The sequence below is a fragment of the Martes martes genome (assembly GCF_963455335.1).
Source record: "Martes martes genome assembly, chromosome: 7".
Taxonomy (NCBI): domain Eukaryota; kingdom Metazoa; phylum Chordata; class Mammalia; order Carnivora; family Mustelidae; genus Martes; species Martes martes.
The window spans coordinates 31,475,580-31,536,527 of NC_137894.1; the positions used below are offsets into that span (position 1 = coordinate 31,475,580).

Below are 60,948 nucleotides of genomic sequence, written 5' to 3' on the forward strand. Positions count from 1 at the left end.
CCAACCCCAGGCTTGTTGTAAGAATTAAATGTGCTACCGTGTATAAAGTACTTAGCACAGAGATGGACACAAAACTAGCTCCACATCTTTTCGATAGTATTAATGAGACACTCTGGCACTCGCCGGCTCCTTACTCCATGTGTGGCCTTGTTCTCTTGGAGTCATATGAGCTTCTTAGCCATGATCGGAGTGGTCCGAACCAGGCCCTGGCCTCCTGGCTGGTACCCTTCAGCCTCTCCTCAGTGCCACCCTCTTCCAACATGGAAAGGGGTACAGAGTGACAGTGATGGGGGAACGGGGTCTCCAATGAGATGCCTTTGGAAGAGAGACCCAGAGGGTACAAGACGAATAGATATCCAGAAGAGCCTTCCGGGCAGTTGGTGCAGCTCATACAAAGGTCCTGAGGAGGAAGTGTGGAAGTGTACTTGGCATGTTCGAGATCAGCAAGAAGGAAGCCAGGACAGCTGGAGTGGGGTGAACCGGGAGGAGAAAAGCAGGAAGAAAGAAAGGTCAAAGAGAGAGCAGGGAGTCCAATTACACAGAACCTTGTAGACCACGGTATGAAATTCAGATATACCCTCCGTGAGAACACCACATGCTCTCTGGCAACCTCCTACTTGTGGTTCTGGATGGGAATCTGCCTCCCCACTGCTCTCCTGGCTCCCCACCAGCTGCGGGGCCCTGAAGGTCAGGGTCAAATGCCCTCATCCTTGCCCTCCAGATGCTGAGTTCCTCCCCCTCCTCCTGCCCAAGATGTCTCTCAGCATAGGGGCTCATAAATGAACCTCAGGTTCACCATGGGGGGACATAACTTGGCACGCCTGCCCACCCAGGGTGGCCATGGAGGATCCTACACACACACCTGATTTTCACAGGGAACAGGCCTGCTAGCAGTTGTGCAGTCCCCTGGGCAAGGGGCTGCCTCTGGGGTGGCATGGAGAGCCAGGGCTGTGCAGGCACGAGATGGTTGTGGCCCAGCCAGGAAGCAGCTGGGTCAGGAGAGGCTGGGGACCACGGAGCTGTGCCAAAGTGGGTCAGCTCCATCACCCGCAGCTCAGCAAGAATTGTGCGGAGTTTTTCTTCTTATTTATTTATTTTTTTTCCCTCACCTTCTTTTCCTCCCTTTTCCCTTTGCATTCTCTTCCTTTGGACAGATTCATGAAGCTCTCTGGCCAATTAGGCCAAATGGCAGGATGAGAGTCATGAATCACAGTCAACTCTTTCCCCCCTCCCCAGCTCCACAGCCCCCCCTCCCGCAAGACAATAAATAACATAATCACAGAATTAAAAAATAATCACTGGTCATAAATAATGCAGATCCCCAGTTATGTAACCAGCTGCCTGGGGAGCTGGGAGGGAAGGGAGGAGGTAGCAGTTTGCCGAGGGAGGTGAAGGGGCCAGAGGTGAGGGAGATACCGGCGCTGGGAGTCCTGAGTCCTCAGCCCTGGCTCTGGGGCCTTAGGGAACACAGATGTGCTTTCCTTGGCATGGAGGTTCAGCCAGGGCTGGAGGGAGGGCTGGGGCAGGCGAGATAGGACTGTGGAACTCCTTCTCAGAAGAGCAGCCCCCAGCAATTTTTTTGTTTGTTTGTTTTGTTTTTGTTTTTGTTTTTTTCCCCCAGCAATTTTTTTGAGCCCTCTGTCTCAACTCGTCCGCTCACCAATGGCTGTATTTGCCAACAGTCTGCCAATTTGGGGTTGCCATGGTGGGCAAGACGTTCCCAGTCCCACCCCTCAGGGGGCTCACTGTCTCGGGGGTCGGGGGACATCAATCATATAACATACATGCACGTAAAAGTATAGCAGTGATAAATATCAGAAAATATTTTTAGGAAAGGCACAGAGTGCCTTGAGAGCCTGTCATAGGGAACCTGTCCTCAACGGAGTGTCAGAGAAGACTTCCTTCTGGAAGTGAGATGGATGAGTAGCAAAGGAGGGAGCATTCCAGGTGAGGCCCAGAGGCAGAAGCGGGCTCGGGGGAATGTGTAGAGCCGGTGAGGAGGCAAGCCTGGCAGACTGGTAGCACCTGCTGGAGGACAAAGACCCTCCAGGCCAGAGTTGGTGGGGGGTTGCATTCGAGGGGCTCAGGAGTCTGGGGAGCAGGGAAGTGCTGGAAGCGGAGGGGTGACATGGTCCCGTTGGCTGATTACTAAATGCCTTAAAGGTAGCAGGAGTGGGGCAGGAAGCTGCCACCAGACAGGGACAGTCGTTCAGGTGAACGAGCTGAGGCTGTGAGCAGGACAGCAGTTGGGGACACCCTCGGGGTGAGGCCTGGAACGCCCAGCAGGTTTGTCATGGCTCTCAGCCCTGCCCTTCCCCTCCAGATCAGGCAAGTCTTGTTCTTAAGGTGCCAGGACTCCTGACTTGTGGTCTCCACTCCGCTTCTTCCAGTGTCTGGGCCTTACCTTAGTGTCCCCATCAGCAAGCACAGTGAGGGGCTGAAGTCAGCTGCGTTTCCAGTCCCTCTGGCTTTGAGGTTCCGTGATTCTCTGATTTTTATGTTGTCATTTCTCTCTCCATTCTCTCTTCTCCCCCTCTCCGTCCTTCTGTATATATAATTATTTCCCTGCACTCCAAGACAATCCCAAATTACACGCAGGCAAAATGATCATTAAATCTCAGAGAGAAATCACAGATTTCGAGGCATCCGAAGCAGACAGGCAGGTAAGGTGAGGATTGCCCACCCTCTGCCATCCCCACAGACCCCATGAAGTGAGGTAGAGGGGCCCTGCCTACCGTCTAGGTACACTGGGCACATCACGCCGCTTTCTGATCCTCACTTATGTCATTCAGCAAGTAGCTGTGCCTGTCCCTCAGGCTCGGGGCCAGACTTGCCTTTGAGCTTCATTACCTCTTGGCCATAAGACCCTCTTCTGCTTCCTTCTGCTCTGTCTGGAGACAGACCTACTTTAGGGAACATAGATACCCCCCATGTGCTAGGATTTGAAATGCCCAACACATCCCATTATTCTGCGACAGGCACTGGAAACTCCCATCCACTCTTGGGCCTGGTGCGGGCGCCTGGTCCCGTAGGAGCACCCATGGGTGCACGGTGGGTACTGATCTAGTCTGTGTTGTTCTACCTGCTTCCCGTGCGTCATGTCATTAAATCCTCCCAATAGCCCTATCAAATAGGTACAACTCAAATTCCCCTTCATGAAGACACTTAGGCACAGGGATGCTGAGTAACTTGGCTAAGGTCACACAGCCTGTCAGCGGTGAGGCCAGGGTCGGACCCTAAGTGTGACTCCAGAGCCCGGGTTCTTAAGTACTTGGTGGTGCCGATTCTGTGTTTTAAACCACATCCATATCTAGTGAGGCCCCATCACCCTGGTGAGGAGAGGAGTTTCGTCCCATTTTCCAGGGAGGACACGGAGACTGGAGAAGGAAAATCATGTGCTTCGAGTTCCTTAGCTGAGACGTGGCCTCCTTGTCATGACTGCTAGTCCCCCTCTGTCCCATCCCTCCACACCCTGGGGATGAAACCAGAGAAGGGTATTCTGATGGAGAAGGGGGAGGGCCTGAATGAGAAGGCTGCCTGAGCAGGTGGCCAGCAGGAACTTCTTGGGTGGGAAGGAGAGTGTCCAGGCCTGACAGCTTTAGAGATCCTGTCCTTTTAGAGATCCCTGACCTGTGTGGTCTTCCTCACAGGGCATTAGGAGCTCCGCTTCTGGGCCCAGCCTGGCCTCAGCCAACCCTGTGTGGTCACAGCCTGTCACTCAACCAGATTCCTATTAGCTGTATCCCCACCCTGTGCAACAGCGGACTCAGGCTCAACTTGGTCAGGGTCTCATTTGAGGGTGTGGCTGTCCCAGAGACACAGGGCCTCCCCTCAGGCTGGCAGCACTCTGAGGTTCTGTGTCTTTGCCATCCCAGGCCCCAGGCCAGTGGTTCTCAAAGTATGCCCCCGGAAGCGCGTTGGCTATGTGCCTTCTCAAGTCCCCCTCCCCCACCCCAGGACTCACTGAATCAGAAACTCTAGGGGGTGGGCTGGAGCACACTCCAGCGTGCAAGCCCCCTGTTCTGGGCCAGGGCTCCCAGCCCTCAAGTGGGGCTCGGGCTGAGCAAGGGCTTCTAGGGGATGTGAGCTTCTCTGAGGGAGAGGGAGTCATTTGGGGGCAGGGGGCATAAGACGGGGTGGCTAGATTGGAGAGTGGGGCCCTGTCCCCATTGCCCAAGCCCAGAAATCACAGCAGCACCTCACAGTGATATGCAACCTTGCAGGGGAGCAGTAGGAGGGGCTGGGAACTGCAGCCCCCCGCCCCCGCCCAGTTACTTGTGCCTGTGGTGTATCTTCTAGAAGCTCAGGAGAGGATGATCTCATGGGTGGAAGTCTGACACTTAGTAGGTACTCAGAGATGGGAGATGATGACACTGTTCTAATCAGCGCCCCAGGGAGACTTTTCATAGCCCTCCTCATTGCTCAACATGAAGCCCTGGTGAGGATGGCAGGGCTGGGGTCATCACACTTGAATGGTTGAGGTCCAGAGAGGTTATGTGACTTACCCAAAGACACACAGAACAATGTCCAAGTTAAATCTGAAATCCAAGTGTCCTAACTCCCCCAATCTGCAGGTTTCAGCCAAGTGTCCCTGCCACCCCTGGGGCCTGGGGCCATGAGGAGTGGATATCCCTAGGCATGGCCACCCCAAAACAGCTTCTCAAGTCATCCCTATAAACACAGAGTTCTAGAATGTCAGAGATGGAAGGGACCTTGGAAATAAACCATTCACCCAACCTCCCCATTTGCAGATTGAGAAACTGAGCCTCAGAGGGAAAATGGCAGACCAGGTCACAATCAGAAACCACTCCCCCGCCCCAACTCCTGGCCAACTAAACTTCCCGCTGCCCCAAACACCTCAGCCCGTGATTTTTGGCTTTGTTTTCATCTTGCACATTGGGGGACTCCCTACTCCACCCCTCACCGACCACCTAGCACATCCCTGGGCAGCAGTCATCCTCATAAACATCCGTCAGACTAGGGACTTCCTTAGTTCGTTCAGTAACAGACTGCTCTGACCCTGGGAAAAGGCCCCAGGGAGGTGCCTGGGGCTGGATCCTGGGCTCAGTGACTCACTGTGTATGTCCTGTCCTTGGGTCATTTGGGTCTCTTGGTCTCTCTACTTGGCTATTATTGTTTGGCTATTTTCAGTTTTGGTCAGAATCATTTCTCCTTCTCTTACTCGGTCCTCTTCTGACATCTCTGATGGGGTCTCCCTTTTCCCCTCACTGTCTTCATCCCAGTTTCTGTGCTGCAGGGCCTAGGCAAGGGGACGTCCTGAGGCAGGCCACCTGGATAGAGGCAGGGTGTCCCTTCACCTGGGGTGAGTTGGGTGCCGTGAGCTCAGCAGCCAAGCTGCCCCCTGAGTGCTTGTAACAAGCAGCTCTGGGCCTGAGAGGGGGGTTTCCTTACTGCTTACCAAATGATGCTTGTGTTACTCCTTCCCCAACAGCCAGGGTTGATCTCCACTCAACAGGGCGCAGGGCGGGGAAGGAGGGAGGAGGCTCCAGGGTTTGTGGGGGCGCAGTGGTGGAGACCCATGGGGACAGTCACTGACCAGCAGCACAGACTGGTCCAGGAGGGTTTGGAAAACCTCCTGGTTGGAAAACAGAGTCTTCCTCATGGTCACCCCATATCATTTCCTTTCCAAAGGTGCGTGGTCTGCTCATCTCTCCACTGAGTGGCCTTGCCGGAGGGTCAGCCCTGTGTAAACAGCTGCCTCTCGATCTAAGGAAAATGGAGCTCTGAGCACCAGGGCTGTGCCTAGAGCAGCAGCTGGCTTTGGGGGAGAGGGGTGTGAGGGTGCAGGGCCAGAAGGAGGGACTGAGGAGTAGGAAATGGCCCAAACCTGCTCACCCTGGTCCAACATGCGCCCTCAATAGGTGGACAAACCCGTGACCACCCTCTGGGGTCATCAGCCAGGCGTCTAGCAGGGTGGGACAGGGACATGCTTGTACCCATGTGATGCTGGGCCCCCTCACCCCTCTCTCCGTCCCGGCCAGGTGGTGAGCCAGATCGATAAGCTAACCTCAGACTTCGACTTTGAACTGGAGCCAGACGACTGGACCACGGCCACTGTGAGCAGCACCTCCAGCAGCGACAAGGCAGGCGTGGGCGGCCCCTTCGACCTGGGGCACCTGGACTTCATGACAGCGGACATCCTTTCAGACAGCTGGGAGTTCTGCTCCTTCCTGGACACATCCACGCCCTCGGACTCCGTGGACGGCCCTGAGCTGACCCGGCCTGGGGCTGGCCCTGACTACCGGCTCATGAATGGCGGCACGCCCATCCCCAATGGGCCTCGGGTGGAGACCCCAGACTCCTCCAGCGAGGAGGCCTTCGGTGCTGGCCCTGCGAAGGGCCAGCTGCCCCAGCGGACCCCGGGCACGCGCGAGAGGGTACGGTTCAGCGACAAAGTGCTCTACCACGCTCTGTGCTGTGACGACGAGGAAGGGGACGGCGAGGAGGCGGTGGCGGAGGAGGAGGTGGGCCTGTCCCCAGAGCCGCCCCGTCCAGAGGCCCATGTGGGCCCCCTCAAGCCCTCCCCTGCTCCCTATAAGCCAAGGCGCTCTCCATTGACTGGCCGCCGCCCAGGCCCCCCCTTGGCCCCCGAGCAGACCCGAAGGGTCACAAGGAACAGCAGCACCCAAACGGTTTCAGACAAGAGCACTCAGACGTTGCTGCCCTACACGGCTGCCAAACAGAAAGCCAAGGGGAAAAACTAGGGGCTGGGGAGGGGTCCGGGGGGCGGTGGGTACATAGAGCTATAAATATATATATATATACATATATATATATTTAAACAAATGCAGTCATAATAAAATTTTAAAATGCTAAGTATCTAGCCCCAAAGGCCCCAGAGCTTTCTCAGAGCTCATCTTAGACACAGAGGTGCCTCCTCACCATCTAGGTCCCAGAAGGTGTGGCCAAAAGTGCCTTCCCTTCCTTCTCATCACAGGGCTCCTGGAAGGGGTGTTCAAAAGTATGTAAATTAGGTGGGATTCCTCTCACAGGTTCCTGAGCATACTGGCTCTGGCCACTGGCTCTGGCCCTGGCCCTGGCCCTGTCCTGGAGGGGATTTATCAGCAGGTGGCAAGCTCGCAAGGAGCAGAGTCCAAGGTCAGGGTTAACCATTGGTCTGACGGCAGGACTGAGGGCCTAGCGGCGGGGTCACCCCAGCCAGGCCCAAGATTATTTACATCCACCTCCCCCCATGTTTTCTGCTCCAGGGCAGACTTTTGCCTCTCCTTTCCAAAGGCAAACTTACCTGGAGATCCACAACCCTACCCCACCCCCTTCCATCTCAGGGTTACCCAGGACACAGAGCAGGAGCAAGCTGCTCCCATGGGCAGGCCTCCATGCTGGGGAGCTTGGGCTTCCCCAGACCCTGGAAGACCAGGCTAGGTTAGGCGGAGGCTTGTTTGGGGAGACTCGACCACCCCCAATCCTCGTAGCCCCCATCCTCAGCTTTGTCCTCTAGGGACAGAAGACTCAGGGCAGAGCCCCAGCCAGTGCCTAGTGTGGCCTGAGTAGGCCCAGTGTAGACCTGAGGCCCATGTGAGAAAGCAGGCAGCAGCCACTGGGGGGCTGTGAACGAGGGCTCATGACAGGCACCTGAACTTCTCCAAGGAGGCAGACCCAGAGAGGAATCCAAAGGCCTTACGAGGCCCCTGCTTCTTCACACAAGAACCTGAACCCACTTTAACAGGTCTCGAGGGCCACCAGCAGAGACAAGATGGGAACCCATAGGTAACAAGGCTTCATCTGGGGCGCGGCCTCCACAGGGACAGCACCTGCCTATCCTTGAGCCAATAATTACAATCCCTGCTCACCGTTATTGGGCAGGTCTCTGCCACTGCTCTACTGAGTGTGTTTTAGAACATTATCTCATTTGCTCTTCCCAATAACCTGATAAGAGAGGAACTCTTGCTGTCCCCAGTTTTCAGATGAAAAGACCGAGGTTCAGAGATGTTAAGTAACTGGCCCGAAGTCACAGAGCCTGTGCCACCCCACCTCCCATGAGTGTGTGGTTTCCAGGCTGACCCTGGCTTTGCTCTCTTGCAGCTTTGTGACCTTGAGCAAGTCCATTTGCCACTCTGAGCCTATCTGCCTGCTCTAGAAAATGGGGCTGCTAGTCTTCACCTACCTCACGGGCTGCCGTGGGCCTTTGACAAGATAGGAAATGGAACTGGACGTGCACTGTGGTCAATGTGACTCCCAACCTGGTTTCCAGTGTTTTCCAGGGAGAGGAGCATTGAGGGGTGTGGGGAAAGAAGCCACACCCCCCCCAACTGGGAGCTGTTCCTGGGTCACTGCTTTGCCTTGCCCGTCCCCTCCCCGCCAAGGCAGCTTGAGGCCGGGGACGGCTGCAGCTCCATCCACCGACCCTCTCTCGGAGCAGGGAAGTGGTGGTCGAGGCACAGCGAGGATGTCATTCCTCAGGGGGCCTCCCTGCTGCCCATTTCAATTAAGGCAGAGTTACAGCCCACCAGGACCCATTAGGAGGGGGTCTCTGCTGAGACTGCCCCTGCCTGAGCCCAGGAGAGGGGAGACAGAAAGATGGTGCAGACTGGTCTGGAACAGAGGCCGGGGGTGCTATTGGCATAACAGGGGCCGGGCCAAGGATGTGTGGACTGCAGGGTGGGGATCTCCCTTCAAGCCTGGGCTGAGGTCAGGAATCAGAGCCCTGAAGAGCTGGCCACAGTGCAGCCTCGGGGGTGGAAATCCATGGGTGGGCTGGGGGGCGGGGTGTGCTAACTGCTGGGGCCAGCCTGAGAGTTAGGGGTCTGAGCCCCTCTGTCAGTCCAAGGCCACTCTTGGGCGGTTCAGTGATAGGACGTGGCTCAGAGGATGGATGCTAGGGGCTCCCCTGAGGAAGGAGCCAGCTGGGGCCTGCCCTGTCCGACCATGGGGATGGGGCAGGCCAGGCAGTCCCTTCCCAGGTCTGGAATCACTTAGCTCTGAGGGAAGACATCCACTTCTACCTCCCAGACTTGTTTTTGCTCTTTGATGGCCAGATTGTTTCTGGTCTTAACAAAGCCAGGGTAAAGAAACCTACAGAATGGTCCACATTTCACTGAGGAAGAAATGGAGGCCCAGAGCCAGAGATATCTGAGAGAGCCCTGGACAAGGCATTGGCCTGTCCCAGAAGCCGCCCCCCTCCCCACTGCTACACACACAGCCATCCACTCCGGCTCTGGGAGTCCATGTGGGCATGGCTGACATCTGTCAGCTGTTCCCTGCCCCGACGCCTCAAATGGGCCAAAAGTGCAAGGGGGCCCTGGAAGAGGAAAATGGGTAGAGGTTCTGGAAGGCCAAAGAAGTCATTGACTCCTCTTGTAATTATGCTACACCCGCGTGGGCTTCCCTTAGAGTGGTGTGGTCTCCTCGTGGCTTGCTTGTGACTTGAAACACAGAATGTGGCCACGCAGGGAAAGAATTGTGGCCGTCAGAGCTGTGGAGCTGTGGAAGACGTGAGCCACGAGCTCCCTGTCCTTCAGACAGAAACAGTTGTCCCTGAGATCCTCCTCCAGACCTGCCTGCTCCTCCATGGGCAAGTCCCTCTCCCTCTACGAACCTCTGGCAGTTTCTGGCTCTCCTCACCTAGTATGTCCATCAGATCTCCCTATTTCTGGGAAATCTTATTTTACTGACCACCGACTGTGTGCTCAGGCTTGTGGCAGAAGGGGAAGGAGGCGGGCTTGTGAGCAGGAGGAGTCCTAACCGTCATAAATAGCTCACGTTCACTGAGCATGTACTATGTGCCCGGCCAGTGTTCTAAGCATATGCCTTATCTCATTTATTCCCCACAGCAAACATGAGATAAGCAATTTGATGCATGCCTATTTTCCAGATGAGAGCCATGAAACTCTGAGAAGTTAAATAACTTGCCTGAGGGCACAGGGTGAGTGATGGCACCAGGCTTTGACCCCAAAGTCAGTGACTTGTCATTCCGACATCTGCGGCAACCAAAATCCATGGTGGGGGAGCTCTGGGGGTGAGGGAGGGGGCTGGAGGTCTGAGAGACAGGTGGCCTGGTGAGGACAGGGAGGTGTTGAGAGTGTGAATGACGTTCAGTCTTTAGAGAGCTTGGCGATTAGTGACATCGATGCCGTGGCCCTTGACACAGAGCTTGGCACCGAATGGATCATGAATGAGCCCCATTTGCAGAGGGGGCATTCATCGTGGATTCGCTCAATCCAATTTTATTGTAGATCTCATATGTGTCCGGTCTCACGCTGCTTATGCACACGTATACACAAGCCCCCGGGGGGATCTGGTCTGGTGTGGCTGGGGGCTGGGCAAAGGCAAAAGGGAAGGGTGTGGGGCCTCAGGATGAAGGAGCCAGAGGTGACGTTGTGTCCAGACTCTGGTCCCTGGGAGAGGAGCCAGGAGCATGAAGCTGCAGAAAATCTTGGTGAGGAGACCACTCTGAATGAGGTGGACATTGTGGCAGTGCCCCCAGTGTCTGAGAATAAAGAGGTACCACTATCTCCATTTTATAGGCAACGGACAGGTGATCCAGTCTATACATGCGGTCTGACGGGACCAAGAGGCAGAAAGGACAGAAAACCATTTAGAGATCCCAGCACCATCTACCCCCCCCCCGCCCCCAGAGGCTAAGTGAGGCTATACTGACAGAAGAGGGAAAGGGTAGGAAGGAAGCTGCGAAAGTGAGGCAGACCTAGCCTTCCGCCCTCCCCCTCCTGAGCCCCCTTCCTGTGCGCCAACCCCTCTATCTCCCACTGTCCAGCTGTGACTTATATAAGAAAACTGACAGTTATTGACTACCTAGTATGAACTACCAGTAAATGACAGGTTTAGTAATGCCCAGCACGTCATAAGTTGCTCCATAATTATTTATTGAATCCTTGGATGAAACACAATCTTCACTTCATAGATGACAGTGCAAATGAAGACACAAGGAATTTGTTCAAAGTCGCAGTCAGAAATTGAGGGGGCTGGGAACTTGACATTGCTAGTATTATTTACTCTATATGTTTATGGAGTACCTCCTTTTTGGTATTGTGTTAGACACCGTGTGTCAATGATCTCACCTACTCTACAACACCCATCCAAGTAACTGAGACCGTTACCATTTTACAGATGAGAAAACTGAGACACAGACAGGTAGAGTATCCTGCCCCAAATAACCAGCTCCTAAGTACAGAAACAGGATCTGGATCAAGACTCCCACACGTTCCAGGTCCAAAGTAAGCTTTCCCCTTCTCGCATCTCCAGCAGAGCCTGGAAGACAAGGGCTTCAGCCACATCTATGTCCACCATGTTCTGGTGCAGGCTGAACTAGCATTTGTTAGGAGTTACAGGGTGTGGGAAATGCTTCTGGGAGGAGGAGGGACTTGGAATGGAATGCATTTGCCACGGAGTAGAATTTGGGCAGTGGAAGAGGGCGCCAAGGGTATTTGGGGCCGGCGGAACCTTATACAGATGGCTGGGACGACCGTCCAGTGGAGAGTAGAGAGACCTCGCTACAGCAGAGGGTTGGCACCATTTGGGAAAGATGGGAGCACCAGCAGCAAGGGACTTAAGAGTCTCACCGCCCTCCTCAGAGCCACTGCATGCCCCTGACTGCGGGGGAAGGAATCTAGCTTTCCTGTCTAGTCCGGGACTGGGAGAATAGATTAAGAGAGCTCAGTAAAGCATTAGCCAGGAGAAGCGCTCATGACAGGGACAAACTTTAATGAATGGATAAGAACAGCATGTGAGTAGCACATTGCTAAGTAAAATAGCACATTGCTAAAGCCCTCCAAAGTCATTATATCTTAACAGGTTAAGCAGCGCTCCTGCAATGCATTCTCACAGAACCTTCCTTTCCCATCAGGGTGGGGTTTGGGACGTGGGGGCCACATTGCCCCCTTCCAGGTGGACTAGCCAGAGACCCTGATGAGACCTGACTCTGCCCACGTGCCGGGCCTGAAAGCCAGCTGCACGGAGGAGCACACCACTGTCAACACCCACCTCTCCCACTTCACCTGGCCCCAGCCGTGCCAGCCGAGGAGACCGAGGTGGGTGACCTCAGGCCAACACTGTCCACACCCAGGCACCATGGCTGATCAGATCTGACTCCCTGCCAGGAACATTCAAGCTCACACACCTGCCTGAGGCTCTCAGTTCCCTGTGCAGGCTGCTCCCTCTCTCTCCTATCCCTGCTGAAACATGCAGAGGGCAGGAGCTTCCTGCTGCGGGCAACCACACAGGGCTGCAGACCCTGCAGGGCGTCCTCCTTGCCACCTGCCATGTTACAAATGCCACAGAATCCCAGTCTCCAGGACCAACTCACCTGCCATTTGCTCTACCCCACCCATCCTCCACCCTTAAGAAGGCAACACAGGGCGGGGGTCACTATAGGTCACCACCTGCAGAGGAACAGTGGAAAAAGGCGGGGGGACCCTGACTTCTGTGGGGTTCTCTAGGGTCAGAGGTAGGGCCTTCCTAGGAGACCTTGTAGGGAGGCAGCCAAGCCATATACTGATTATGGGAAGAATTCCAAAGGAGGTTGGGATGCTAAGTCTGCATTGGAGAGATGGGGAAGAGAAGTTCACTGGCAACCCAGGAGTGCAGGGGGCAGGAGAGAACACTGGCACCATCTCTCCCCTTTGGCCCCACCACTGACCACTCCCTCCAGGGACAAAGTTGGGAGGAGGTAAATCTCACCCAGGGTGAGAGTGGAGAGTTAAATCCATAAAACTAACAAACAAGAAAGGATGATTCCCAGGAGTGATGAGCCCAGCGTTTGGCCTGTGTGGGGTGAAGAGGGTTGAGTGTAGCCTGTGATCCCAGAGGCATGGGGTGGGGGGGGCGACAGGGGGTTTCTGGGAAAGGAGCCAGGAACGTGAAGCCAGAGATCAGCCTGGTGAGGAGACGGCTCTAGGACAGGGCCCAGGGGTGCTCAGCCTAACACTCCTTTCATGGGTGGCACACTGCAGTGTCCCTGGTACCTGAATGAGGGGCTGCACCTCTCGGGATTGGCTTCACCCCAGATCTTGCGTAGACAAGAGGAGGGATCTTTCAGGGTGGTCACCAGACAGGGAATACCGTCTTGCACATTCAGTGGGTCTTCCTTGGATCCTGCCTCCTCAAAGGAAAACCCAGTTCAGGCCCGCCCTCTGGCTTCCTCATACAAGAAGAGTTCCTCCGGCTCTGGCTGGAGGCTGGGCGCAGATCAGGGAAGCTGCAGGAGGACCTCCTGCCCTGAAGGGGGCGCTCTGAGAACTTGTCTAGCCCAGAGGCGCCCCTCTCGGGCCCCACCGACCCTATTCACTCTCCAGTTACCCTGGGCATTTCTCTGCCTCTCCTGCAGAGGTTGAAAATAGGTGGCCTGAACACTTGCTTTCCTCCCCACACAGAATTTGAAGAGGATTTTACATAAAAATACAGATTTCAGGTTTCTTGAGGGAAAAAAATCCCCTCACTTTTGCTCTAAAAAAATTGTCTTAAAAAAAAAAAGATCTGACATTACTGGGTGAGTGTCCCCCCCACCCCCCACCCCCCACCCCCCACAAGTGGGGCGGGCACTCCCCAGTCCCCACACTCCGCCCCTCCCACGAACTCCCCTGGAGGCTCTCAGTCATCTACAGTGACTCCTTTGGGTATGCAAGTCTGATTCCTCTGTGGCTCCCACCTGCCCTCAGCTCATCTTTTATCAGGCCCCTTCCAGAACATACCTTAGATCCACCCTCACTACTGCACTGGCCTGTGTTTCCCCCATGCAGTTGCCTGCTCCTGCGGACTGCAAGCCCCTTGAGGGCAGGAATAATTCGCCCGCTCCAGGGAGCTGGCACAGGTTCTCAGTGAATACGCACTGAATGGATAGGTCTCTCACCCTTGCTCAGGCCCTCAATAGCCCTCCTTTGCCCACATGGTTCAAACCTCTTTCCAGATCCAGAGTAGGGGCCAAGACACCTAAAATCTTTCCAAGAGGAGGGGGCGTCATGCCTGGTCTTGGGTGGGGGGGTGGGACAAAGGGACAAGAAGGGTGCTTTGCCTGACGTTCCTGCTCTTTGAGGTGTCCGATCTCTGCTGGAAGTGCCAAGGCACTCTCCCAGTTTTGTTTTGATTTGTTTTCTAATTCAGAGCATCATTAGAGGGCTGAAGGATGATTTCCTACTTCTTAGTAAAGGAATCTTCAAATCAAATAGGGCTTGTGTTTATTCCACCAATCCACTAGTTCTGGAAGGAGCCTCCTCCGACTTCCAGCCTCCTGCCTCCCCCAGCCACAGCGTTGCCTGTGCCCTGCCCGCGGGTACCGGTGAAACCTGGGCTGCGCTGGCCCTGCTCACCTGGTCTCCTCCGACCTCTTCTCATTAAGAGCCCGCCTGGCTGTGGCTGGGGGAGGGCCGAGGGGCTGAGCCCTCTCTGAGAGGCCCCACAGAGCACAGCGAGCTCCGAGCTCCCGGTTGTCACTCTGCTCTCCCCACCTCCCCACCCCCTCTGGTTATCAGGGAACTCCCGGTTTGTAATGAGAGCTCCCTTCATTATAGAAAAAGCAGCTTAATGTTCTAGAAACTCACTTTCCTCTCTTCCCCTGCCTCTTCCTGTCCCTGTTTCTCCTCAATTCATCAGGTGCAAAGCAAGCTTTGTCCAGTCATCCTTCACCAGGAAGATGACACTTCTCTGCTTTTTAAAGATGTGAGCCCTGGGCCACGGAAACAGCAGTAGAGAACGGCTGTACTGAGTGAACCGTTCTTTCATGAGAGCGCCCCAGTGATCAGGGGCATTCCTGGGATAACTGGATGAGATAAGGACTCAGCTGCAGGACAGGCTCAGTCTACATTCAGAATTAGGGCTCAGGAAGAGGTCAGGGATAGGACTCAGTCTAGTCTAAAGGTAGGGCTCAGTGTGTGACAGGGTCAGGGTTCCGTGTGTGACCAGGATCAGGGTTCAGTGTGTGACCAGGATCAGGGTTCAGTGTGTGACCAGGGTCAGAACTCCGTGTGTGACGAGGGTTGGGCTTCCTTGTGTGACCAGAATCAGGACTCTGTGTGTGACCAGGGTCGGAGCTCCATGTGTGACTAGGGCTGGGACTCCATGTGGGACCAGGATTAGGGCTCCATGTGGGACCAGGATTAGGGCTCCATGTATGACCAAGATCAGGGCTCAGTGTGTGACCAGGATCGAGACTCCATATGTGACCAGAATCGGGGCTCAGTGTATTCTCTGAGTCAGCTCCCCAATCTCTAGTGTAAGTCATTCTTTATATACAAAATGCGAAACCACTTATCACCTTCCTGCTTTATAAGCTCTTGTGAAAGGAAGGAGGAGGAAGAGGAAGAGGAAACTTCAGTGGCTCCTGGTGGCCTTTAGGATTACACAGCAGGACATTGAGTCCCTCCATGGGCTGGTCCCTGCTGGCTCTCCTTGCCTCTCCCACCCACCATCCTTCATGGAGGGCAGACGAGCGGCGTGCCGTCCCTCCAGTATCCAATTCCGTCGTGCCTCTGTGTTCTTTGGGGCCATTTCCCCTAGTGGACTGACCCTGCTTCTCCTCTGTCCTGTGCAGTTGTTAAAATTCGGGCTCTAAAGTAGAGCACAGCTGGGTTCAGAGCCTGCCCCTAGCGCATGCTTGTTGTGGGGCTTTGGGCAGAGAGCTTAGCTTCGTCAGATTATGGGGGACAATTCAATGACACCCGTACGTGGGCCAGGGGGAGGCTTTCAGAGTGCACCCACAAACAGGTGTTGAGGCATATTACTCATTGTCATCATTCATTATTCCCCACTGGCTGGCATGTTTGCGCAACACCCGGCATCCCGTTCCTACCCCCTCCTAGTGGCCTTGCTGGACGTCTGTGGCTGGAAAGCTAAAAGTGACACTTTCAGGCCCCCTTGCAGCTGAGGCTCTGTGTGTGAGCTGGGTTCCAGCAATTAGAGGCACTTTGGCAAGACTCGGAAGGCAGATTAGGAGACTGTATATGGCTGCTCTGGGCTGTTTTCGGCCAGCAGCCCAGTTGTGCAAATGCAGTAGCATTTGAGCATCGAGTCTTCGGACTCAGGAGTGCGGGGAGGCAGCAGCACGGTTCTTGATCCCTGGACCTGGCTACAGCAGCATTGGACCCACTGGTTCCAAGGATTCCTCCCCCACACCCTACATTCTTCTGTTGCTATAACTGATTACCGCAGTTCAGAGGCTTAACATAACAAATTTATTCTCTTACAGCTTTGGAGGTCAGGATCCAAAATCAATCTCACTGGGTCAAAATCAATGTCGGCAGGCCTGCGTTCCTTCTGGAGCCATGGACAAGAACCTATTTCTAGGCTGTTTGCATTCCTTGGCCGCTGGCCCCTTCCTCCGTCTTCAAGCCAGCTTCTGTTTCTGACCTCCCATTCCTCTTCTGACTTTGCTTCCTGCCTCCCTCTTATATAAGGACCCTTGTGATTATACTGGGCCCACCTGGATAATCCAGGATAATCTTTCCATCTCAAGATTCTTCACTTAATAACAACTACAATGTGTCCCTTTGCCATACAAAATAACACTCACAGGTTCCAGGAATTTGATGGGATATTCAGCCCACCACTGTGCCTTTCCGATTGTCACCACGTGCCGGCTGGTCAGTTCTGCGGTATTCTTTTTTTTTTTTTTCTTTTTAAGATTTTATTTATTTATTTAACAGAGAGAGTGAGGGAGCACAAGCAGGGGAACAGTGGGGAGAAAGAGAGGTAGAAGCAGACTCCCCGCCAAGCAGGGAGCCCGATGCGGGGCTTGATCCCAGGACCCTAGGATCATGACCTGTGCCGAAGGCAGACGGCTAATCATCTGAGCCACTCGGGCCCCCCAGTTCTGCAGTGTTCTTGCAGTCATTCCTGGAGACCCAGCCTCAAGCCTGCTCCTTCACCCCTTCCAATGATTTTGTAAATACCCGGTACCCTGTATTCAACCTCTTTCTGCCTAAAATACAGTCACTTCTGTTTCCTGCACCCAACCATGACTCAAATACCACGTAAACTCCACGACTCAGTTCACACGTCACCCTCTCTGGGAAGCCTTCTGTTATTCCTCTGGGGCCCCACAGCTCCTCCTACTTCAAGCTTGTATAAATGTTATCTCCCCTAGTGGGTCATGACCTCTCCATCCCATCCCGAGATCTAACAGAAAGGAAGGCTGTATAAAGAAACCAACCAGAGGCCACTGGCTGAGAGCAGCTTCCTGAATGGCAGCCTTGGAGATGCAGGCAGAGGCAGGCATGGCGTGGGAGGACGGGGATCAGCCAGGGTGGGGCCGGGCTTCCCCGGGCAGCCAGCAACTCAAGGAGAAGAGCCAGGGATGGGAACACAGTCTCGACCTCACAAGCCCCCTGGGCTCAGAGGAGCAACAGACGGTATTTTCAGCTACAGAAGCAAGTCAGCAGGTAGACACACGTGAAATGGTACATTTGTCAACTCTAGGCCTGCTGCCCGGGCTGGGACTTTGGGGCTCTGAATCCAGAAATGCAGAAACAATGATGTGTGATAGGAGTATCAGGCCTTGATACGCAGAAGGGCGGGGAGGTCAGATCTAGAGGATCACTAGTGAGCAGAGGCCCAGGCTTCCTTCCCTGGGGGCAGAGGAGACAACAGGCCAGATGACGTCCCAGGTCCCCGGCAGGCCTTGACTCTAACTTCCCCGGAACAGGACCAGCAGTCCAGCCCCAGGCCCCAGAAGGTTATGCCCATGCCTGGGTGTAAATGGAGCCAGCAAAGGGTCCTTGAAGGTGGCAGGTGCAGACAACAAATCAAAGGGAAGTCAGTGCGCGGCCATAGATAAGTTCAGTAGGAAGATAAGCCACCAGAGGAAGAACGGCCTGGCGGAAGGCCACTCCGCTGGCAGGCAAGAACTCAGGAGCTCCGGTTGGAAAAGCCAAAGTCTCTGCCCTGCTGGGGCTGTTGGGAGCTATGACGCGTGGAGGGGGGGGTGGGCAGCGCCTCTCCCCCCACCCCGCCCGGCCCTCCTTGGTCTCCTCCATCTGTATAGCGGGAACTGTAGACTCCGTGCGGAAGGACTCTGTCAACGAGGAAAACCAAAAAGAGCTGCGCCAAGCAGGGGGTCAGAAAGGGCGGAGGCATGGGAGATGCAGGCCCTGGGCCACCGCAGGAAAGAGGCTCCGGCCGGACAGAGAGGCCTGGAAGGCCTGAGGTGTCCCTAATGAGGTCCCGACAGACGGAGCCGGGCGTGAATGAGCTGAAGGAACCGGGCCTCCTCCGTCCCCACACTCAGCACACTTCAAATTAATAATTAAAATGCTTCCTGTCAGATTCCAGCCTGACACGTAATTAGAGCAGCTCCAGGCTTTAGGCGATGGTGATGAAAACAGTTCTTGTTAGAAAGAGACTTTTCTGGGCGTGAACAGGGTGACGATAGAACCCTTCTCTCCACGTTTCTCTGTCAGGGCCTCCCCTCCATTCCAGATAGATAAGGACAGAGGTTTTTCTTTTAGTTTGGGGAAGGGCAGGGGCGTAGGGAGGGGCATCTATGTCCTATCTGTACAGGGGGAGGTTGGGCAGGGTGACATCCTAGCTGACATGAGAAGGCAGCATAGGGCTCTGTGCAAGAAAGGAGGGTAGGTGGGGGCCCCTTGGAGTTTCGAAGGCCAGACAGAAATATCTGGAGGCCAGCTGCTGAATCCCGTCTCCAACATGTCCAAACAAGGTGCTGATATCCTATCTTCCCCCCGGGGCTGCTGGGCTGTCACTGAGTTCAGCCACCAACTGTTTGGGGCCCAAGGAGCCCCTGGCCCCACCCCACCAACCCATGGCATCCATCACTTCCTTCTAGAGCACAGCCCTTCCCCATTCTTATCAACAAAGTGGGGCACAGATCCAGGAGTGCTAGCTGTCAGCTTCGGGGCTTTTCAGACCCCCCCAGGAGCACAGCCCAGGGGTGCTATCCATGGTCCCAAAGGAACTGAGGTTTCAGGCTTCTCCCTTGTCAGTTCTCCCAAGAGCCTCTGCCGGTCTGCTCCCTCCCTTAACCCATTCCTCCATACTCCACATTCAGGTCCCTGAGCCCTGTCAAACTGTCACAGTGCCACACCTGCCACAAGGTCAGGCCCCCCGAAGAGAGGGAAGGGATCCCCACTGCTTAGCTCATTAAAGGAGAGCCCTTTACCCTGATGGGTCTCCCCTCTGGAACTTGGGACTTGCCAAAGCTACCTATTAGAAGAAAGTCATTTTAAGACAACATTGTGTTTCTTCACTAAAGTTGCCTTCATAAATATTTTAAAGGTGTTTATTAGGAAAACTACAGGAGTGGAAGGGAGTCTGCTGAGGCCGGAAGGAGAAATGCCCCCAAAAGTCTCGGCTTCTGCCACCATCACCACCTATGAAACACATACTCCTTTGGAGGGGCGGGGCTGTGGGGGCTCCAAAGAGAAGTGCGTTCTGTTGGTTAGCCCTACCCCTTGCAGGAGATGGCTGCTCAGATAACCATGTCCCTAGCCTCAGATCAAACCCCATAGGGCTATATAACCGAGTCCTGTGGACACAGCCCTGAGCTGGGGGCAGGGGCCTCTTGGGTTTTCCTCTGAGATCTGCTCCCAGTTGCTGGCCAATTGCTCCCCTCCTCTGAGCTCAACAGTACAGTGGAGAAGAGGCTGAGGCTCCCTTCCTGGGCAAGCTGATGTACCCAGATTGTGGATGCTGTCCTTTGTTCTCCTACCTCATCTCCTTCTCCCCCCACCCCTCTACCCACCCCCACAGAGGGGGCCAAGTCGGACCAAGAGAAGCAGAGCCCGAGCAGGTGCACAGGGTCAGACTACCCCCGGGAGCAGCTTCGCTTGCCTCGCCCCACTCCAGTAGACAGGGAGAGACCTGGCTGGGGCCTGGGGAGGGGGTAAGAATGGTATATGCCTACTGCCCCATCATCCTGCTGGCAGTGGTGGGCAGGAATGGGGGTGCCATGGCTGCCTCTGATGCAGCTCCTCTCCCTGGGAAAGAGCTTCTTTCTCTCCCCCAAGCCAGCACCAACAAGCCAATTACACCCCGAGAAAACAGGATCGATCTGCAGGCCAAGGGATTACATTGATCTGCAATGTGGTACCCAGGGAGCTGTGGCTGCTTCTCTCTTATACCTGGAACTCCTTCAACTGCCATCTTCAGCTGAGCAGTGAGCAGTCCTCCCCAATCCCATCCCCCGCCCTGTCGGTCTGTCCCCTCCTCTTTGTCTGTACTGAGCCCAGCGCCCTCTGCTCAGACTTATCTTCCCACACTGCATGAGTGCAGGTGAGGCAGCCCCACAAAGCCTCGGTCCTGTGGGTGACGTCTCCGTCTCAGCCAACCTGCGAAGGAGGGTGCTACTCTTGGCCCCATTTTACAGACACAGCCTGCGAGGACACAGACCACTTCCTCCCCAGCTCCCCAAGGGCAGCAGGTAGTGTTTTCTACCCCAGACCTGGGGCGTGGGCAAAGGGAGCTTAGGGAACCTTCTCTGGTAAATAACCGAGAGAGACAGAGAGAGAGAGAGAGAGAAAATGACTTGCAATTACCATATCAATTGTTTCTGGGTAAATAGGTACTTCTAAGAGATTTTTAAAATAGATTATTCCTTTAAATAGGTTAAGCACCCTTTGGCAGCCTCATTTACATTACTCATTCGCTAGGAAATTCTTTTTCAGGGAGAGTGCAGGAGCAAACTTCAGGCTCAGTCCCTGCCCTTCAGAGACAGGGTTCATGTGGTCTGGGTGCCTCCCTGCCGCCCACAGGGTCTGCTCTGTGCCCAGGGCTGGGCGGGGGATCCAGACCTGCGGGGCTGAGAAGGAAGTGAACTCCCAGAGAACAGTGGAGTAACTCATGCCTTCCCCTGGCAGTGATGCACCAAGGAGCAGGCAGAGGTGTGGGGGGAGGCACCGGTGGAAGGGACAGAGGGCAGATCCCGTGGGAGTCAGGGGGAGCTTGAGCGAAGCTTGTAAATAGGATAGAACGTGGTGTGTGCAACTTCTCCACCCTGCCAGTCATCTCTGTCCCCTTCTCCCTCGTCACGCATCCTCCAGACAGGGCAAAATGCCCTCCTCTCAGCACTGCAGGGCCCATTCTACAAATGCCCTCGGTCTGGAATCCCTGGCTGCCAGCATTCTCTGGTTGCGCTGACCCAGATCCTCCCAGCTGCAGTGGGCAGGCGGACACCCGGAAGGGCAGGGTGGATAGAGACGCCGAGGAAATCAGCACCCCAGCCATGTCACCCAGGCCCTTAGCATGGTCACCCGCGGAGGCTGAGCTCCATCCGCAGCTTGGTCCCCTTCGGGTTCCTGGAAGGTTCTCTGAAGGTGCCATCAGTGAGCACACGGACTTCAAAGCAATTATGAAAGCTCTAGGAAGAAAAAAATAGTACGTTCATTCATTAGCAACAAATGACACTACATTATCTTAGCAAATAAAGCAAAATGTCAGGTCAGCGACTGGCAGAGATGCTTCTCTGGTTGCCTTCCTCCAACACCCTAAGACTGGGGGTCACATTCTTCAGGAAACGTTTTAGAGAGGATACTGAGACATGAGAGCAGGAAGGGAGCAGAACAGGGTGCTGACAACAGCAACACCCCTCTCACCCCTGGACCCAAAAGCCTGATGGCCCAGGGAATTATGGGACCAGATAGAGAGACTCAGGAAAGACTCAAGTCCAGAGACTCCGCAAGAGGACGGCGAGGGGCAGTGGATAGGAAGAAGGCTACATTCCCTCCAGTCACTGGCTCCTCTGCAGTACAGTAGAAGCTCGGGATACCCTGGGGCAGAAGGAAGTCTGAGACATGAAGGGAAGGAAGCAGGAGGAGCATGAGGCTGCTTCTTTGAGCCTGGCTCATGCATGCACACTGACGGCTGCAGGGAGCGAGACAGATGGTCTTTGTCTCTGTGCAGAACAGTGCTGGAGGGGGGGAGGGAGGGAGCCAGAACCAGCCACGTGGCTGTGCACATCTGGATGCCTGGGGGCGACTGACCCTGAGAGAGACAGAGGGAGAAAGGGAGGCAGTGGGAGGAGGGGGGGAGGAGCTCCATTTCCTACACTGAGCTGAAGGGTCTGAGCCATCATCCATGACACCCCAACCTTCCTCACTCCCCCAGAGCCGGGTAACTGGTCTGACTGAGGGCAAGAATTCGGGGTTCCTACTCTCCCCTGGGCCCCACAACACAGGACTCCCCCTTCTTCATGCACATAGGATCACAGATTCCCTCAACCTTCTTTGCACCTGTATTTTCAGCACTCCCTTTAGTGAGAAAATAAACACCCCTCGGTCTGATTCGGTGATCACTGAGAACAGCTGGCTTGTCTCTGGTGCCTGGTCTCGAAGTTCTCTGCTCAGGACTGTCCCTCTGAGCCTTGTTTTGCATTAACTTATAAGCCAGGCTAGAGCCTCTGGGTCACACACATCAAATATTTTGCATCAGGACTTCTAGGGATAGCACCCAAGCGCCAGCATTTTAAAAAGTCTCCTAAGTGATTCTAATGTGCAGCCAGGGTTAAGAACTATTGCACTAATGGAATCTGGAGTTGTATCACTAGGAGCATAGTGCTCAGGATCAAGGAGATAAGAGAATGATCTATTATGAGCTGAAACATTATCAGGCCAGGGCCTCAATCTGAAAGGATGGTGATAAAACATGTCCAGAGGAGGCCGATGGGGGTGGAGAAATCATATTCACTGAGGGAGGTTGAAGAGAAGAGGATGTGTCTGCTGTTCAGACACTGGGAAAAGGCTGGGAACAAAGGTCAGAACCCCTCTGTCTCTGAGGGCTTGGATGGATCTGCCCCATGAGATCCTGGGTGTCCTTTGTTCTAACAAGCACCACCTCCTTAGTGGTGAAATCATTACCACTATGGACAGAGGTACGGGACTACCAGAAGGCAGAGACTGAAGGGATGGCGGCCCAGAGCAGCTGGGAGAGGAGATGACTGCAGGCCCCACCTGCTCCTGAGTAGGGTCCCACCCCCGAGTCCCTTTAAGCCCAGCTGTGTGCTGGAATTCCCAGCACCCTTCCTGCCCTGTCTAGGATCCCCGCTGCTAGAGGCCCTAAGTGTTCTTTGCTTGCTCATTCTTGCTGCCACGGAGACTGGCTAAACAGGCTGTCCAAAACAGCTGGCAACTCCACCAACTTTTTTTTTTTTTTTAAGATTTTATTTATTTATTTGACAGACAGAGATCACAAGTAGGCAGAGAAGCAGGTAGAGAGAGAGGAGGAAGCAGGCTCCCTGCTGAACAGAGAGCCCGATGCGGGGCTCAATCCCAGGACCCTGGGATCATGACCTGAGCCGAAGGCAGAGGCTTAGCCCACTGAGCCACCCAGGCGCCCCATCTCTCCACCAACTTTTAACATATACATGTGACCCTGAGATCCCACTTCTGGGGCTCCATACCATACAAACTCGAGCACAAATCTGCATTATCTGTATCCAAATTATAGGAACTGGCAAAGTATATTCTAGGACAACAGTACTGTGAGATATTATGTAGACATTTGAAAAGAATGACGGATGGGGCGCCTGGGTGGCTCAGTCGGTTAAGCAGCTGCCTTCAGCTCAGTTTATGATCCCAGGGTCCTGGGATCAAGTCCCACATCAGGCTCCCTGCTCTGTGGGGTAAGCCTACTTCTCCCTCTCCCTCTGCCTGGCACTCCCCCTGCTTGTGCTCTCTCTCTCTGTGAAATCAATAAAATCTTAAAAAAGAAAAAAAAAGGAATGAGGGAGTCTTTGAAAGAAGCTAGACACAAAATAGTATGTACTGTAGGGTTCCATTTATATGAAATTGAAGAACAATTGAGTGGCTCAGTTGGTTAAGCTCAGGTCATGATCCCAGAGTCCCTGGATCAATTCCCACATCAGGCTTCCCACTCAGTGGGGAGTCTGCTTCTCCCTCTGATCTTCCCCAATCTCGTGCTCTCACTCTCTCTCAAACAAATAAAGAAAATCTCTTTAAAAAAAGAAAGAAAAAAACAATACATATGGTTTCAGTTTTATAAAGTGTTAGCCTAGGGAAAAGTCTAGAAGGATGGCAAACCCTTAACAGTGCTTCCCTCTGCATGCAGGGACTGCAGGTGAAGACAACCGCCTTGTACGTTTCTGTGTTAAAGAACAAAATTCAACCGAGTAAATCTGAAGATCTGATTGGCTTTATTAAACAATTCAGGCCACCAAACTAGGAGAGGGAAGCTCCCAGGAGTTGTACAAAAGGGAAGGTTCTTATAGGAGGGTGGGGCAAGAAAGTTTTTGGCAAAGGAATTGTTCCAGGCAAGGCCACTTTCCCTGGCAGGGAAAAGCAGCAGGAAAAGCCAGGGATCTTATCATGCAGATGACCTCATCTTCCTTTGGCGGACAGAGAAGGCTCACATGGAAGATTCATTGGCGACCCTACAGAAAATCCCTACTAAGATGATATTTCTGGGGTAGGTCAAAAGTGCAATTAGATGACACATTAAGCCCCAGTGTAGGGACTCGGCCTAAGCGATGCCATTTGGGGCCTGTCGTGCTTTGTTTGTTTGCTTGTTAGTTTAACATAGTATTGTTTGCATTTGCAATGTTCCCACGCATTAGTACACGCCTTACTCAGCTCCTGCTTCTCTGCGAGCGCCCTGCACTTGGAGGTCCAAGATTTTGCTACTTGGGGCAAACCTTGGCTTCACATTTCAGTTTAAGATCTGGGCTTTGCAGAAGGACCTTTGGAATTGGTCAGCTCAGAAGCTGTGAGAGTCACTCTGCTCATTGGCCCACACGGTCAGCAACTGCCCCCTGGGACGGGCAAGTTCAGGTGCCTCCCCCCGAACGGACCTGGGGAAAGCACAGTCCCTGCTCTTGCACGAGCAGAGGCACGGTGCTCAGTTAAAGGACAATCAGGATGGCTCAGGACCCCCAGCCCTGCTGTCTTCACCCCCCACCCAGGCCCCTCCCTCTGAGCGATCAGATTCACTAATTGGTCTTCACAGCCCTGCTTACAAGTGCTCCTGGAGGTGAATTCTGGTCACACCTCGAGCCAGGCAAATGAACCCTTGCTCTGTCCCCTCTTTAATATGGATGTGACACCTGCAGGCTACAGCTTGTCGCACTGTGAGAATTATTTCTCCATTAAAATGCAGAAGTTGGAGCTTTGCCCAGGAAAGGCAGCTAAAAATACTGCTCTCTGGGGCATTTATGACAGGGGACTTAGTGGCTACCTTCCTCACCCCTCAGTCCGCAGGAAAGCACCCCCACCGGCCTGGTCCCTCCTGCGAACATTTGATCCAGGCTTATCCTGGCCCCGTCAGGAAGAAAAAGCACTGGTTCCCGTGCCTCTTCTACAGATAGGCAAACTGAGGTCACTGCGCTCCATCTACAAAGTCACCTAGGGAGTAAGAGTGCAGCCCCAGCAGCAGGGAAGAAAAATTAGCCCCCACATGCACCCAGGCCTTTACAGTTTGCCTGTCTCTCTACCCACTGTCTTGTCCAATCTTCAGAGAGATCTATGAAACATGAACCACTGTCGTCCCCACCTGGCAGGTAGAGTTTAGCCCAGTGGCATGAGCAACAAGCTCGAGGGTACAAGGGGGAGTACGGGGCAAAGGCAGAGCCCTGGTACAAGTCTTTTGATTCTAAAATCCACCCAGAGCACCCGTGGTGGGACTTCAAGCAGGGTGACCAGTCTCACTGTGAGGGCCACGGGCTTTTATAATAGGCGCTCTGGTTTGTAAAGATTGCTGTGTACATTTCAGGGGAGGACTCGGCGCCCTACTTAATGGATAAGGAAATCAGGGGTCAGAGGTATGAAGGACTCTGTCACAAGTTAGTAGTGCAGCTGGGAACCAAAGCCAAGTGTCCTGACCTCCAGCACAGGCCCCTCCTGCTGCCCCAGCACCTTGTCACCCAGGGGCAAACGGGCACAGTGTGTTCTGCAGCCTTCCGCACCCCTGAACCCAGCCCCCTGGAAATCTGTTTATGCCACATTCCCCCCTTCTTCTCAGTCTTTGGAGGTGGAGGATGGTGAAAACCTCAGGTCTGTTTCTTATGTAAGAAAAGTAAGGTCCAGAGAAACCAGATGCCCTGCTCAGGGTCACAGGGTAGAATGAGGTTCCGGCACGGGACCTCTGATTCAAGTCCGGTGCCCATTCCAACGGGCCAGCCACCAACAGCACGCAGAGCTCCTTCCTTGGCATCAGCTTCCTACTAAGGTTCAGCTTCCTCATCTGCAAAATGGGGTGCTAGAAGTGGCCCTAAACAAGCCCAGGAGCTGAGCCTCCCAAGATAAAGAAATTAGGTGGTGCTTCCGGGAAAAGGAGGAGCCAAGCCTTTCTGGACTGCCAACTTCACTGTCCCAGGAGGAAGACTGTGGCCGGGGAGGGGCTGCATGGCCACAGAGGCCCAGCCACTGAAGGACGATGAGAGGGTGGAGACACAGGCATGGCCCGCTCTGGCCTCAAATGTCCAGGAGGGGATCCTTCCTGCCAAGTCCTGTTGCCCAACCTTCTTCCACACACTTCTCGGAGAAAAAGCTTTCTACAAAGCCATTTATTTTTCCCAAAATACACCCCCAGTTAACAAAATTCCTCAGAGTCCCACATTTAAATTAGACATGCCACCTCTTCCATTCCCGGGGGAAGGAAGAAATGTCAGCGGGAGGACATCAGAAGCGTTCTGGAGGCTGGGGGCCGGTGAGAGACAAGCCAGGAGGTGTCCTCCCGGCTCCAGAATAGCACCATGGTGGGGGGGGGGTGAGGGGCTGCGTCCCTGCGCCCTTCTGGCCCTGCCCCATCCCCAGGCTTCCCCCACACTTCTGCTCTCACGGGGTACCGTGGCCGCCTGCCCACCTGCTCCCACCCGGAAAGACTTTGGAAACCATTAGATTCTCCGACTGTAGCAAGAGGCTCTGCCCTGTCTCCAGGTTGCTGTCCCTACCCCCTGCTCTGGGGAGGGAATGAGGATGCAGTGGGCATGAGGTATCCAGCAGGCTGTGGGCGCAGAAGAGGGGTACTGTAGGGAGCAGGGCAGGAGCCTGCTCGAGAGCCACAGACTGTAGCGGGCAGGTGTCTGTCTCCTCGAAGGTCCCTAGTTGAAGGACGAGCTCCTTAAAGGAGGGGCCTATCTTCTCACACCGCGTCCCAGGTGCCCAAGGCAGTGCTGACACCCTACGGATGCTTGATGAACATGACTAGAATGGGTGAACAAAAGGACAGGAGGGCAAAGCAGGGGGCTAGGGGCTGGCCCCCAGGGGGCCCACACAGACACCCGGACACCCAGTGTGACCAGCACATGCTTTCCGTGGGGAGGCAGTTCCCAGGGCACAGCCCAGGGCACCACGGGAGAGACTGGGCCAAGGGAGGTCCCTACCTGTCCTGGCACGTGTTCCAGCACATGCACCTGTGTGCCTCTGTGGGCCTGGGGGAAGGGCCCCGTCTTCACTTAGTGAGGGAGGGAAAAGGCTCACGCTGGGGCCAGAGGAAGGAGGGGTGGGAGGGGAGACGCCTGTGGACTCGAGGAGATGCTGAAGCTGCAGTGTCCCTGCCTGAGGAGACGGGCTTACAGGGAGCCCGGGCTGGGGGAGGGTGGAAGAAAAGGCTGAGAAATGGAAACTAGTGTATCAGGGCCACTGGAGAAAGAAGGCCAGGGGTGACTGTGTGTCCTGTCTTTGGAGAAATAAGGCAGAGGATCAGTCTGAATACTGAGTCCTTTGGAGAAACAGAGGCAGCCAGATGGTCCATGCAGCATATCCATGAAGAAATAAGGCGGTGGGGTGGTGTCCGTAAGAAACTAGACAGCAGAATGGTTTATGTATCGTGTCACCGGAGAAATAAGGCAGCAGGATGACTTGGGAATCACATCCATCGGAGAAAGAAGGCTGCGGAGAGGTCTCTCTGTCCTTTGGAGAATGAGCAGACCTGCTGGAGTGGGAGCCGTCTGTTGAGGGCAGGGCTCACATGGAGACCCCAGGGCAGAGCAGCAGCTCCCTGGCCCGCGTGGTCAGGCTATTTCTTGTCCATCATCTGCATTTCATGATGGAAAGAAAACATGAGGGAAAAAGCATCAAAGGCAAGAGTTCTACTCTTGGGCGCGCTCCAGAACCCCAGGCGCATGCTCACACACTTCCGGGTGGGGAGTGCGTGTGGGAGGGGCCGCCGCAGTCTGACTAGCAGCTGCCCCCCACCCTCCGGTGCTCATCACGGCCCTGGAGGCCCAGACAGACACAACACAGGAGCTGGGCATCAGACAGACCATGGGGCCCCCAAAGGAGGCTGCCTAGTCCCCGCCAGCCTCTCTCCAGCCCCACGGCTGCCCCCACCCCCACACCCTTGCAAACACTTTCACTGGCACACTTGTCCCCTCCACTCTCCCCCTCCTTTCTATCCCCCTCGGTCTTCCCTGGCTCAGCTCCCTCCCCTGTACTAGCAAGAAATCCTGTCCAGCTCCCTTTTCCACGCTGCTGAGTGCCTCTGGGTCTTGTCTCCACTTGGGGGCACCAGTGGACTGGCCCCGCGACACTCCCTGACCTGGCAGGGGCACGGAGTTTGTGTGATCCTGCCACTCCCTCTCCCATTCTTTGGGCTCTGTCTGTTCCAGAAGAAGTAGTACCCCCCGCCCCCCCGCCCCTGGCCTCCGGGTGCTGCCTGTGTGCACACAGTGTGACCAGAGACTGGGGGGGTCAGCCTGACCTGCTGGGAGCAAGATGGGGAAGCCCACTGCACCCCACACCCAGGCCATTCTCCTGCGGCTCTCTTCTAGAACCAAGCTGACATTTTCATCTCCATCTGCTCAATCCTTCTATGCCTCATTCGGTTCAGAACAACAAGGAGGCAGATAACTTTTCTCCATCCCTCCAAACCCCAACATCGACCTCTTACTGCCATGGAACATTCTACAGCATTTAAAAGGACTTGCTCTACCAAGCCCTTCTGCATTTGTCACCCTGCCTAGACCTCACCACCATCTTGTAAGTGTGGTGTGCATTCCACTCACGAAGAAACCTCCCGGAAGGTCAGAGGCAGAGACTAGACCCAAGGTCTCCCCTCCGGACCCCGGGGCCTCTTTCTTCTGCACAATGCTGCCTTCCCAAAGCCCCCTTTACTGACTGTTGTGAAAGTCTGAGTCTACGATCCTCCCTTATCACGTATTTTGTGCAGGTTTCTGAGGGCCCCATTGCCCACCCCCACCATCCCCCACCGCCCTGCCCCAGCCTCTGGAAGTTTCTTGAAGACAGGGGCTGTGTCCTTCCCTTCTCCTCTAAATGCAGCGATGAGCATCCAGGAATTTAGTGAAAGTTTTCTTTCCTGAAAGGGACACCCAGGCCACCTGAAAACGTTTCCATAACCTTTAGCAACCAACTTTGATTTTCTAGGTGGAAGCCACTCACATCAAGTGGCAAGTCTGCTTCAAGGAATGTTTTGTTCAAAATACACACACACACATACACACACACACATTCCCACACAAACACGCATACATAGATGTCACTGTGGGTCACTTTCAGTAAGGAAGAATCTCACACTTACTTCCAAGCAACCACTTCCTACTGTAACCACCGATGTTACGGAATACGAGTAATAATGATTGTTAACATTCACTAACTGCCTACTACATGTCAGGAACGTGGCTCCCCAGCCGAAAGCCATAGTCCCTGGCCTCCCCGGAGCTCGGGGTCATGTGACTAGATCCAGACCAATGGACCGAAACTGGAGTAACAGAAGCTATTTCTAGTCAAGCCCTAGAAAAAAATAGTCCCTCCTTCTCCTCCCTCCCCCTTGCTTCTGGAGAGGGCATGGGAGCTGGAGCAGCCAACCTGGACCCAGGGATGGGAGTTCTGAGTGGAGAGGGCAGAGACCAATAAATGGAACCTAGTGCCAGGACGTCAGTGGCCTTAAGGTCACCTACGCTTAGACTGTTCCAGGAGAGAGAAAAAAATCCCCGTCCTTGTGAAGCCTCTGTCACATCTGCACCCGCTTAGAGCAGCTGGGACCGTGGTTACTCTGCCCTCTGCCATTCTGCCAGGGGAGAGTGCCGGCTCCTCTCCTGGGGAGGGAGCCTCAGGTCACCAGTGAGCCTGCGATGGTGACCCCCACCGCCAACGATCTTCCCCCACCTCCCGCACACAGATGGGCCAACCCACAGACACAATCTCAGGCACCACATGTCTTTACCTTCTTTGCTTTCAGAGTGTTTCAGAGGCCGCAGGGCTGCAAAAAAGGAAGGAGCACACAGTGAGGGGGGACCGTGGTCAATGGCGGGGGGGTCAGGAGTCGGGCAGAGGGATGGGAGCTGAGAAAGAAGTGAGGCTACACGGACTGGGAGAAGTTGGGAGGATGAGGGCAACCTCCCAGCCCCAGGGAAGGCGCCCTAGGCTGCTGTCCCAAGGCCCAGCTCCACTCTGTATCTTGCCACTCCTTTCTCTGGGCCTCAGTTTTCCACATCCGTACAATGGGAACAGCTACCCTGCCCTCCAGGGAGCTAGAGATGCGGAAGTACACCGAGTCTGTTTTGCAAATAAGGTTGACGTAAGAAGCTACAGGAGGCTGCAGCCGTTCCCAGGTCATGAGGTCATGAGGTCATGAGGGGACATGAGGAACCGAGACTGAGCAAATCTCTAGGCCACGCTCCACTCCCTACCCCCTCCCTCTGGCAACTACATCTGCCTCTGAGCAAGGAAAATGAGGCCTGATCCCAGGGCTGTCACCACACCAAGGGCAGAGAGTTAATTGGTATCATTTACAGCAGTCCCCAGGTGTCAGTCTCCTGCTCTTCCTTCACGGGGGTGGAGAGGGGACCTATGTCAACTGACACAGTCCCAAATGGCTCCTCGGGGAGCTGGCCCAGGAGCCCCAGGAGGGAGGGCAGTGAAGCCGCCAGTGGCCACGAAACACCAGCACCGTGGCACTTACCCCAAGCTGGGCTCTAAGTTGGTGTCTCCAAATCACCATGCCCTGTGCAAACCACCCCTGTGTCCAGTCGCCCAAAAGAGCCTCTGGTGTCATCAAGGCAGAGTCAAGAGAACATTTTACAGAGAGACACTGAAGCCCAGAGCAGCAAAGCACTGTGACCAAAGTCACATAACCTCTAACCAGAATGGGACAGTCTTAAATTGTGTGCTTACTAACAAGGTTCCAAGCTATCAAGCATGGACCAGGCACCAGGCCTGGTGCGAGGCCCTTTATATACATGTCTCATTTAACCCACACAATGATGAAATAGGCAGTTATTGGGAGCAAAATAAGACTCAAAGATGAAGAAACTGAGGTCCAGAGAAGCAAAGTGACTTGCTCCAGGCCACTCAGCCCACATGCAGCAGCTGGAACTTAAACCGAGGCCACCCCGTCCCCTGAGCCCTCCTTCCCCTAGAAAGCCACCAGACCCCACAGTGCAGGGTCACTCAGAGTGGAGCTGGCCCAGGTAGAAAGGTCAGGTGGGCAGGAGAGACAGGTGGGCTGGGAGAGAGCCAGGGGAGACCCACGTCCAGGCCTCACACCGAGTAACGACCAGACTTACCAGGGCAGGAGGCCACAGACCACAGAACACACTGCATTCAAACCCCAAGAAAACGTGGTTCCTCAGGATCCTAGAGTTCTCTCCCCATCCCTGCATCCTTCCCTCAGCCAATAAGGCCCACTCGAAGCTCAGGCTTACCGGTCTTGGATCCTTCTCCATCCCCATCCTGGTCCTCAGCACCTGGAAGACAAGGACTCCATAACGAGACTTTCTCAGCCCCCAGTCATCCCTGCACATCTCCACCTGGGAGTATGGGAGGCAGGAAAGTGGGTGGAGTAGGCCTGGCTTGTGGTCCAGATGTTGGACACAGGGTGGGAGCCTGAGACCAGCACAGAGCAGAACCCACTGCTCCCCCATCCAAGAACCATCTCCTCACCCCTCCTCCCAGCCACATCCATTGCTCCCCCATCCACCCACTTACCAAGCCCCCCACCACCAGCCTCCAACACCAGCAGCACCCACCTACCTGCGCTCCTGTCCTTCTACCAGCCCCCCCGTGACCCACTGCACGAGCCGCCACCCACCAGTCTGTCCCTTCTCCTCCACATACATATCCTCCTTCCCGACACCCAGCTAGCTCCCAACTCTGAACATCTACTTCCATGTTCACCAGGGAAGTCTTTGTGTACCCACCTACCACCCACCGGCATCAGCTCCCAACTCACCAGTGTGTGTTCACCACCCACCACTCCCCAGAGTTGACACGCTTCCCTACAAAGCTCAAACCGCCCGTCTACCAATGTCAACGGGCTAATGGCAGCCGCTTTCAACTCTGCCCGCTGGGAGGCAGACACACCCTCACACAGGGCCATACACACCATGCGGCATTCACACGTGTGCCACTAAATGTCCATGCTCTACACCCACGTATCCACGCACAGACACGCTCGTGTGACTTCCACCCTCACCATCACACCGCAGGCCCACACATCCACCTCTCACCTCCAGTCCTGCTGCTGCCCGCGCTCAGCCTGCCATATTCCCACCCCGATAGGCAGGCTCACACCTGTTTACATGTACAAGACACATTCAGCCTTGGGGCCACACACACACAATGAGGCCCCATTTGCACACTCACGCTCATTCGGTCACCAAAAAGCGACCCACATGCTGATGCCACAGACACACCACCACATGCAAAGACACGCGTGTGTGTGCACACCCTCTCTCCCTCACCTGCATTCTCCTCCTCACAGCTCTGCTTGATCTTTCTCCAGCACACGAAGGCCAGGGCCACCAGCAGTGCAACGAGACAGACAGAGAGCCCCACGGTCACCCACAGGGCCTCAGGGGGGAAGGTCATGGGCTGCCCTGGGAGGGAAAGTGGGGAGAAAAGGAAGAGATGGTCATGCCTGGCCCCTGTGGCCCTGAGGACTGCACACCCCTGGCCAAGAGGTGTGAATAGGTAGCTCCCACCCTCACTAGGCTCCAGCGTTATGAAGAGAGCTCACTGATGTTCCCATGCCCCTCCCCTCCCCCCACCAAGACACATCCAAGCCCTGACCCAGCTGTGGCTGGTGTGGACATGCCTCAACCTGGCAGGGGTGAAAAGTCTGCAGTTGATGACGCTCTAGAACCTTCTATGGTTCCCCACTGACATTTGAATAATGCTTCAATCCTCTCAAGGACCTCTATTATGTGGCTGCTCCTTCCCCTCCCCCAGCCTTTCCTTCTGCGTCCACCTTAGGAACCTCTGCTCCAGCCAAGCTGGTGAACTAACCATTCTCTGCAGGGACAGCTGGTGCCTTCCAGCCCCCACGCCATTGCTGTCAGGTTCCCCTACTTTAAAAAATGTCCCCAAACACTCACCTACTTTAAGGTTCACCTCCTCAGAAGGCCCTCCCTGACTCTTCCAGCCCTGCCTGGTGATATCCCCCATCTCAGAGATCGGGAGTCAGCAAATTATGGTCTGCGAGCCAGGTCTGTCCTGTGGTCTGTTTTTGTACAGCTTGTTGGCTAATAATAGTTTTCATATTTGTAAAGGGTTACCAAAAAAGAAACAGGAGGAGCAGAAGGGGAAGGAAAAGCAGGAGCAGCAACAGAGATCGTATGTGGCCCACAAAGCCTAAAATATTTACTATCCAGCCCTTTACAGAAAATGCTTGGGGAGCCCTGCATGTAGATGGGGGTGGGAACTGAGGGTGCCGTGGGGAGGGTTCTGGGTTTACCCCAGAGGGGGAGACTTGCCAGGGGAATGTTTCCGTGAAACGCTGAGGGCCCTTCTGTTAGCTCTCTCAACGGCAGAGGGAGGGGCTCGAGGCGCCCGCACCTGGGTCTGGGCCAGCCACTGTTCTGAGCTTGCCAGCCAGCAGCCCAGTCCCTGGGCCCACGCCGAGTCCTGGGCAGAAAGCTTGGGGACCTCAGAGCTAACAAAAGACAGCACTGCTCTCCTCTGCTCTCTGCAGACCACGAGTGCCCAGGCCAGCAGCAGCAGCCAGCTGGGTCTGCAGAAGGCACGGTCAGGGCCGACAGCACTGCCAGGAGAACCTTCGGCAGCAGAGGCCCTGCCAGGGACACGGGCATTTGCAGCAGACGTTCCCTCCAGCCGGCATGGTTGGCAGAGCTGCTGCTCAGGATGTTGCAAACAAAGGGACCCATCACCCAGGGGAGCGGGAGAGGACAGCGGCTGAGACGAGGGGCCAGGAAGGCCTGTCCATGAAGCCCAGGAAAGAAACACCCGGGGATCCCGGGCACGGCCCCTGCAGCAAAGGAGGGAGCAGAGCCACCGAAATACTCGGGAAGAGGGAGGATCTCTTTCTGTGTTCACCCCCTGACTGGTTTTAGCGCCTGGAACACTGGCCAAACTGGCCCTAGAGTAAAGAGCAGGGCTCGGGCCAGGGTGTTGAGGCTCCACTCCCAGGGCATGCTCCATAAAGCCCCCTCCACGCACAGCACGCTCGATGTCACGAACCAACTCCAGTAGGTGTGGGAGAGCCCAGGCTGGAGGACTGACGTTCTGAATCCTAGAATGTTTTACCAGGCATAAACCTGCCTGAAGCGAAATACAGGCCAAGGGCTCCAAAGTAGGCCAGACCTGCTCTTATGAAAACAGGAGGCTGGGTGGTGGGGAGGAGAGAAAATTAGGCTGAGAGGCTAAAGGTTGGATTCTGGTCCTGGGTCATTGGCTCACCACTGGGTGCTGGAGCCAAGGGCCACACACCCCCATGCACCTTCTAAACATAAATGCAAACTATTGCATTTACTGTTTATCCAATTTTCAAAGAGGTGCCTGGCCCCCGAAATAGAGCCACTGTTCTAGTCTGCAGACTTGGGAAAGTTCTCTCTTCTCTCTGGGCTTTGGTTTCCTCATCTCTGAAAGCACTTTAAATGTTAGCTACTGAAGTTTAAAATAAAAGTGTTTTTCTCTTAGATGAGGTAAGTGTTCTCCTTACCATTCCATTTACACCCATAAGCCCTTTCTGCACATCGTGGCAAATACCCAGTTCAACCCCAGGGGCAAATGATCACAAAATCCACCTATCCTTCAAGGCTCTCTCAACTCCCACCTGCCCCTGGAGAATTCTCCCAACTGCTCCAGCCCACTCTGGCCCCTGCCTCCTTTCGCAGAAACCTTCCCTTTCTCTGTCAATGTCACTCTACCTGGTATTTCTTATTCTCTCAGGTAATCCACCAGGGGGTGGAAGTCACAGAAAGGGAAGACAGGACAACCAGACAGGCAGAACCTGCTGTCCTGATTCCAGAGGCTGTGGGGAGGCCCGTGAGAAAGCCAAGTTGCCAGAGGGACTAAGGAGCCAACCTGATGTCCCAACACGGATGGAGACTGCCTCCCTTGGCCTGAGTGTGGGCCTGAGCCCTCTTCACACCCCCAGGCACAAGGAGCATCACATCACTGAGGTGAGCAGTGCAGGAAGGGAAGGTGTTTGGGCTGGGACCCCAAATCAGACCCCAAGCAGATGGAGGGAACGGCCAAATGGGCGACATCAATCTGGTGTCTGGCCACACGGGGGCAGCAGAGATTGCCTGGGTTGAGAGCTCCCCTCCAGAAGTGCGGACACCGTGGGGTCCGGTCCGGACCACCTGGAAATCCCTAGCTGTCTCTCACGGCCTCAGATCAGACGGTGCCATGGCCACAGCAACACGTTCCCGTCCCCCGGAGCAGTTTCAGTAGGAAAGCCCTCCCTCACCATGTCGCGTCTTCTCTAGGACTCCCACCCACACCTCCAAATTCCCGCCGCCACTCCCCTTCCTGCGTGCGGAGCACAAGGACCCTGTAAGGCGCTCGTAGGAGGGCCAATACTATACAAGACTTTTATCAGCTCCTTAAACCAAGTCCCTCAAGGACTTCTCGGTGGAGGCTTCTGACCACCCCGACCCACCTAAACTGTAACTCAGGGTCCAGATAAAAGGTGGCAGCTCCCTCTGTCTCCCCGGCTGCTCACCTGCCCCCTGCCTACCTGTGATGGTGACCGAGCCGTGCGCGTCCTGCCGCAGCACAGGGTTGCGCACCAGGCAGCTGTACGTGCCATTCGCGCCCAGCACCACCCTCAGGACGCTGCGCACGTCAAACAAGCCCTGCTCGTTGGCCATCTGCGACGTGGTCACGTTGCCCGTCAAGGGTGTGCCCTGCCCGTCCTGCCACAGCACCTCCGCCTCCGGATAGCCCCGGTAGCTGGAGCACGTGATGGTCACCGTGTCCCCGGGCCGCAGGTCCTTGCTGGGCTCCAGGGTCATGCTGGGCTTCGAGTAGGGAGCTGGAGTGGGGCAGGTGGTAGAGCACAGAGGTCGAGGTCAGTAAGGCAAGGACGGGGTGGGGGCAGGGGGCGTCGCAGTGGAGGAAAGGACGCCTGCAGGGCTAAGGGGTCAGCAGTGGGGCTTGAGTTGAGGGGTCAGTGGTAGCGCGGTGGGTGGGGGGCTGCGGGAGGTGAGTGACGCAGCCCGCGAGGGCGCCCCCTGCCGGCGCTCACCCGCCACCTGCAGGCTGACTGCCGCGCTGCCGAAGTCCCGGATGCTCACAAAGCAGGTGAAGCTGCCCTCGTCCGCCACGCGCACGCGCTGCAGCCTCAGCGACGCGTTGCCCTGGGCCAGCAGGTCCGGGAAGAGCGCGGTGCGGTTGGCGTAGGCGCTGCCCTGGTCGCGGCCCTCGGCAAAGCTGTGCACCAGCTGTTTGGTGTCCGTCAGCTGCCAGATGAGGTTGAGCTGCGCCAGGCTGAAGCCGGGTTCGGGCGAGAAGGAGCAGCGCAGGGTGGCATCGGCGCCCACCAGGGCCACCACAGGGTCCTCGGGGACCTGGACCTCCACGGCACCTGGGGGTGAGGTTAGATAAGACAGTGAAGGGGGTTGGGACGCTCCGGGCTACCAGCCCACAGCCTCTCAGATTTCTTCCTTCATTAACCCCCAGTTCCTGTCCCATCGTCCCGCTTTCTCTCCAGACCCAAAAGCAGACAGGGTCTCCGGATTCCCAGATGTGGAGTCCCCCTAATCTTAGGACAAGAATCACGGGAGGTTGACCGTTGACCTTGGCCTGATAAGGCCTGTTCCTGGCGGGGGGGGGGGGGGCTGGGGTTGGGGGGGAGAGGCCGGGGACAGCATCCAGCCCTAGCAAAACCCCCCTCCTCCATGATGGATCCTTCTCCTATCCTAACTCTCTTTCCAGAGGTTTCCGGAGCCCTGGAGTCAGTAGCCCCGGAGAGCGAGGAAGGTCCGTGATGACTGTACTCAGCCCCTACCAGCAAGGTAAGGCTCCCAGCCCCCTCGCCCTGTTTGCCTTTCCTGTCGCCATTGCTGGGAATTTCAATCATCTGGGAAACGGAAGGTGGGGAGCTAGATTCAAATCCCGCAGCCCCTGCTGATAGGACAAGCGTCTCCCTCCCTCATGGGGACATTCAAGCACAAAACAAACCTATGGGGCTTCTGTGGGGCGTGATGGTGACCGAGCCGTACGCGTCCTGCCGCAGCACAGGGTTGCGCACCAGGCAGCTGTACGTGCCGTTCGCGCCCAGCACCACCCTCAGGACGCTGCGCACGTCAAACAAGCCCTGCTCGTTGGCCATCTGCGACGTGGTCACGTTGCCCGTCAAGGGTGCGCCCTGCCCGTCCTGCCACAGCACCTCCGCCTCCGGATAGCCCCGGTAGCTGGAGCACGTGATGGTCACCGTGTCCCCGGGCCGCAGGTCCTTGCTGGGCTCCAGGGTCATGCTGGGCTTCGAGTAGGGAGCTGGAGTGGGGCAGGTGGTAGAGCACAGAGGTCGAGGTCAGTAAGGCAAGGACGGGGTGGGGGCAGAGGGCGTCGCAGTGGAGGAAAGGACGCCTGCAGGGCTAAGGGGTCAGCAGTGGGGCTTGAGTTGAGGGGTCAGTGGTGGCGCGGTGGGTGGGGGGCTGCGGGAGGTGAGTGACGCAGCCCGCGAGGGCGCCCCCTGCCGGCGCTCACCCGCCACCTGCAGGCTGACTGCCGCGCTGCCGAAGTCCCGGATGCTCACAAAGCAGGTGAAGCTGCCCTCGTCCGCCACGCGCACGCGCTGCAGCCTCAGCGACGCGTTGCCCTGGGCCAGCAGGTCCGGGAAGAGCGCGGTGCGGTTGGCGTAGGCGCTGCCCTGGTCGCGGCCCTCGGCAAAGCTGTGCACCAGCTGTTTGGTGTCCGTCAGCTGCCAGATGAGGTTGAGCTGCGCCAGGCTGAAGCCGGGTTCGGGCGAGAAGGAGCAGCGCAGGGTGGCATCGGCGCCCACCAGGGCCACCACGGGGTCCTCGGGGACCTGGACCTCCAAAGCACCTGGGGGCGGTGGGGTAGGGTAGTGAGGAGGGGTGGGGCCTGGGAGCCTCCCTAGTCCTCCCCCGGCTCTGGGTTAAGTCCAGGCCAGTGCACCCATCCTTTAAGGCCTGAGACGCAAAGCAAAGTTTATTACCTGTGGTCCTCATTCAGTCAACAAGGCTACAGCAAGCACCTTCTATTGTCGAGCATAAGAGTTAGGAATGCAACAGAGAAGACGACCAAGGTCACAGCCTTACAGAGCTTACCTTTTAATGGGAGATAGGGACAAACTAAGACACAAATTCTCATTAGCACGGGATTAGGGGTACGAGAGACATAAATAAGACAAAGGATTAGAGGTGGTCGCTTTTCAAATATTTGACAGTGGCATTTTCACATAAGTATGTTGTCCTTATTAACTAGAAAGGGGAGTCTAAAAAGGTATATATCAAATGTTAATAGTTGTTTCCTCTGAATGAGAAAGGATCACAAGGGCTTTCTTTTTTCTTTTCCTAAATAAACATGATTTGCTTTTATATCCGAAGGAAGGAAGGCCCACACCTTTCAACGGGGCAGCGAGGCACATTCTTACTAAAAGGATATTAAGTTGAAATTTAAGGGAATGAGAAAGAGCCTGACATACAAAAAAGCCAGTGTAAGAATATTCCAGGCAGAGGGAATAGCAGGTGGGAAGGCCCTGAGGCAAGATTCAGCTCCCTGTGAGACTATCAGGTAGCTGTCCACTGTGGCCCGGAGAGTCTGGATGGCAGGGCTTTGCAAGACCCGTAAAGAATGTAGTTTGCTACATGCAATGGGAAGTCACTGCAGGTTGAAGGGGTGGTAATCAGACATAATCTGCCTAATAGTGCTTACAGCTCACTCTGGCTCCTCTGCAGAGAATGGTTTAAGAACTGTTTCAGTTCAGTTTGTAAGAAGTGACAAAGTTGGCTTAGCTCCAGAGGGTGGCAGTGGTGTTGGAGCACACGGGACAGAGTCAAGTTTGTTGGCGAGGGTCTGCTGATGAATGGAAGGTGAGGGGAACACAGGAGCAGGAATCCTGGAAGCCTACTGTCAACTCATCCCTAGAGCCAGATTCCCCTGTTCGTCCTCTGCCCTTGATCCTGTGGATTGGCAAGCCTCCTCACCCAGCCACCTCTGCCTCCCTTCTAGCTCTTCTTTTAGAGCCCTGGGAAGTTAGTGAGAGGGGGCGGGTTCCCTAAGCCTTTCCTTTGGGGAGACATGCTCCCTACTCTGGCACTGCCCTTCTTGGGTAAGTGGGAGCTCTGGGCACTAGCAAAGAAGGAACACTCAACGTAAAAACCAAACAGTCTTGATACAACGCTGACTGGATATAGCACCCATTAAATGCTTCTTGCATTTAGAAAAATAGTATTTTTATTGTGAATTACAGGGAAAGGCTATCATGATCTTTCCCGTGTGTAGAGGTCTCTAAAGGTCTTGTGCTGGTCCTGGATCTCTCGCTGCAACCACATGTCCCAGGCCGCTCTCCAACTGGTGCCCCTTATAGGGGGCATTTAGGAATGTAACCTAAGGAATCACCCAAAGCCCTTCAGAGAAATCAGAGCAGCCACAACCAGAGTTGCTCCTCTTTATGACCAGCAGGTGGCACCAGACACTCAGCTTTGTCTTCCCCTAGGGCAGAAGAAGGCAGACCCGCCCTCTGCCAGGGGCTGGTAAGGATTTAAAATAGGATGAGGACGTTGTTATTAAAAATAATGCCATTATTGAATGCTGACTCTGTGCCAAGAGCTGTGTGGGAAGAGTTACATCATTTATCCAACATGGTTACTGAGCAGCTACTATGTGGCTGGAACCAGTCCTGGCACTGAGGACAGACCGTGCTCTTTGAGCAGAGTGGACAAGAGGCAGATGAATGCACAACATGTCAGGCAGAGGTAAAGGCCGGGAAGCAGCATGACAAAGTAAGGTCGAGGGTAGGGAGAGGTGGTGTGCCGTGTTATACAAGGTAGCCAAGAAAACTTTGCTGAGGAGGTGACATCAGAGCAAAGACCTGAATGAAATAAAGGATCAAGTCATGCCTATGTGTGGGCACAGAAAGTTCCAGGCAGAGGGAACAGTACATGCAAAGGCCCTCAGGAGGGAGCACACACACTGTGTGTTCAAGATACACATTATCACAGTAAGTGCTCACGTGACCAATTTACAGTAGAGGAAATGGGTTAAGAAATGCAGAGTAAGTTGCCTGTGGAATCCCAGTGGAAATGAGTGGACAGGCAACAGGGAACAGTGGGAGGACGTTGGCCAAAACCCTCCCCATCCCTGCTAGACAAAAGGGCTTGGCAGGAGCCCTGCTGGGAATGGGTGCCCCCCCCCAGCCCCCACACTGCTTCCCTCACCTGTGACGCAGACCCACAGCGCTGCCAGGGCCGTGGCCAAGGGCACACGCACGCCCACACCCACGCTGGCCCAGCGACACAGCATCTTCTGAGAGACAGCTGACAGCTGGGCTCTCAGTGGTGGAAGGCTGCCCCTGCCTGTGAGGAAGAGGAAGTGAGGCCTTTGTCTCCAAGGGTCTTCCCCAGGCCCGCCCTCACTTCATCCCCAACCCTCAACCAGCTCAGGGAAGGCTACAACCGCCCAGTGGCGGGTCCTCCCTTCCACACTCTACAAGGCTCCCCACCAAGGGCTTTTTTTACTTTTTATTTTTGAGACATGCTGGTAGGAGAGAACTGAGTCACTGGGGAGGCTAGACCAGCGCACCCGGGGCAGGGGGCAGCTGGGACCCACCCCTTCAGAACTAAGATGTTGGTACAAAATACAAGGAAGATGAGGCAAGGTGGCAAGTAGAGGCAAGGCTGGCTGGCCCAGGGCAAGAATGTGCGCAGATCAGTTTGGCTCAGTTTGACTCCGGATGACAGCTGGTGGGGGGAGTAAAGGCTGAGGCGGGAGCCAGACGGAGAGACAAGCTGAAAGGTCTGAAGTTTATCCTGAAGGTAACTGGGAGCCTCTGACAGTTCTGGAACAGGGGAAAGGATATGGTCAGAGCTGTGCTCCATAAAGATGACGGTTAGCATCTGCAGGACACATGAGAAGAGATAAAGCAGGTCTGGGTGAGAACAACAGCACTGGAGGGCGTGGGGAGAGAGGAAGGGGGCAGTCAGGGCAGCCGTGGTTTTGAGCCCCATGAGTGGGAGGAGCAGTCACTGAGACAGAACATGGAGGTGGTCGGTGTCGCACGTGTGAAGTTAGCAGTGTTTGGGCAGAAACTTCCTGGAGAGAGTACTAGGAGGCAGCTGGTATCAGAGAATGGGGCCCGAGAAAGAGCACACTTGCTAATTGGTCACTCAGAGGCCCGGAGTGAGGGCTGAGTGAGAGGTATGTCTGTGGCCGCAGGTGAGACCTCCCTGGGCCCAGACCTGCTCCCGATCCTGGCTGCCCCCCACAGTGTCTGACCTGGGGAGCTGAACCCATCTTTACCCCATCCCACAGCTGCTGCCTGACTGTTCCCATGTCCCAGGGATGCCATAAGCAGTGTGGACTTAGGCTATCCAGCACTGTTCAACAAGAACAAAGTCGAGGGTGCTTGGATGGCTCAGTGGGTTAAAGCCTTCTGCCTTTGGCTCAGGTCATGATCCCAGGATCCTGGGATAGAGCCCCACATAGGGCTCTCTGCACAGCAGGGAGCCTGCTTCCTCCTCTCTCTCTGCCTTCCTCTCTGCCTACTTGTGATCTCTGTCAAATAAATAAATAAATAAAATCTTTAAAACAACAACAACAAAAAAGAACACAGTCGAGTTCACGTTTTCACAACCACCCGGGGAGACAGCCAGATCTACTCGGTCCCATTTTGCAAGAGAAAAAAATAAAGCCCCTGTAAGCGAGGTGCCTTTGGTAATGTGATGTAATCTGCCAGTTAGCAAGCTGCCAAGGTTTCGGGTTCCAACCTCCTGCCTCGGCTTTCTGCCCTCCCAGGAGCAGACCTCATCCACAGCCAGCCGGCACCATCATTTTGGTCTCGGGCACCAGGCCCCAAGCCTTCCAGTCCCAGGCAAGCACCCTCCGGGCCCCGCCCCACCCCACCCCACCCCACCCTGCCCCACCCCCAGCAGCTGGGCTGAGGGAGTCCCTCAGCCAAACCGGGTGCATCCTGCACACACACATCCCCACCCCAGCTGTCCACAGTGGGGAAGCCCTGAACAGCCACTTCCTTCCCAGACACTTCCGGTCCAAACCCAGTGGCCTCAAAGCCTTGCCGCCTGCTGAGTCAGCAGGCTTGCTGCTCCATTCATAAAGGCACCCTTGGCGGGCACCACATCCTGCCTGCAAGGGCAACCACTGGCCACAGGAAAAGCTAGCAGGCTGCAGCCTCTGCGCTGCGCCCCCATCTCTACTCCCACCCCCACCCCCAAGGAGGCACCAGGATCTAAGGATTAAGAAGCTTCCAGATTCTAAGACTCCTTTTCTCTCTTTCAGCCCCAGAAGAAAACCAAGGCCTGTCTGTTCTTCCCAAGCCACCTCCCTCCTTCACCCTCCCCCTGCTGCTCATGCCTGCCACTCCCACCCTGACCCTCCTGTGACCTTCCTCACTGGTCCTGCTGTTGAAACTCTACCCCAACAAACCCCATTCTCTACAACGTCTGCTCTCAGGACCTAAGATAGGAATCTGCTCACAACCTTACCTGTGCTCAAGAACCTTTCATGGCTCCCCATTCACTACAGAAGTAAAGCCACTTTCCTCTGCCTGGCACTCAAGACTTCTCTTATGAGCTCTCCGTACTTCAAGCTTCTACTCACCAGAGTCTTTGGGGAATGCCTGCCACCTCCATGAATGTGGGGGAGGTCGGGGAGCACCTCCCTCCTGATCAGACCTAGCAGGGCTCCCCAAGGGCCAAGCTGTCCCTCACTCCAGAGGGAGAACGAGAGGATTTCCAGGGGTGGGCGTTAGGCTTCCCCACTTTGGTTACCTTCCTAGACTCTGAACCCAGCAAAGTTCCCACTGTCATGGCTCACACTAGGGAAAAACCTGACAGCCTAGAACCAAGAAGACCTGAGCATTCCAAGAGGTTCCTACCCCAACAGCTGGGCCCCCAGGGACTGAGAGAGGGATGGAGAAACACCTCTTGGAGACAAGGTGCTGCTCAGGGAATGGGAGCATGGCCTGAAACAGAACGCCCGTCACTGCTCTTTGGGACAGACAGGCTGCCCCTGGAGACACACTGATCTCAGGCTGCATTGTCACCACCCTGCCCACCTCCTCTACAAAAGGGAATTCTCACCCCCTGGCGGGACCTGCCCTGGAGTCAACATGTACCACCCCTCCCAGTGAGTCACCAGCCAGCCCTCCCTCTTCCTCTTCCTTCATCCCCGTCTCAGCCAAATGTGGGAACTCCAAGGAGTCCTGCCAGGAAAGAACACACAGTGCCTTGGCTTTCCCTGGGAAGCAGGACTGAGGAGCCCAGGCCACCCTTGGCCTGAAGGTGCAGCAAGTTCATTCAACCCCCGCAGACATGCAGCCATAGAGAAGCCCCCAAGAGAGGACCCAAGATGCGCCCCCATTAAGCCCAAGCCAAGAAACAAAAGCCGAGACTGGGCTCTTGGTATAGAGCTCTCGGCTCAAGAGGAATTCCTTGCCCCCACCATGACCACCCCATATCTCTTAACCCCCTGCCTCCTCCCAATCCCTGCAGGGTCCACTTGTACAATGCTTCCCACCAAGAGGGCAAGAAGGAGCAAAGCACATGCCAGTGTCGATCTCTGCTAACCAGTATAGCACAGAGGCAGAGCTGTTGCAAACAGCAGATAAGCACCTGGATTAGGCTATGCCTGAAGTGAGTACACACCAAGACAGCCCAGATACTTGAGCCAATCTTTTTTTTCCTCCTCCTAGTTTGAGCTAAGTGTCTATTATCTGCGATCAAAAGACTCCTTGAATATACATTCATTCGTGTACTGAGAAGTGCATTTAACTGTTCACTGAGTACCTGGTAGGCAGGCCCTATGGCCCGAGAGATGACAAAGTTGTGTGTCTGTCCTCAAGGAGCCTGCAATCGAAGAGAGAAGTGCATGTGAATTACTGCACTTCAGTTCAGGACATTATTAAGATAGAGTGAGGGCCACTTGCTGCTACCTGAGATATAATATAACCCTAAAGGTGAGTCCAGAAAAAATGGCGAGCAGCTCCCCAGGTAAACAGGCTGGGCAGGGTGGCTTCTCCCCAGCCCCAAGACACCTGTCCTCCTGGCACTGCCGGGTACCTCTCAACCAGATCCCTTTGAAATAGTAGAAAATGAGCCCGAAGTTCAGGATTCTAGTCCCAGCTCTGTCACTGCTGTGCAATTTGTAACAGGTAACTTCCCCTCTCTAAACTCCGTGTTTAGGTCACACTGACATGTACAAAACGACTGTGGCAGAAACCACTCATTCCCCCCTCATACCTCTTCTCCTCTTCTATAGAGTTTTTAGTTAAGCACATGGCTGCTCAGCTGAAGACTACAGATCCCAGCCTGCCTTGCAGGGAAGAAGTGTGTCCTGTGACCATCTTCTGGCTAATAGGATGTGAGAGGAACTGATGTGTACAACGTCTGGGTCAGACCCTTAAAGAGAGGGAGCATACCCTGTCTTGTCTCCTCCCCTTTCCCACCAGCTGGAACACAGCCGTGGTGACCATCTGAGACCATGCTGCCAAAGGCAACACTCTGGGGACTTCAGAATGGCAAGACACGAGGCCCTCGGAGAGGCTGCAGGATCAGCCCAGGACGGACCCACACCGTCACATGGGTGAGAATAAGCATCTACTCTAGCGTCACTGTTATTTTGGGTCTTTCTGACAGCATCTGAAGTGACTAATTTAGGGAGCCATCCCTCCCCTCCTTTCCCTCCTTCTCTCTCTGCTCTTCCCACCCCATGAAAATTGCCACTGCTCAGAGCAGCGAAAGGAAACAACATCTAAAATAGGTGTTTCAAAATACGACCTGGACACTATCTCCTCTGAGTCACATGGTGATCCCTGGGCCCGGCTCAGGAGATATTTCAAGGGTAGGCACGACCTGGCTTGGGGATTGTTTTGTCTGCAAGGGAGGGAGGGGCTAAGACACTCAAGGAGGTCTTGAAGGCTTGAACAATTGGGCACATGGGGGCACACATCATACGATGGGGACACCTGGAAATGAAGCACGTGTAGAAGGAAGAACAATTCCTACTGGGCTTGAGTTACAAAGAGCGTCCACACCAAATGCCACATGGACTGCTGGACATATCGAGCCAGAGATCAGAACAGGAGCTACCCATGCATTGGGAGTGATGGGAGCCCAAGTTGGGATCATTGAGGGAGATTATGGAAAGAGGAGAGATCCCCCAACAAATTCTGGAGAATCTGCAGAGGTTAATGGTCACATATCAGAACTGGGTGCCTCTCTCGGGCCACCCTCACAACTCGTTTGACCCCACCAGTGCTGGGTACCCATGGCCTCCTGAAGAAATGCACTGGCTTTGGGGCAGCTGTCACTGGCAGGAAGCTCTGCTTTATCCTGAGACCAAACCTGTCTCACATACTGCCCACCAGTCCTCCTGCAACCTTATATTACAAGTCCACCCCCTCCCTGCACGTTTTAGATCTTCTCCCTTGACGAGGCCACCCTGGGCAGCCGTGCCACATTGTTCATCAAAATAACCCAAATCGCAGACGATCAAATCTGTGGTCAGTGACTGGGAACCATTTACTCGCATCGCCACAGATCCTTGTCTCTGCCGTCCTCTTCTGATGGAGTTGGGGAGGGGGTGGGACTTTCTGGGATACTTCATTTGTGCCACTATTTATTACATTCCATCCAGTTAAACTTGTCCCATCACCCCAACTGCCATGACCTTTTCTTTTAAATTGTGGTAAAATCCATGGAGTGTGAGGCTGACCCTTTCAATCATTTTCAGTGTACAATTCAGTGGGGGGAAGTACAGTCATAGTGTTGTGTGACCATGCCATGATCTTTTGCAGTACTGTTCTGACAGTTCCTGGCCCCTGGAAGGTGCTTGATAATTTTGTGATGGAAGAAAAAGAAAGAAAAATGAATGTCACCCAAAAAGGTTGCCCTCTTTTCCCTGCTTTGTTTCTTGTGTCATTGAGGTCCTCAGGAAGAGGACAGGAATAAGGAGACCCCACAGCACTAGGTTCTGCCCCTGGATCAACGCCCACCCACTGTTCAGGGCTTTGGGATTAGGAATCTCCCTCTTCGTGCTGCCACCCAACTGCACATCACAGGTCTTATCCCCACTTCTGGCAGAGGGCCGGTCAAATGGGGAAGAATCAGGAAAAAAAAAAAAAAAGGCTCCTCTGAAGAAAGTAGACTCTTCTTCAAGTGCTCCATTAATAACTGGTTCCAGGATTTTGTCAGGGGTTAAGGACACAATCCCCGATCTGTTGCTCCCAAAATTTGCCGTTTTCCCTGTAAAACCGGTTATTTGCCCATCTCAAGTCTTCCAGCATTCATCTATCCATTCACACACCAAACATGATGAAGTATCATGGGCATGGAGGATCAAGCAGTTCCCTGGAGGAGTGGGCCCCCACAGCATCCTCTGAGAAGAGAGGGACTCTGGGGAGTGGCTGTCGGGAGATGGGGCACGGGAGGTGGTCAGGGGTTGCCTAAGGATGGATTCTGTACACAGTGGGAAACCGTGGAGGGCTACAGCCCCCACCCTCACCATCTACCCCTGTTTTCCTGAAATACCCCAAACAGCTTCCAGACATCTTATCTCCAAGTTCACTCTGCACCAGGACAATCACAGGGGCCAGAAGACAAAGCCACGGAATCTGCCAGATTCACCTCCCTACCTGGCCTGAACTTCAGTTCCTTCTCAACAGCCTCTGCAACTTCTTTCTTTGAGAAGGAAGCACAACAGATGCTAAGCGGACCCTCTCTGCCTTCAGCAGTCAGTCTTGATGCTCTTAGCAACTTTCTTCCACATCCTTTGTTCTAGAGCGCCTCTCTTCTTCTACACCAATTCCTTCTAATAACAGGGCTCCCCGGTTCTGCAGGGAACCCAGTCCATGTGATGCTGGTGTGACTGACCCCTAGCCTTGGGCCTCAGCAGGTGACTGGACCTGACTCACTGGAGAACCCTCAATGACTGGCTCCAGAATGGGCCGATGAGCCAAACCACACCCATCCGGGCTTACCAGGGCTGTTCTGCTGGCATGAGCAGAAAAGACTCTTTCTGTAAAGGTCCGGATAGTAAATATTTTAGACTTTCCAGGCCATCTGATATCTGTCACAGCTACTCAACCCTGCCATTGTAGCAGGGAAGCAGTCATAGACAATGCATAAATGAATGAGCAGAGCCGTGTTCCAACACAACTTTATTTATGGACACTCGGATTTGAATTGCATGTAATTTTCATGAATCACATGATTTTTTTTCAACCATGACAAATGTAAAAACCATTCTTAGCTGTGGGCTATACAAAAAACAAGTGGCAGAAGGTTTGGCCCATGGGCTGTAGTTCATAGGAACTGGTTTAGGGACACACCAGCTCCACTCTCAAAGACACCCAGCTAGCAGCAAAAATGGGAACCAGTAGGGAACTGGTACATTAATGACGGCGCCTCTGTGTAATGGAGTAGTACACAACTTTTTAAAAGAACATATACTGATGTGGAAATAAGTCCACGACATGTGTCACGTCAGTAAAGTATACTGTCAACTGTATGACCTCATTTCTGTATTAACAGATGGCCCCAGGGCCGCAGGTCTGATCCCCTACCTCTCTCTCCATCTCAGCATCACCTGTATTCCAGCGCCCAGCCTTCCTCCTCCACCACTGAACCTCTCGGGGTTGGCTCCTAGACCTTCTCCTCAAGTCTCTCTACTATTTTTCCCTAGATGATTTCACCCGCTCCCATGGCTTTAAATATCGTCTATATGCTGGCAACTCCCAGATTTTCTTCCCCAAGCCCACACCTCTCATCTGAGCTCCAACTGTCCCCTAAACATCTCTTTGCCGGTGACTCACAGGCATCACCCCCTTCACATGTCCCTCTTCAAACTCTGGATCTCCCCTCCAACCTGTTCCTCCTCAGCTCTTCCCGCTCGGGAAAGGCACTACTCTCCACCCTCCACTCAAGCCAGAAACCCGAGTTTCTCTTGCCTCTACAGTCCATCACCAAGAACAACCATTCCTGACCCCAAACTACATCTCCAGGGTCGGCAAACTACAGACAGCCCCAAAACCAGCCTGAGCCCCCAAACCAGCCTGTTGCCTGCTTTTGTTCAGCACACCCGTTAAGAAAGGGTTTACTTTTCTAAGCGGTTAGAAATCAAAAGAGTATTTCATGAGAGATGGGAATCGCACGAAAGTCAAATCTCAGTGTCCGTAAATAAAGTTTGGTTGGAATGTAGCCACATTTCATTTACGTATTGTCTGCAGCTGCTTCTGCAGACGACAGCAGAACAGAGCACTTGTAATCCGCGCGAAGCCTGAAATACTTTCTGGCCCTCTGCAGAAAAAGTTTGCCAATGCCTGATACAGCTTCACCCTCTGTCTTTCTCCACCTGTGCTGCTCTCTCTGCTCTGCCAAGTCCTTGTCGTCTCCTGCCTGGCTGACCACAAAAGCTTCTTCACCGGTCTCTCGACTTTCCCTCTGTCTCCTCACCCAGTTCTATACCCCAGTCTTGACTCCACACAGCAACCAGAATAACTGCTATAAAAACATAAACTGCGTCAGGCCATCACTTCCAAGATGTCATCAGCTCCTCCAGGGCCCACAGAGCCCTACCTGCTCTGGCCTTGCTCACCTCCCCAGCCTCATCTCCTCCCATTTGCCCTTCCCCCACAGTTGCCTCTTCTGGGTCCTACAACAGGGGATCCTCTTCTCGTGGGTTTTTGCAAACACAGTTCCTTCTTCCCGGATGACATGCGTAACACCACTTTATCCTGAGAGCCACCTTGGCAGAAAAGTCAGGAAGAGATCGGCCACCCCAGGGGAGTCCCTATTACTCATTGCACAGTTTCCTTTTCCTTGTGTCATACTGGACCCTCCCTGACCAGGAACAGTGTCTGCTCTATTGACTATTGTACCCTTGATTCCAGCGAAGACCTGGCACATGGTGAGTGCTCAGTGCAGTGTGAATGAATGAAAGTGACCATGTGTTTAGAGAGAGATGGATGTTTGTATATGGGAAAGGGGTCTGGAAGTGTGACAGTGAATCCAACCCTGGAACATGGGAACAAGGGCAACCATCTACTCCTTCTTCTTAGTTGATATATTTCTGTGACTTTGACCATGAGTGTATAATTCTTTCGTTAACATGAAAAGGAAAACAGCAACTTGAGAGATTTTTATAGATTTCAGACCAGGCTCCATCACTCACTCCCTAGGCCCCCTCGGCTCCCATTGCCTCTCTGGGTCTTTGTCTCCTCAACTCTCTAAGGTCCAACCACCATCCTGTGCTCTAACCATGATCACATGCTGGGCTGTTGTCATCACAAGAGGCTTCACGGGAAAAGTGAGCCCTGGTGTTTAAGGAGATGACTTTGGTGTAGGAGATACAGTTTCAAATCTAGACTCTGCTACTTCTTAGTCATGAGACTCTGGACAAACATCCTCTCTGACCCTTGGTTTGCTCATTTATAAAATAAGGACTTCAAATTACCCTCCTAGGATGATTACAGGACAGCTGGGAATAGCCCCCTGTGGACCTTGCTTTTTAGGCCTTTTGTGTTGTTAAATGGAATCATTAAGCCACCTTGCCAGCCCCAGGGTACAGCTTGGGCTCTGGAGCAGGCAGCCCTGGGTTCAAATTCTGCCTCAAAAGTTTTTCTAGACACATGACCAAATATAAATGATTTAACCTCTTTGAGACTTGATTGCTCATGTCTAAAACAGGAGTAACAACCCCTACCCCACAAGGGCTGCTATAAGAATAAGACCATATACAGAAAGGACTTAGGAAAGCACCTAGCACCCACAAACAGCGGTAACAAATTAATCCTGCTGTTATTATTGCCATAGTCATGGGGACAAGGCCTCCTGGGCCCCCCCACCCCCCAGCGAAGAGCTCTTCTGTCGGGCTATACATCTAGGTCCCCCCACCCCCAGTGCACATTCCAGTATCTCCCCCGGGAAGAGCCCGGTTCCTGGGAGCCCATGTTGACTTTAGGGTGACCTGGGAGCCCTGCTTTTCAGAGGTACTATCTTTTCCTACTCCAGGGCTCCCAATGAAAAATGCTTCTCATTCCCCACTCCTAGCAGGTTTCCCTCTGATACTCTCCAAATGCCTCAGGAAGGCCAAATGCCCAAAGGAATTAGGGGTGTAGAGGAGGCATCCATTCTCTGGACCACAAAGAGAATGACAGAGTGGGGGCAGCTGGCTGGGAGCACAGCTCAGACCTGGAGGGTTGAGGAGGGCCTCCGGAGGCACAAGGGTGCAGAACACCAGGCCTCTGGCAAAGCAAGTGCTCCCACCGATGCTCGGACTGGGATACCTAGGTTGGTCCTGCCCTCTCCCCAGCTCTCCAAATGAGATCTCTCCCTGTTCTGGGGACAGACAGCAGCCCAGGTCCAGCATGTGCCAGCTGTGTGTCTTTGGACACGTGACTTCCCCTTTCTGGGCTCTGGTTTCCCCATCTCCGCCATGGAGCTAATGAAGCTCGACTTTGGAGAACTGACATGATTAAACGAGGTGATGCCTGTGAAGCATCCAGCACAACCCCACTCCCAAACCTGGAACCTCCATGTTCCTAGCTGGAACCTCATACTGCAGGGGTGGCAAAACTGGGCTGTGGCAGCCGGAGTTGCAGAAAAACACATGGGGCCTTGGCCCAGACGTTTGATGCATCTGAGACCAAAGGAAATTTCTCACGGATCACATCAATCAGTTCCCGCCCTCCTACTTCCCGCAGGCCCAGGCTATGCCTTCCCCTGCAGCTACTGCCCACCCCACCCCCCCACCCCCCGCCACTGCCACCACCCCAGCACTCCTGCCCTGGGGTCTGGAAAGAGGACAGCAATGAGAAGTGGCCACCCACTCAGAGGATAAGCTCATGGGCAGTGACATCATTCCGCCTGCCCTCCCTCCTCCTCTGACCCCATGACTCAAGTCCACAGCCTCAGGCCCAATGTGGTCATAATCTTAGAGGCTGTTTGTATTTGGATCATTTTTCTTCACACTCAAACCCCACATGTCCAACCAAGAACCAGCCAGCAGCAGGCCAGAGATGTGTTCTACAACACTTTCCAGGAGTGTCCTTAGGTGTGGTGGAATCCCAACTCACAGCTCTACAGCCATCCTGCCAATCTGACCCCAAGTGGTACTGCTTAGCTCATGGTCAAGGCCAAATCCTGCTCCAAAGAATCAAGATTTATGGCTCCAGATTAAGGACTGAGGAGTTCCCCCAGGAAGGCTCAGAAGTCATCCTCACAAGAGGAAGGATACCACCTCCTCAGAAGAGACGATGCTTCTATAAATGTCCTTTCCACAAACGTTCAAGCACCCAGCCCCCCTGTCAGGCATCTGACCATCTCAGACATGCAGCTGGTCTGCTTCCATTGGGTGACTGGTCAGAGCTGCAGAGGGCCAGGGACGGGAAGGAACAACAGGTCCACAAATCCCAGCACCCCTTCCCGTCCTCAGCCTTGCATTAACACACGCTTCTCACCTCTTACAAGCTGGATGGTCTGATTTCTTGCAGCCCACGAGTCTGGAGTAAATTGGAAAGCTCACTGAAGGCAAGCAGGAGAAACCACCAGTGATGTCATTGAAGAGAGGAAAAAAACCTCCAAACAACAGTCAAGTGATCAGTAAAAGTGTGGCTGAAGCCACTTAGTGCAAAGCTCACTCCCACAAGAGTCCCCTCTTGTGGGACTCTTACTTAAGGGACCCTACAGCCCCTTAGTGCAAAATCTGACATTCACACCACTGACCCGAAATCATGAAGAAAAATTTCACTGACGTCAGGTGTGTCCTAATGTCAGACTGTGATGTACGTAATACGGGAGAGAAAGATTTCCATGCTCAATAGTTTAAAAAGGTGTTAGTGCTAAGGCTCAGGAACTCTAGATATCAGGGAATGTACTCACCCCATATATTCCCATTCCCAAATGAGCTGGAAATATGAGCCATGGCTCACACCCTGCAGCCCCAGAGCCCTCCACCCCGCCCCACCACTCAGATGGGCCCAACCCATCAGACAAGTTTCAGCTTCAATTTCAAGTTTAGACTTCAATTTCCCCCAGCTTCCAAAAGCGGCCCACCTATGTACAGGCCCTCAAACTGCAAGGAAGGCTGCACAGCATCAGATTTCCCAGGCATTTCTGAGAGGCCAGAGGGAATGAGAGGAGGCTGGACTAAATGCAGACCTCTCTTAAAGACAGAATAGCTTCATTACTTTCTAATACAGAAGCCAACAGCTAAAGACATGCATGTAAGAAAAGGACCTGGGCCTTAACTGAATGATGAAATTGACTCATTTACAACTATCCACATCCAGTTTGAAGGCAAATTGTTTTTCTCAATTAGATCAAGCAAACCCTTCCCCTCTTCCCCCAATCGTTTCTGCACTACCATTTGCCTAAGGTTTTCCCCCAGTGATAGACCCATCCATTTCTGAGTCATCTGTCACGCATTTCTCATTAGGGCAGGTCTGGCTTAGAAATAAATCCCCTTTCCTGGCAGTTTGCTGCCTTAGGCCACCAAACCTGCCAACTCCCTCGTTAAACAGCATTCTGAGGGCCTTGGGACACTGAGGTTCAACTCCCTCCCCTCTAGTGTGTCCCCCATCCTGGGTCCCCACCTTCGGGACACCAAGTTTCCTACCTCCTCTCTGACCTACCTCCCCCACCATCTCTTGGAGGATTTCAGAGCCCAAACCGCCCCATCCTGCTCCCTCGTGTTCGCCCCCCACCCCCAACACCTATTCACCCCTTCCCCCAGGCCCGCTGTCCCTACCTGTTCTTTTCAGAATCTGTCCCCCTCCCGCCCACTGCTGCCCGCGTAAGTCCCCCCTTCAGGGCCAAGAAGAGTGGGCCCCCTTTCCCAACCCCCCCCCCCCCCCCCCCGCAGCTCTCCCTCCTCGGAGCTGGGGCTCAGGGTGTTTTCCTCTGCAGGGCCCTCTTGAGGGCCCGGAAGACCCTGCTTCCCCGCTAACCCCGGCTGGCTTCGTTAAGCTTTCCAGAATCATCAACACAGTGACAGATCTGCCCCCACGCCCCTGCACGCCCAGGGCCCGGGGAATCACAAGCACCCACCAGCCTCCTCCAGGACCTCCCGGGCGAGGGCAGGTCCCACTGTGCCCCAGCCCCCTCGGCGACAAGCTTAGGGCGGGGTTGGATTGTGGCGGCCCCCGCTGCCTCGGGGCCCAGAGCCCGGCTGCGCCGCGGACCCGGGGAGTGGGCCGGGCGCGGGCGCCCTGCGAGGGAGGGCACAGCACGCGGTCCGGCTGCCCGGCACCGCTCGGCCGCAGACAAAGGCCGCCCCCACCCTCGCGGGCCCGCGCCACGCAAGCACTCACCGCGCCGCGGCCGGCTCTTGGGACGCGGGGACGCGGCGGAGCGTTGTCGAGCCGCAGCCGCCGCGAGGCCGGGCCCGAGTGGGGGTCGGGGGCGGCCCAGAGAGGCCGAGAGGAGGGGCGGGGCGGGCTGGAGGAAGCCGCGGGCCCGGAAAGGCAGCCCGGCTGCGCCCCAGAGGCGGGATTGGCCCCGCGGCTGCAGTCCGGGGCAGAGGCCTGAGCCCGCCCGCTGGGCAGGGCATCGGCCCGGACCCCGCCCCTGACCCCAGACCAGATTCAGGACTCGGGCCAGGGGGCGCTGGTCTGCCCGTGCCCCTCCCCCTCCCCGTTCCCACACTCTCGAGATCCGACGTTTATATTCTGCGAGAGGGGACAGGTGACTGCCCGCTGACCACCCCACCCTCCAGGCTGCTGGCCGCAGAGCCGGATCTCGAATCCCGGATCCCGCGAGCTGACCCCAGTCCTCTGTTCTCCCTCCGCCCGGGGCTGGTACCGCGGCCTGGAAAGGGTTAAGTGGACTGCGAGGAATTAAGAGCCGCAGGGAGCTCTCTATAAATACAGTGTCGTGGGCGCCTAAGCCAACCGCAGGGTAATTTCCACTGAGCTGGTTTTCCTCTTTTCCTCCCACCCACGGCCACCCGACCAGCCCTGCCCCCCAGACCCAGGCCAGGCTCCAACAGGGGGAGCAGCTCTGATCCCCGTGCCTGGGCTCTGTCCTTAGAGGCCCCAGCTCCAGCCTGGGAGGAGACTGGGGGCGGTGTTAGGCGCTTACCTTTGTACATCCCGTCCCTGCATCTGCTCTTGGACCTGTTCTTCATCAGTTACAGACAGGAACAGCTCAAGTGTAGCAAGGCTTCTGGGGGCCAGGATCTAGACTCGTATCTTTCCCTGCTGGGGCCCCTTTAGATCCTCACTACAGTCCCACCAGATAGATAATATTAGCCCCGTTTTACAGGTGAGAAACCTGAGGCTGGATGGAAGGACTCGAACCACGTCCTTTTGCCGGGCTCACCACCGAGTGGCAACAGAGAAGGAGGAGGGGGCTCGGGAAATTGAATGAATGCATGCGCATCTCTGGAAGGTGTAACCACTTGTAAGTTCTCTACTATTTTATCTCATTTAATATTCACAACTCAGTGAGTGGAATGCTATGATTATCCTCATTTGACAAATAAAAAAAATTGAGACCCAGATTAAAAAGTTACTAAGGGATAAAAGTAGTAATTGGAGGAACAGGATTTGCCCCCTTGAATTTAAGTGCCAAATGCAAATTTAATTCTGTGCCTGTGTGTGTGTGTGTGTGTGTGTGTGTGTGTGTGTGTGTGTGAGTGGTGCATGGGTACGGACGTTTGTGTGAGCAACTCTGTATTTGAATCTACGTGCACATGTGTTTCTGAATTTAAGTTTGGTAGCGGCTATGTCTATGTAACTGCTTCTAGGGATCGGAGCAGAGAACAGGGGTTCAAGGCACGACCATCTGGCTTGGAGGTCATGAGCTTCTCCACCAATGTGCACTGCTCCCCCTGCCCTATCAGGTCCTGTTCCAGGCTGGGCCTGACTTCATAGATCGCAGGATGAGCAGCCCCCACCAGGCCCCACAACCTGGGGAGAAAAATCTGAGGAAGAGGTGTCCTTAAGCTGAGAGAGCCAGGATCCCTCCACCAGGACCCTGGAGGTGGCATAGAACTAATCTAGAAGAATGGACTCTCCTTCCCTCCACCAAGAGTCAATCCTGTGCCTTGTGCCCTGCAGTGGTGACACAGGTCTTATCCCAGAGGACTTATAGTGTAGAAGCAGAGCTTGACTCAGCCATGATGGACAAGGAAGGAATAGCACAGGACAGTTTATATTGGTGTGTGGGGGGAGAGACATTTTTTCATAATTGCTTAAGAGAACAGGTCAGGAGGAAAGGAAGTGAGTATTGCCTCACATTTCTGGAAGCAGTGGCTTGAGAGGGTGCTGAGCCCCCTGAAAGGATCAGCTAGGGCAGGGAATAGACAGAGTGTCTGGGATGGGCTCAGCTGAGTCTCAGACACCTGCCTTGAACACAAACAGCTGGAGTGACCGTCCCTAATATACAGGAATCTCCACATCGCAGAGGGTGTTTTTCTATGCCTAGTCAAAAATACATCATTTCCCAGGCTCCCTTGCAGCTAGAAGTGATCACGTGATCCTCTGTGGCCAATGAGATGGAAGTGAAACTCCTGGGTTGGAGCTTTGGGAAAAACTTGTTAAAGGAATGGGCTTATGTAACCGAAGACAGCATGGTGGTTCCTCAAAAAATTAAAAATAGAATCACTATGGGATCCAACAATCCCACTTCTGAGAATAAACCCAAGAGATTGAAAACACAGTCTCAAAGAGATGTTTGTATGCCCACGTCCATAGCAGCTTTTATCACAATGACCAAAAAGTAGAAAAAACCCAAGTGGCCATTGGTAGATGAATAGATAAATAAAATGTGGTAATACATATAATGGAACATTATTTAGCCTTAAAAAGTAAGGCAATTCTGACACATGCTATGCCATGGATGAATCTCAAGGACACAATGCTAAGTGAACTAAGCCAGTCCCAAAAAGACAAGTACTGTATGATTCCACTTACATAAGGTCCCCAAGCAGTCAAATTCCTAGCGACAGAGAGGAGAAGTGTGGTTGCCAGGGCCTGGAGGATGAGGGGATGGCGGTGGGGGGGGGGGGTTGCTGTTAAGTGGATATGGAGTTTGTTTTGTGAGATGGGAAGAGTTCTGGAGATGGGTTACACAACAGTCTGAATGTATGGAACGCTACTGAACTGTGCCCTTAGAAATGGTTAAGATGGTAAATTCTACCGTGTTGTGGAGGCCGAGAAAAATCAAGGCGATCCCACCTCAGGTTTCACCTTAGCATAAGTACAACCATCTCAGACCCCTGTGCCCAAGGGCTGAACTTTCCTTACTTTACTTTCGTTCCAGGAAGCCCCAGCCTGCTTTGGTTCCCGAGACCCCCACCCTGCTCTAGTAACAGGAACCCATAAATACCCCTGCCTTAACTAAGCTCGGGGTCCAAGTCACTACTCCGCTGTGTCGGGTATACTTGGGCCCAAGCTTAAGCTTGTCGAATAAACCCTCATGTGATTGCATCGGTGCTTGGCTCCTTGGTGGTCTCTCGGACGCGAAAACTTGGGCACAAGAGTGTCTATATTTTACCACAATTAAATATTTTTCAGAGTAACAATAAGGAGTGGGCCTAGCTGGCATGTGCCTTTGCCTTTTGCTCTTCTTTTTCTTTGTGCCAGGAGTGCAGACACACAACCGGTTGTACAGCAGTCATCCTGCAGCTCTGGGGACAAAAGCTAAGGGTCGCTGAGGAGAAAGTCAGAAGCAGTCTGGTTCTGAAGGCATCATGCAGCTGCCTCCCGGACCCAGGATTGCTTCCAGCCCTTGGCCTCAACCCCAGAGTTCCCATTGCTCATTCAGGATTGATGAGAGAGTGAACAGTGACCCTTGAGGGTCTCATCCTCCCTAGGCTCGCTCAAAGGAGCATCAGACCATCATTCTAGCAAAGGGAGGCCGGGTGCTGACCCTCCCATTACTTTTCCTGGAACAGAATTTCTGAGATGCCGATAAAATTCAAAGACATCTTTCTTTAGCCTCCTTAACATACAAAAGGACAAGTATTTTCCTCATCTATTTGAATACCCTTAAATCAAGCAAACTGAATTCCTTAACCTAGCTTTAAGGTTGGGGGGTGTGTGCCGTTGGGCTCCTTAGAGCAGCTAAGGGGCCCATCTTTCAGAAAGCAGCTCCAAGACGTTGGCAGACCTCACCTAAGAACAATACCCAGAACTCTTCATTTCCCTAAGAAAGAAAAATCAAGTATTGGCTGTGCTGGGGGACAAAGGCCCCCTTGGGGCATTTTTTCCGAGTTCCCTGTGACACCAGTATCTTGACCTTGGCCTCCCCTTACACAGGCTGCACTTTACCTCCAAACTTGTTTGCATTTTCAGGTCTGAAACTACAGTTTCAGTCCTTGATGTTTTGGCAAAGGCCACCACCCCACCCAGCCCCACCCACTCAATTAGAGAGCAGAAGGCTGCCATTTGGGGCCGGCCAGCCAGCCCAGACTGTCTAAGGCAACCAAGTTTCCCCTAAATAACTGGATCCAGTATAGGTTTGAATATAGAGCATAGTGACCAAGGAACGTTCCTGCTTTCTGCTTTCTTATTCCTGACACTTGAGTGTTAGACTTTAGGTGTCTAGATCCAAATACTTCCAGCTGGAAGCATTTGTTGAGCAAAAGAGCAGGAGCAGCCTGGAAAAAAGAGCAGAACTGATCCTTCAAGAACACCTTACCCCTCCACCCACCCATCCAACACATACACTGAAAAATAAAACGTCTTCTAACAAGGCTTGTATGACCAGCTGTCCCCATCTGGCCCACTGTCCCCTCTTCTTCCCTGGCCACCCTCTCCAGTATCTGTCCTCCCCTGTCCCGGGTGGTAGCTTTCACCCTCCTCCCGCTGCTCTCCTCTTCCTTCTCCAGCCCACGCTTCCGGCGCTCGGGATACCAGGAATCCATCTTGGAGTCTGTCCTGCTGGAGGGTCGGGGTGGTTCTCCAAACCGGAGGGCCGCAATGGAGTTAAGAAAGAAAACAACTGGGGCGCCTGGGTGGCTCAGTGGTTAAAGCCGCTGCCTTCGGCTCAGGTCATGATCCCAGCGTCCTGGGATCGAGCCCCGCATCGGGCTCTCTGCTCAGCAGGGAGCCTGCTTCCTCCCTTCTCTCTCTGCCTGCCTCTCTGCCTACTTGTGATCTGTCTGTCAAATAAATAAATAAAATCTTTAAAAAAAAAAAAAAAAAAAAGAAAGAAAACAACTAAAGTAAAAGAGCACTGTGGTGCCAGGAGACATTTTTCCCTCACACTGGGAGTTGTTTTGGTTTTTCCGGGTTTGTGTTTTTTTTTTTTTCTGATGACTTCTAGTCACGTGCTAATAACCCAGTTATCAGCACTTGCACAACCCTGAGAGTGAGAGCCTCCTTCAGTGTTGCATCACAGGGGCCTCATTTATGTCCCCTAGCCCTGGTCCTGCTCCTAGGTTTGGCCTATGACAGGCTCAGAGAAAAGAGCACAGAACAGAACAAGCTAAGGGTTCCAACGAGAGAAATAAGACCAAGAGCTCCAGGCTTAGAGAACAAGGGGCCCCTCAGGAGAAGCCAGCAGGGGAGACCTTCCTAGGGAAGACAGTGGATAAACCACTTGAAATCCAGAAATCCTAGTCTCAATCCAGGTGCTAAATCTCAAATCCTAGTATTGCTTTTTGAGTTACGGGGACTTGTGTTGGTCATGTGGTTTTAGCTGGACTTGAGGTTACGTGCTTGGACATCTGCAGGACATCTGACCATGGTCCCAGCCCTGGTGCCGGCACAAGGGAAAGCTAAGCTGTCCCAATAGTGAGAATGGTTTATTATTCACCTGCCAGTTTTTTGTTATTTGTTTTGTTTTGTTTTGTTTTCTTGAAAAAGCGAGAGAGAAAGCATGCAAGCAGGAGGTGGGGGGCAGAGGGAAAGGGAGAGAGAGAGTCTTTTTTTTTTTTTAAGATTCTATTTATTTATTTGAGAGCAAATGAGCATATGAGTGGAGGGAGGGGCAGAGGGACAAGCTGACTCCTGGCTCAGTGGGAACCCTGATGCCAGGCTGCATCCCAGGACCCTGAGATCACAACCTGAGCAGAAGGCAGATGCTTAACCAACTGACTGACCCACCCAGGCGCCCCAAGGGAGAGAGGATCTTAAGCAGGCTCCAGGCCCTGTGTAGAGCCTAAAACACACCTCGATCTCATGACACTGAGATCATGACCTGAGCCGAAACCAAGAGTCAGACACTTAACCAACTCAAGCACCCTGGCCAAACCCTCATTTCCGAGGCGGGATGACTGACTGGCAATCCCAGCCCCTTTCTCTTGCTGGCTTCCCTCAGCCCACTCTGCCTCTCATGTGGAGACATGCGGGGTATGATGGAAGTGGTCCCTCCTGGACCATGCCTTGGGTGTGGATCGGTGGCCCCTCAGGTCGCTGACCCTGGAGAGAAACCCAGTCTGAGGTAGGCAGGCTATACGAGCTCCAGCGTCCAGTCAGCCCTCTGACAGTTTCCCTCCCACCCTGCTTCTGTCACCAGAAGTGGGCTCTCTCCCCACTGGCCCAATCCCCAAGGACACGCACTCTATCCGACGTGGGGATAATTTCTTATTGGCATAACTGTTTTTTTCCACTTTTGTGGTTAGCAGTTGCTAATGAATACAATCTTGCGATTGTTTTCTTGAAACAGGATTTTCAGCACAATAACATATTTGGCATCTCTTCTTCTTTCCTCGTTTCCCGTGATGAGATCATCACAAATACAACTTCTAAAGAAATCTCTACAACCAGGCTTTCCGAGGAAACCCGACACCCCCACAGACAAACCCGTGATGGGCCTTGGGTTTCCAACCAGGGCCTTGAGCAGTGGCAGACTTTATCCACTCAGGGGGAGGCATGGCCACCTCTGAGGAATGATCCCAGGCACCCCTGGGGTGTTTCCACTCACCCTAGGAATCCCCTGTTCCATTCTGTTGGAGTCAGCATTGCTGTCAAAACGTCCTCCCACTTCATCAATCTTCACACCCTCCACACGTCTGTAAATATTCACACAGCTCAGTTCCCTCCCCTCAGGGACAGGGAGTCGACCAGACGTTGGCCTCTCAAACTGGACAAATCCGCTTACTTCCCGTCTCCTTCAAGGAACGGGCCAACTTCAACTCTGGTTGGTTTTGACACGTGCTGCCCAGTGTTCTCTGCTTGTCCCATGTAATTTCAAGAGTTCCTCAGGGCAGGCCCCCAGCTTGATCTCCAGGTTCCTCAGCCAGGTTCCCCTCCCCCACCCCCATACCTCCTAATGTTGCACCTGGAAGAAACTTTGAACTCTGGAGTGAATGCCTCAATCCAGACCAGAGGGAGAGGGATGTAGACGGGACAGTGGGCTGGAAACCAGGACATCAGGGCTCTCCTCCCAGTCCTGACAAGGATGGCACATGGGAGGAGGAGAATGGGTTAGCTGTTCTGGGTCTCTGCCTCCTTTTCTTCTGAAAGAGTCCTGCCCAATGTCCCCAAGGACCTACTGAGTCAGCGACTGTTTCTCCCAGAGATCACCTGAAGGATTTCCCTCCGGGGCCCTGAAGCAGGCAGGACTAATGAAGCAGGCTAGCACACGCACAGGCAGTCTGCAAAGTTGGGAAGCGACTAACAGATTGCCTCCAACCTCCCGACCCTTTTGCAAGTGGTCCCTACTGTGGTTGACAGATGCACTTGCTACCCTGAGCCCCCTCCTGG

At 54.2% G+C, this 60,948-nt stretch overlaps 2 protein-coding genes across 3 annotated transcripts in view; one reads left to right on the top strand and one right to left on the bottom strand.

Annotated features, from left to right (window-relative positions):
- INSYN1 (inhibitory synaptic factor 1) overlaps positions 1-6,725 on the top strand; it is a gene marked incomplete at its 3' end in the record, with an annotated part of 10,212 nt that extends 3,487 nt beyond the window's left edge. The window contains exon 2 of the mRNA XM_080807573.1: positions 6,003-6,725. Within this exon, the coding sequence (XP_080663699.1) occupies positions 6,003-6,725 (723 nt within the window). The remainder of the gene's footprint in view (positions 1-6,002) is intronic.
- Positions 6,726-24,072: 17,347 nt separating this feature from the next.
- CD276 (CD276 molecule) lies at positions 24,073-51,778 on the bottom strand. 2 transcript variants are annotated; one of them, XM_080807570.1, is made up of 10 exons: positions 51,754-51,778; positions 40,499-40,636; positions 37,803-38,141; positions 37,275-37,589; positions 36,340-36,678; positions 35,830-36,126; positions 32,591-32,725; positions 31,553-31,594; positions 30,073-30,108; positions 24,073-27,822 (listed from the first exon to the last, which is right to left on the bottom strand). In XM_080807570.1, the coding sequence occupies exons 2-10, from the start codon at positions 40,581-40,583 to the stop codon at positions 27,692-27,694; spliced, it is 1,719 nt and encodes a 572-aa protein (XP_080663696.1). In that variant the 5' UTR covers positions 40,584-40,636; positions 51,754-51,778; the 3' UTR covers positions 24,073-27,691. The 2 variants fall into 2 exon arrangements, with proteins under 2 accessions (XP_080663696.1, XP_080663697.1); XM_080807571.1 differs by having other exon boundaries at positions 24,073-27,924.
- Between the last annotated feature and the right edge of the window lie 9,170 nt (positions 51,779-60,948).

What these genes read in the sequence shown, in the direction of transcription:
- CD276 (XM_080807570.1), bottom strand. Translation starts at nt 40,583, where the DNA reads ATGCTGTGTCGCTGGGCCAGCGTGGGTGTGGGCGTGCGTGTGCCCTTG. An exon ending in GCCCCACAGAAGCCCCATAG is followed by an intron (nt 36,679 to 37,274) that starts GTTTGTTTTGTG and finishes CCTCACCCCCAG; the next exon opens with GTGCCGTGGAGGTCCAGGTC. An exon ending in TGGAGAAGGATCCAAGACCG is followed by an intron (nt 30,109 to 31,552) that starts GTAAGCCTGAGC and finishes CCTTTTTTGCAG; the next exon opens with CCCTGCGGCCTCTGAAACAC.